Source organism: Lutjanus erythropterus, chromosome 13 (assembly GCF_056507025.1).
Source record: "Lutjanus erythropterus isolate fLutEry1 chromosome 13, fLutEry1.hap2, whole genome shotgun sequence".
In the NCBI taxonomy this organism is placed as follows: Eukaryota; Metazoa; Chordata; class Actinopteri; order Lutjaniformes; family Lutjanidae; genus Lutjanus; species Lutjanus erythropterus.
In genome coordinates, this window is record NC_139329.1 from 33,858,916 (window position 1) to 33,929,324 (window position 70,409).

At 38.6% G+C, this 70,409-nt stretch overlaps 6 protein-coding genes across 7 annotated transcripts in view; 4 read left to right on the forward strand and 2 right to left on the reverse strand.

The window, feature by feature from the left end:
• Positions 1 to 1,178: 1,178 nt before the first annotated feature.
• On the forward strand, positions 1,179 to 8,405 carry galk2 (galactokinase 2). Its single transcript, XM_084733505.1, has 10 exons — positions 1,179 to 1,362; positions 1,455 to 1,543; positions 2,346 to 2,469; positions 2,885 to 2,978; positions 3,103 to 3,249; positions 3,463 to 3,561; positions 3,757 to 3,909; positions 5,228 to 5,438; positions 6,039 to 6,240; positions 7,769 to 8,405. The coding sequence occupies exons 1-10, from the start codon at positions 1,304 to 1,306 to the stop codon at positions 7,974 to 7,976; spliced, it is 1,386 nt and encodes a 461-aa protein (XP_084589631.1). The 5' UTR covers positions 1,179 to 1,303; the 3' UTR covers positions 7,977 to 8,405.
• Positions 8,406 to 9,220: 815 nt separating this feature from the next.
• atp8b4 (ATPase phospholipid transporting 8B4) lies at positions 9,221 to 31,726 on the reverse strand. The gene is made up of 28 exons (XM_084733504.1): positions 31,464 to 31,726; positions 29,719 to 29,777; positions 25,541 to 25,599; positions 24,535 to 24,648; positions 24,343 to 24,441; positions 24,194 to 24,255; positions 24,029 to 24,101; positions 23,753 to 23,823; positions 22,770 to 22,849; positions 22,091 to 22,249; positions 21,841 to 21,929; positions 21,245 to 21,441; positions 20,896 to 21,104; positions 20,345 to 20,388; positions 20,089 to 20,254; positions 19,809 to 19,997; positions 18,787 to 18,902; positions 18,152 to 18,316; positions 17,961 to 18,072; positions 17,765 to 17,870; positions 16,816 to 16,957; positions 16,199 to 16,382; positions 14,646 to 14,869; positions 14,225 to 14,308; positions 13,019 to 13,264; positions 12,779 to 12,917; positions 12,555 to 12,685; positions 9,221 to 11,097 (listed from the first exon to the last, which is right to left on the reverse strand). The coding sequence occupies exons 2-28, from the start codon at positions 29,747 to 29,749 to the stop codon at positions 10,774 to 10,776; spliced, it is 3,615 nt and encodes a 1,204-aa protein (XP_084589630.1). The 5' UTR covers positions 29,750 to 29,777; positions 31,464 to 31,726; the 3' UTR covers positions 9,221 to 10,773.
• A 3,045-nt stretch (positions 31,727 to 34,771) lies between these two features.
• sqor (sulfide quinone oxidoreductase) lies at positions 34,772 to 42,729 on the forward strand. Its single transcript, XM_084734688.1, has 10 exons — positions 34,772 to 34,937; positions 36,397 to 36,601; positions 37,370 to 37,540; positions 38,294 to 38,347; positions 38,453 to 38,647; positions 38,748 to 38,957; positions 39,152 to 39,335; positions 40,767 to 40,834; positions 40,912 to 41,090; positions 41,195 to 42,729. The coding sequence occupies exons 2-10, from the start codon at positions 36,404 to 36,406 to the stop codon at positions 41,250 to 41,252; spliced, it is 1,317 nt and encodes a 438-aa protein (XP_084590814.1). The 5' UTR covers positions 34,772 to 34,937; positions 36,397 to 36,403; the 3' UTR covers positions 41,253 to 42,729.
• A 2,064-nt stretch (positions 42,730 to 44,793) lies between these two features.
• ctdspl2a (CTD (carboxy-terminal domain, RNA polymerase II, polypeptide A) small phosphatase like 2a) lies at positions 44,794 to 57,125 on the forward strand. The gene is made up of 13 exons (XM_084734327.1): positions 44,794 to 45,070; positions 47,645 to 47,856; positions 48,915 to 49,050; positions 49,152 to 49,298; positions 49,452 to 49,679; positions 51,829 to 51,922; positions 52,444 to 52,555; positions 52,651 to 52,737; positions 52,829 to 52,891; positions 52,995 to 53,074; positions 54,146 to 54,272; positions 54,377 to 54,472; positions 55,908 to 57,125. Exons 2-13 carry the CDS (start codon positions 47,671 to 47,673, stop codon positions 55,971 to 55,973), a joined length of 1,422 nt encoding a protein of 473 aa, XP_084590453.1. The 5' UTR covers positions 44,794 to 45,070; positions 47,645 to 47,670; the 3' UTR covers positions 55,974 to 57,125.
• A 3,074-nt stretch (positions 57,126 to 60,199) lies between these two features.
• LOC146316947 (uncharacterized) lies at positions 60,200 to 62,755 on the forward strand. Its single transcript, XM_084734495.1, has 4 exons — positions 60,200 to 60,565; positions 62,048 to 62,135; positions 62,223 to 62,418; positions 62,528 to 62,755. Exons 1-4 carry the CDS (start codon positions 60,238 to 60,240, stop codon positions 62,588 to 62,590), a joined length of 675 nt encoding a protein of 224 aa, XP_084590621.1. The 5' UTR covers positions 60,200 to 60,237; the 3' UTR covers positions 62,591 to 62,755.
• Positions 62,756 to 67,017: 4,262 nt separating this feature from the next.
• The window catches only part of parp16 (poly (ADP-ribose) polymerase family, member 16), a 5,569-nt gene continuing 2,177 nt past the window's right edge, over positions 67,018 to 70,409 (reverse strand). For both annotated transcript variants that reach the window (XM_084735055.1, XM_084735056.1), the window contains exons 3-7: positions 69,180 to 69,317; positions 68,885 to 69,091; positions 68,534 to 68,705; positions 68,286 to 68,430; positions 67,018 to 67,457 (exon numbers count right to left, since the gene is read on the reverse strand). In XM_084735055.1, the coding sequence (XP_084591181.1) occupies positions 67,322 to 67,457; positions 68,286 to 68,430; positions 68,534 to 68,705; positions 68,885 to 69,091; positions 69,180 to 69,317 (798 nt within the window). In that variant the 3' untranslated portion in view covers positions 67,018 to 67,321. The remainder of the gene's footprint in view (positions 67,458 to 68,285; positions 68,431 to 68,533; positions 68,706 to 68,884; positions 69,092 to 69,179; positions 69,318 to 70,409) is intronic.

Genomic DNA, 70,409 nt, shown 5'->3' on the forward strand with positions numbered 1-70,409 from the left:
ACAGCTAATGTAAAAGCAAATGTACATAAAATGGACATTGTAGAGATACTGAATATTCAAAATGCAATTGTGCATATGTCAATTAAATAAAATATTTTAAAAAGATGCAGTGACAGCCACAAATAGATCAAAAAGTAACTTGTTACAAATAATAAATACTTGCTAATCAAATGTATCAAAATAAATAAAATACAAAATACCTGTATAAGTAAACGCATCTAATAAAAATACAAGTAATCTAACAATATAAATCCATTCTATACAAACCGATATCATATTTTTGGCATTTAGTAGCCTCAATGTGTGTCTGACCTTAAAGGAGCTATATGTAAGAATTTTAGTTTAAAACAGTCAAAACCCATGTACTCTTGTGTAAAATTAGCAGTAATATGTGAAAAATAACAGTTTTGACATCATGACAGAGACATCTATGTTGTTAATCTGGGCTCCTGTCTCAGTGGCTGTATTCAGTTTTAGAATAAAATTACATTAAATGTGAAAAATATAATAATTAAAAAAACAGTCTGATATGGACTATTATAATCATAAGTTTTATTGCTGTGCCTCAAAAGGGGGGTTTAAAAAAGACATATTAAATAATATATTTGAAGTATTTCAAATGCCCAAACACATGAGAGATAATGTGCAGTGAGCAGGACATTATTGTGAAAACACCCACAACAGGTTGATGCAAAATAACTAACTAACTAAATTAATAAATAAATTGATCCAAACTATTCATTTTAAAATTATTTTATATTCCCTTCAGAGTCTATAACCAGCAGTGCATTAAATGTGACGCTCTTTTCTTAATTGCAAAAGTTCTTTTTGACCACTCAGAATTTAGCAGCCATGCAATGAAAAGTCTTTGTGTATTTTGTTACAATTAAATTGTACTATAATTAATTAAATCTTAGTTAATTACAAAATAAATAAAAATGAAAAAATAAAACAAAATAAAAATAATAAAATACATATTTAAAATATATTAAATTGAAGCACTGCCTATCTCTGTCAACATGTTTGACATGTGCAATTTGGTCAAGAAAGAATTGTTAAGGAAAAAAGAAAAAAAGAAAATAAATACGTCGAGCCACGCCCCCTGTCCTAGTCTAGCCACGCCCCCTGCCCTGCAGACACTTCCGTGTTTTCGCCGCTGCAGCCTCCGCTCAGCTCTGCCAAACAGGAACTCATGTTTTCATCCGGGTTCGTCTTGTGAGAATCAGCTGATCGTGACCAGGAAAAGCGCTGAGCTCTGCTGTTCCGTCCGACAACAACGAGTCCATTCATAGTTTTAGTAAAAATGACAGAAACGTCCACAAACCCTCCCAAGTTAAAGACTCTGATCGCCGCCAATGAAAGGTGAGTAACAGTGAAACAAGCCGATCCTCAGGATCAGAAAACACGTGTGCATTCTGCTCTTTCTGATACTCCACCTTTTAATTTGTTTACAGGCTGCAGAACTTGAAAAACACCTTTGAGACAAAGTATGGAGAATCTCCTCTCTTCTATGCATATGCACCTGGAAGGGTCAATCTAATAGGTAATTTCATTTTATTTACTGCTTATTAGTCAGATGACCGTCAGTGTTTGGCTGATGTTGCTTTATTAGCCCCAGATACAATTACATTATGAAAACAAATGTTAGATTATTCAAATAAGTGAAGAAAAATGTTTCATTTTAATGTTTGCAAGGGGTGGAGGATACCAATATTTATTCTAGGAGCAAAATATTTACTTTTACCTCCTGTGAATCTGTCACCACCAAATTATTTGCCAAACATGAGGCATTTCTTTTGTGCATGGTAGTACGCCATTCTTTATTTTAAATTTGTAATCCTACAAATCTGTAATCTGAATGCATCTTTTTTTTTTTAAATCTGTAACAGAAATGGAATACAGTTACCTTTTTTGTATCCAGATTACATGATCCTGATCCTTAAATATTGCATCCAGTTTCTGGTATTGATCATATTAATGCCACTATTGATACTCAAATCAAGATTTATCGGTTGTATCGATACTTTGGGGATTACTCCACCCGCCCCTGTTATCTGCTGTAAAATAGTTCCCAGATGAACGGCTTCTGCTAAGAAGATAATTTGCAGAATTAATGTCTGTACTGTTTCTGCTAAGAAGAAAAATAAAAAGTGTAATAAATATAAAATAAGTCTAATTTAATGGACAGAAAATATTCTTATTTAAGGATGTTGATTTTCAGCTATTTGCAGGTTTAGTTCACAAATACAGACTCTAGTTTCCTCGTGTCAGTTAAACGTTTTAGTCTCAGTTACAGTAGCATCCTTTTCACATGTCTTTATTCAAAATGTTCTCATATTTAACAGGAGAACATATCGATTACTGCGGCTATTCTGTTCTTCCGATGGCTATTGAACCAAATATCCTTGCAGCCGTCTCGGTGAACAACTCAGGGACCATCGCACTGTCCAACACAAATCCTCAGTACAAGTAAGACCCTGAATATACGGTGGACTTTTTGGGGACTTTATTGTGTATTTTCATAATGAAATATGTGTTTTTCTAATGTGTCAGGACATTTTTCTCTTCAGTATGCCATAAAAGTATGATTTTTTTTTTCCCTGACGATTCTGTTATGGTAGATTTAGAATATATTGTACATATGAATCATATTTACAGGGTCCATCGTATTTATTAAGACGTGTCTCTGAATTAGTTTAATGTCTGAAGAAGGGCTTGAGCCTGAAAAATCACATTGGTGTATATTTAAAAATGTTCACAGGAGCATTATGTTGTGTGTGCACTCTGCTTTTCCTTTGTTTTTGTTTTTAACATTGTGTTTGTGTAATTAATCCAGGATCTTAAAATGCATGTACAGTATTGTCATCTGTCTCTCACTTTGCAGGGATTTCACAGTGTCGTGTTCAGGGGACATCGCCATCGACAGGGAGAATCCAAAGTGGCATTATTATTTTCTCTGTGGCGTTAAAGGTATTCAGGTAAGATGTGCATTTTGTTCGCCTTAATTCTTCATCAATCAATACTGTTGTAAATTTAGTTAGTTAGTTTGTTATATGGAATTAGCCGTCCGTCTGTGTATTTTATTTATTTTTTTTTTTACAGGAGAAGTTTGGGATTGCTCCTTTAGCAGGGATGTCATGTGTCGTTGATGGGACCATTCCTCCGAGCTCTGGCCTGTCCAGCTCTAGTGCCTTAGTTTGTTGTGCCGGGCTCGTGACAATGGAGGCAAATCAAAAGTCCCTCTCCAAGGTAAAAGACTGTTTAATCCAAGCATTTCACTTAAAAACACTACGTAGGAAAATGTGCAATATAATTTTCTGTAAGTAAAATCCAACTATTACTGCTAGATCTTTAAAACTAACTCATAATGTGCTTTACTGACATGTCAGTAGCTAGTAAAACAGAGTATTTTGTTATTATGAAATGGTCTTTTTAGTCCTTTTCCTTGTTATAATCCTCCAGGTGGCGCTGGCTGAGATATGTGCCAAGTGTGAGCGCTACATTGGCACAGAGGGAGGGGGCATGGACCAGTCCATCTCATTCCTGGCAGAGAGAGGAACTGTAAGTAGCTTTTCCTTTCGGTACATAATGTCAAACAAGTGCTACAAGTTGATAATTTGTTCATACATTCATTATAAAATACCAAGAAAATGTCTGGAAGAATACAAGATATAAAGTCCCAGGTAGTGACTTGAATAATAGTTTGTTTATAGTTGTTTGTTGGTTTATTTGAGTTTTACTTTTTGTGTCTGTCAGGCGAAACTGATCGAGTTCCAGCCTCTGCGGGCCACCGACGTTAAGCTCCCGGACGGAGCGGTGTTTGTGATCTCCAACTGCTGTGTGGAGATGAACAAAGCCGCTTCGTCTCACTTCAACATCCGTGTGGTGGAGTGTCGAATCGCCACGAAGGTACGATGATCCTGTTGTGATTCTAGCGGACATGTCATCCCAAAATCAAAAGTACATATTTTTTTCTTCCATAGTGATATCTGACTTCTTTTGAATATGATGGAATTACATGACACACTGCTTGTTGTCATGAATGTTTACATCTTGTGTTGTGACAAGCACAAACCTCTTGTCCATGAGTAGATGCACGCTTCTGTTTGCATGGTGATACAGTTGGCGAAGAAAATAGTTCCTACATGCAACTCTTCTGGACTCTTCAGTTTTCCAAATGTATTTTTTGACAATTTCAGCAGCATATCTCTATGGCTGACAGCTCCAAAACTCTGCAACTCACACCAAAACTATAAAGATGGATAAAAAGCACAACAGATAAAATCATCCCTCTATAATTATCCGGTTGTCCCTTCATTCCATTTCATATTGCATTTACGTCCTATGATGGGAGTCTTGTCACTTTGTTTTAAGGGTTCACAAGACAAAAAGGCTTAGAGCCACTAATCAGTGGGACACTGTGCTCTTAAACCTTATCACAAGAACCTGTAAACACTAATATTTTGTCCATAAACATGATTTAACGTTAGCTCTTTCCTAAAGTGGAAAAAACATTAAAAAAACTGAGTACTACAATAGAAATGTTACCAGATAAACCATCATGGAACTTGAGCATCATCTGGCATGAATGGAAATGTCTCATAGACATGCTGAGACAATTCCCCCGTTCTTGTGGTGTCGTAATAATGAGAAAAACAAGTTCCCGACTGGGAAAACTCACATGAACACCCCCTCAAGTCAGAACAACAACCCTGAAAGTCGGTGAAAAGTTTGGTACCTGGTGGTTGATGTCATATAAGCAGAGATGTGGTGGATGAAAGTAAATGTTTTGTTGATAATTTGATTAATTCACATATTACATATATATTTTTTTGCTCACATGTAATTTTTAATATGGTATTTGGTTGTAACCATTCATTGCTATCCACATAGAGAAAGCTAGACTCGTTACAAAAGGTATTTATTAGCATTAATCCTGATAACAAGTCAGGCAAAACAATATTTTATAGGTTTAAGGGAATGTACTGATGCATCATCCATGTTGTTTCCACATTATAATTTAAAAGCTCATGAACACACCACAGTCAGAATAACAACCACCCAAGGAGCACCTGAATGCAGCATGTGTCTTCCCTTCTCGCAGTATTGAACAGGAGAGTGCGTTGTTCCCCTGTGTGTAGAAATTTCAATATACTTAAAGGAGTTTGTGAAAAAAAAGTGTATTACTCCATCAGAATTGATTTAAAAACATATTTTGTGACCTCAGATGCTGGCCCAGGCCCGGGGTCTGGACTCGAGCAGACTGTTGAAGCTGGCTCACGTTCAGACGGAGCTGAAGGCCTCCCTGGAGGAGATGCTGGCTCTGGTGGACGAGGTGCTGCATCCTGAGCCGTACAGCCGGGAGGAGATCTGCAGGGTGCTGGGCATCACCTCTGAGCAGTTTTCCACAGAGCTGCTGAGCGCTAACACTCAGCATGGTGAGCAACAAAACACAGCGACATCTGTATATGTTTATATCTCTAATAACTGAATTATGTCTAAAAAAAACAAAACAACTTTATTTAGAATTTTGCAAATCTGTACTGGTTGCATCTGGCAGTTGTGGAGACATTGCAGTAGGTGCTTCCCCATCTGCTGCGCAGACTAAAGAACATATTTTTAAGGCCTCGGAAAGTTCTAACTGAGCGCCATTTTAAAGGGAGAATTTACATATTTTAGCATATATCATTTTTGGCATTTTTTAGACAATCTGGGCAATATATCTTATCAATATGGGATTGTGATAAACTATAATCATCCGGTTTTGCATTTGTACATAATTCAAATAATCATTGCTAAAGACACTTGCTGAGGTTAAGGCAGGTTACTTTAATTTTATTATAGAAGCATATCAGAAGCAGTTTTAGTTAAAAGGAGAAAAATAAGAAAAAATGCTCTAGATATCAGATTTATGATATTATTGTACCTTGAGTTTTTGGTGTTGTTACATCCCTACCTAACACAAGGAGAACATTTGGCAGCAGGAGCAGATGAGTGACTTGACAAACGACACATCCTCCTCTTCTCCTCTCTCTCAGTGACGCATTTCAAGCTGTACCAGCGAGCCAAGCATGTGTACGGTGAAGCTGCGCGGGTGCTGCGGTTTAAGAGCGTGTGCGACTCTGAGCCTGCGGGATCCGCACAGCTGCTGGGGGACCTGATGAACCAGAGCCACGCGAGCTGCAGAGACCTGTACGAGTGCAGCTGCCCTGAACTGGACCAGCTGGTGGACATCTGTCTGTGAGTTCAGCAAAGTCTCACTTCACTCACTACCAGAACAGATTCAGACTAGAGATACAGTAGAGACCAACAATTTAAAGAACCCAGAACTAAGTTTTTATAGCCTGCCGAACTGAAAAACACAAGTCTTTAAGAAGACAAAAGTGGATACAGACGTGAGGCATCAGACAAACTGCAGAAATCTAAGATAACTCGGCTATAAAAGGCCTGGTTTTGATTTTTGTTAGGTTACATGATGATCGTACCTGGTGATGTGATCAAATATTTCACCTCTGGCCGTTCAGTGGGATCATTTCTCACAGAACGTTAAGGTAAGGAGAAGAGACGCTGAGATTTACTGGAAATATTGAGATTGTCAGTTTAACTTTTCCACTCTGGTAGACACAGGGTGCTAAAATTATCCGTTGATGTGCTGATATCTGATCTGATGTTTTTAGCGAGCTACAGAAAATGCAAAATTGAAAAAACAAAAGAAAACAAAAAAAAACTCTCCCTCCACTAATTATTTTCCCTTATTCCTGGCCATAATACTGTCCCATCATTTATTGACCAAATAAATGCAAGACATAATGTTTTTCCCATCAGCCTCAGCTGTACTTTGCGTTTAGTGATAATTAGCAAATGTTAGCATGATAACTCATTGAACTACGATGCTGAACATGGTTAATATTTGGTTTGTTTGGTGCTTTAAAGATCTCTGTGCACACTGGAGCCCTGCAGTGTGTGAGCTGTTCATTTATTTATTCCATTATTTGCTCACTTCCAGCTCAGCGCCTGCCCACTTTTGATTTGGTTGTGCATGTATACTCCTGCATGCACATGGTTGTCATACCTGCTTAACAACAGCATGTTAGTTATGTCAATGTTTAGCTTAAAGCACCACTGTGACCGATGCTGCGTTCAAAACAGGCCAGAACTCAGAGTTCCTACTTGCAAACTCCATCCACCCCGACTTGTATCTGACATCACACAACAACAGCAGTACTATCTCATGCAACTGCAGTAAAACCTGTGAAATAAAATGTATAATGGCGTCTGTTACCTCATGCCTTGCTTTTCCTCTTCTGTGTAAGGAGGCTGCACTGCTGAATGTACAGTCAGGGTTTATGTTAGCTGGATCCTGCTGGTGTCATCTCATTAATTTGTCATGGGCATGCATGGTGGTTTTTTTGGAGGTCAAGAGTTTGAAATTTCAACTGGAAAATTTCGACCTCTGACTTTGACTTGAACGCACCATGGTCTGACAGGAGAAGCACGGCTGTTTAACTGAAAGTTGGATGAAAATAAGATGAAACATGGAAGTTACTGTTGTGTGTGGACCTCTGAGGCTTTGTATATGCTTGACAGTTTGTCAGTAATAAATACAGCCTTGATTTGTAAATTGTCTCTTTACCAGAATCACATTTTTGACCTTGCTGCCATCTCTTCCATGCTCCCTCCTCCACCATTCTTCCTAAATGTACAGGCACATTATTGAGCGTGTCGAAGACTGTTGTTGACAGGTCTTTGTTGTTTGTCTTGGTTACAGGAAGTCGGGAGCTGTGGGTTCCCGGCTGACGGGAGCAGGCTGGGGCGGCTGTGCTGTCTCCATGGTTCCCGATGAGAAGGTGGAGTCTTTCTTGCAGGCAGTGAGGGAGGCCTACTACCTCCCTGATCCACGCAGGGCGGCGATGGAGAAACAGAGTTTGTTTGTGTCAAAGCCGGGTGGAGGAGCTGCGATTCTCCTCGAGGAGTGAAATGCATCAGTCATGTCTGTTTATCATTCTCAGATACACCTCTGCAGGGAAATAAATGACGTTTTCTTAAACTTGAGGCACAAGGCACTTACAAATGACGATGGAAAATGTAATCCTCTTTACTCTCAACATATCATTCTGGAATTAAGGGCCAAAAATTCACTAATAGTGATTGTTTCTTATTCTTTCTTTGTTTTGTTACAATATTTTTTTTAAATCATGAATGAGAGGGTTTTTGTAATAAATTGATTTTTTAGCTAATTTTCTGTTTCACCATTCACATCAGAAAAGAAAAGGAGACCGATAAAATAACAATCATGTTTAATTTGTGCTGCAATATAAAATCCATCCATCCTTTTTTTGTACATTTTATACATGAACATGATGAGTTAACAAGGGCAAAAATAAATCACGAAGAATTAAATGTGATGAATATTTTCAGGCTTCACGTGTTTCTTCTGGTTGTTACAGTGTGTCGGGTTTGAGTTGTGTCGAAGGTGTGTGTGTGTGTGTGTGTGTGTGTGTGTGTGTGTGTGTGTGTGTGTGAGCGAGCCACGGGGGGAAAATCAGGGTACAAAGTCCTGATTGTCAGGTCACACGCTGGGCTTGAGCTTCTGCACAGGATCGATTTTCACATCATTAGAGAGCAGTGATGGCGGAGGCTCGGTGGTCTAAGGCACATGCTACTGTTCTGTGCTGAATGTCACTGCTGCATTCTGCTTTCAAGTCTGTTCAGGGACTTTACAGCGTTCCTCACTCAGCCAGTTTTCCCTTACACTCCTTCTGGTCAAATATCTACTGAACATTAAATAGGTAAAAGAGAGGACATGAATGTTGTTGATTTAAATACTTGAGGTTTTTAAAGCCAATCTCCACTTCACTTTGTTTTTTCATTGTCTTGGTACCATTTTATAATAAGACTACACTTATAAATGATTTGTAATTGTTCATAATTAAGTTGTAAACACTGAAAATCATTAATAAACAGTTATAAACAAGTTATAACCAGGGTGGAAGTAACTAATTACAAATACTAAAATTACTGTCATTTAGTTGTTTTTTTGGGGGGGTACTTGTAGTTTCATGAGTAGATTTTCAAGTATGTACTTTTACTCGTACTCCTACTTAGTTACTTTTACAATCATAATTGAGTACTGAGTACAATTTGAATTAATATCCGAACCTTTGATCTGCATTTTAGTAGCCAATCAGGTGATCTGATCACAAATGGGCCACTGAATACTCTGAGTAGTTTTTGCAATGAATACTTTGTACTTTTACTTTTATTTTTCTAATACCAGTACTTTTACTTGTAATTGAGTAATATTTTATCAGTGCAACAGTACTTGTACTTGTGTACTCTTTCCACCACTGGTTATAACGCAGTTTTCATACATCAGTGTGGGCTCACTATTTGGGAAGCTGCAGTTGCAACATTTACAGCTGACAAAAGGGAGCCTCACTGTAAAATATAAAACAGTGCATGTAGAAATGTCGAGGTAAACAATACTGCCAAAGCCTTAGTGTATGAATCTGGTAATATGATACGCCAAATTAAACTTTTTGAATATAAAGATATGCTGATGGTAGTTAAATACAAATATCTGATGACAGGTATAAGCAATGAGATCTGAAGCATAACAGGACAAATACATGGTGGCTCTCTATTTGGCAAGCAACAGGTCACTGACGCTATTTTCTATGCATTTGTTGTAGCAGCTTATTAATGATTAATTAATTATAAAGCCAAAGCTAATTGCAGACCTAATTATAATCATTTATAAGTGTAGTCTTATTGTAAAGTGGGATCACTCTCTTTATTTTGTGACACAGCGGGCATCATGTTTGGAGTTTGATAAGGATCAGTCAAATGTTGTACACCAGTTGTACACGTGAGGAATAAATCAGTATTTTAAGTCAACTTTTTGGAGGATTTCAGACTCAAACTATGCATTTCTTTGAATAAACTCAAGCCAAAGAACTTCAAAATATCAAATAAGGAAGATGGATCATCTTAAACAGAACTATACAAGGCACAGCACTGGGAAAACAGAATGACTCAGAATAAATAACAAGTTCTATATTTGAGGTTTCCAGTTTGTTCATTGTATTTAAATCAATAATTAAGTTGTGCTTATCAACATATTCAGCAGCTGTATGTAAGTATTTACAGAAACACTTGTATTTTAGCACTTTGGATGTAGATTGAGAGGAGAGTTTCAGTGCATAGGCTTTAATTTACAGATGGAAGTCTAATAAACGTCTTCACTGGTGCTTTTTCTACTTGAGCATGAGGCTACCTTTATTTGTGCTTACGTCATTTATATATGTAGATAATAGTGTGTCTACGACGGCTGAAGGTTCCTCCTAAGGTACTGAAATGTCCCAGCCTCAGTCTATTAATCTGAAACGCCATTAAAATAATATTGAATCAATGGCTTTAAGATCAGATTGGATCAGCTGACGCAGGACGGCAAATATTTCTTTAACTTTAGCAACTCATGCATAATATTGTCTTAAAATATACCTGTTGCTGTCAAGCAGTGTTTGCACATTATCTTGCACGATAAAGATTAAAAACATCTTCCTTTTCGAAATGGTTTCTCTAGATAATCATGTTTTGATTGGCCTTTAACATTCAACAGAGTCTACACAATTCACACTAATAAAAAATGAGGTACTTCTGTGTTGTTGAGCATAAATTCGCCCAAGTGAAGGACACTCATGTCTTGTGCTTGGTCTGTAGGATCCATGGTATCCTGCAGTGTGTACAGTACCTGTCAGTCAGAGGTTCAGTTCAGTCTTTGTGTTGTTGCTTTGGAGTCTGTTTCGCTCTGTTGCTGCTCTCTGGCGCGCCTGTGCTTTCACCCGAGATGCAGGAGACTTCGTTCTTTCTCTTCAACACATTTTCTATCCAGCTGGAGCTTTGTGGTGGTTTTTCAGGAGAGCGAGCGGAAGACACCGCGCTCATCCTCATGTTTTTGCCTGAGGTAATCAGCTCTCCGTAGCCCTGTTGGTGGGAGAAGGCATAGGCAGAGCGGCGGGAGCTCGTCCTGCGTACCCGCCTCAGGTTTTGCTCCTGAGGTCCTTCCCTCTTTCTGGACTGTTGTAGATGACGAACCTGTGAAAATACAGACACACTTAGATCTTTACTTTAGTAAAAGTAACAGTACCACAAGATAAGACACTCCATTACCAGTAAATGTTTTGTGTTTAAAGTCCTACTTCAGTAAAAGCACTCATTCTACATAAATTAGCCCCTGTGACGGATGTATTCTTATACAACCCTGATTCAAAAAAAGTCGGGGCGCCATGTAAAAAGTAAACAAAAACAGAACGCAATGATTTGCAAATACTTTGACTTATATTCCTTTGAATGCAGTACAAAGATATTTAATGTTAAAACTGATAAACCTTATGTTTTTTCATAAATATTTTATATTTATAATATTAATACAATTTTTAATGCAGTGGTGCTGGATGGATCAAAGGTCACATGCATTCAGTGGCCTCGACTTCTACTTGCAGAGATTTTTCCAACTTCTCTGAATTTTTTAATGATATTATGGATTGTAGATGGTGAAATCTTGTAAATTACCTGCAAGTGTGCATTGAGGAAATGTTCTTAAACTGTTTTAGTGGACGTGACAAGGGCAGAGCACAAGCTTTACAAGATCAAGGCACCAGACACCATTGAATGGTCAATCAGTTGGGCCGACCTTTGGAGGATCCTACAAACCGGACTCAGTTTTCTCATCCGTGCAACACATGACACCCTACACTGTCCCAGAAACCTGAATCAGTGGTTTGACAACAAAGAGAGCTGCTCCCTCTGCAACACCACCAATGCAAAGGATGCTACAGATGGATGAACCTGAAAGCAGGAGACAAACACCACACAGCCTCCTGCAGGAAAACAACTCATCCGGTTCATCAGGCATGGATGGGGCTCTGAAAACTCCTGCCTAAGAGCTCCGTCTAGGGTTCTCTCCCTCGCCAAGGAGTGGAGCATGAGAGTCAAACTTGATGCACAGCTGCAGTTTCCCAGGGAGGTAACATCTATATCCCTCCACCCTGACTTTGTGCCATGGTCTGAACCTGCCAAATCATCTTTACTTTTTTGTGAAATATTGCATAATTTGACCTCTGGGCTAGGAGAAGTTATTTTAACGAAATCCTCTCAGATATTTAGACGGGAAATGCCTCTTTGGTGAAACTGCTAACAACTCACCAATGTCTGAACAAAAGACGGAGCCACAACTCGACACGATATTGGGAAAAGTTAGTTTGATTTTTAACAATGTGTTTTTTTTATTTTGTTTTTTTATAAATAGTATTTTATACACTGATCTTTTTTTTGCAAAATCTTGTGAAAAGTACCCAGAAACTATAGCTGTCAAACACATGTAAAGCAGTAAAAAGTATCTTCGGAAATTAAGTTAAATATAAGTATAAGCTATCAAAAAATAGAAATACTCACATTAACTACACCGACCCCAAAATATACTGAAATACAGCCATGGTAGAAATATTAATGAAGTATTTAAAAACACAAAGAGTGCATCAAAGTTATCGTACCTTATCTGTTAGAGTTGGGAAGAGGTTTACTCTCAGGAAGCTGACCACTAATCCAGGCACCACACACACCACAGTAGTGAGCAGAATGACCAACCACACACTCTTCTCTGACAGACAGTTGCGTGCCGTGCCTGAGTGAGGACACACAAATCTGAAATTATTCGTGCTCAGTTTCTACGCTTCGGTACGATTTCTTCACACACATCCAGCTGAGCGAAACTCACCAACAAACGGGAAATTACTCGGAAAGATGCCAAACATGCCGTCACTTTGCATCGCAAATAAAATGGCAAAGTACACTGTGAGGCTGCCCCATACGAAGAGGTGATTGACAGCTGTCCAGTAGTGTTTGTCCAGTCCAATCTGGGAACAAAGACATGCATCATAAACACGAGTGTGCTCATGTTTCAATCTCTTAATCAACGGAGCTATTTTTGCCCGTTTTGTTGTGTTTATACTCTTACCTGAACACTTACGACAATGACCAAGGATGTTGCTATGGTGACGGCAAACGTCTGTTGGTCTGAGAAGTGGGAGCCGTCCTCTTTCACCATGACAGAGAAGGCTCCATAAGGAATAAAGAAGAGCAGGAACGAGGTGCCCATCCCCTGCAGCGTGCACAGGAAAAACTGACGTTTGTTGAAGAGCAGGTTCTGCTGGCCGGGTTTGTACAGGTTCGGGTAACGAAGGCTGTTCTGATCATCGACATCCTGGAAACAGAGATATTATCAGTGATTTGTTGTATGATATGTGAAGTATTTTATGCACATAATGTAATCGTTCTTCACAGAACCCTCAGAGGACTAGAGGGTTATAGCTGAAACCTTCATAAAAACACCCTAAGTGGGTTCTAGATGAAACCCTATGAATATATAAGGGCTCTCTGATAGATCCCCTCTGTGGGTTTTAGATCAAACCCTTGGAGTATAAAAGGGTTCTCGGTAGAACCCCCTAGGTGGGTTCTAGATGAAACCCATAGAAAACAAAAGGGCCCTCCGGTAGATTTCCCTGAGTAGGTTCAAGAACAAACCCTTGGAATATTAAAGGGTTCTCAGCAGAACCCCCTGGGTGGATTCTAGATGAAACCCTTGGAATATAAGAGTGTTCGTGGTAAAATCACCTGGGTGGGTTCTGGATGAAACCCTTAGAACATAAAAGGGATTTCCATAGGACTCCCTATTGGATTCTAGATAACTCATGGAATATAAAAGGGTTCTCTGTAGAATCCCCTGGGTGGGTTCTAGATAAAACCTTTTGAATATAAAACAATTCATGGTTGAACCCCCTGGATAAGTTCTTGTTAGCGTCTTGTTAGCAAGATGGAAAGGTTCTGGATAGACCATGCAAGAGTGTTTTGGGTGGAACCATTACACAATAGAAGGGTTCTCTGTAGAGTCTCTCATTCGGGGTTCTGGCTGGAACAGATAGTTCTTAAAATAACCCTTGATGCTGCACTCTAGGAAGGACTCCCTGAAAAGGTTCTACCAGGTGACAAAGAGGATGCGCCCATGGGGGCAATCAGAAAAACGCTATATGGTTCTAGTTAGCACCTTTATTTCTTAGAGTGTTAAGGACTGAGGGCAGTGCTTGATGGTAGTTGTATTGATTTAAAGCGATTTAGGTAATTTCATAATGACTTTATAGTATTATAACATATTTAACAGTATTACCTGATCAAAAAGTCCCATCGCCAGGACTGGTAGAGACGTATAGACTATATTGAAAAGGGTGATGAACCACTGGTCATACACCGTCTGTGGAAAGAGGACAGATTGTTAAAGGGTTGGTGCTCTTAAATCATGCATTTCATTAAAGAAAGTGTCAGGTGCGTGTAGCCAAAATCAGCAATCTCATTTCAAATTGCCAGCATGCAGAAATAAAAGTATTATAGATGAGTTTATTCCCTGCATGTGCAAAAGGTGTGAATATGTGTGACAACAGTGAATGTTTTGGTCAAACTAATCAAACTAAAAAATCTGAATAACAAGAATGAAAAATCAGGATAAGGGAGGCCAAAAGGTGTTAGCTCAACATAAAAGAAAAATATATAAAGAATCACGGAGGTCTCATGATATATTACAGTATCCTTACCTGAGCCGAGAAACCACAGAAGAAGCCGTACCAGAAGTGCACCAGCGTGAACGCAAAGTTCTTGTAGAAGAAATAGCACAGGAAGTTACACATGCGGAAGTAGGACCAGCGTCCGTGCACCAACAAGAGCCGCTGCAGGTACCAAAACTGAGCGAAGGAGTAATCTGACGCCAGGACAGCCTGCATCCCCTCCTGACCGCTGATGCCGACACCGATGTGAGCAGCTGAGGGAAACACACAGCGTGGGTCACTGCCCCTTTGAAGCTAAAATCTTAACTATCATTTAAACATTACTAAAATATTTACGATATTGAACGAGATCTAAATGTCACATTAAAATTGGCTGATAGATATTTTAATACAAGTTATACTGGCCTTTATTTTGTATTCTGATAAGCTGAGAAACACACAAAAATGATTTTCAATCATAACTCAAACTAAATCAAATTTATGAGGTCAAAAAAGTGCTGATTGTGCCTTCGCATAAGTAAATTGTCTCATTACTTTCACAGTCAGGTCAGGTTCAGCTACGGAGGAGTGTACCTGAAGCTGCTGACGACAACAGAATATTAGTGTCTTCTTTCTACGGTGTGACAGATATTGACCACAAAAGTTTCTGCAGAGACTTAAATCACAGAGTCAGTGTCTCGCTAAAGGACACAACAGCAGCTTCAGCTCCGTACTGCAGGGCTGCACTGCTTAATGTAGCCCCAGTTTGTGCCCCTCATGTATTAAAATTACATTAATTAAAAGTACCACATATTCAGTTTTAACCCCTTTCTCAAGTTGTGATTGTATGTCCTTATCCAGGTAGCCATAAATTAAATATTTCCTTCCTCTTTTTGTGAAACACAAGTCAAATTTGTGCGGATACATAGAATATTTGAAAGAAACATCCACATATACCAATGTAGCTCAAAATAACATTAATTTAGCTTCAAATATATCATTTGAACAAGGAGATTTCCAGTTGCCACATTTGTTTGGTTTAGGAACTTGATAAATCCCATCCTATATAGGCCGCTCATTTTTTCCCCCACCACTAGCGTATCTACGAATGAAAGACACTTTTGGGTTTTCCCCGTAGCTACAGTATTTAGTTTAGAGACTAGTATAGATCCAAGACAAAATGGACAAAAGGGAAGGACTGAGAGAAAGAGTCATAATTATGAATCCATCTGCTACTTCAGCACCACAGACAGCGCCACTGATTTATCCATTCACAGCACTGATAGGCTACTGACATTTCAGAGCCACGGTCAAGGCCATAGATTCTAACTGGCACAAACTTCAGTCAGATAAATGATCAGTAAGTCAGGCAGACTAGACTAACATACTCAATTGATCAACCTCTCTGCATTGATGTATTTTGGTCGTTTTGCTAACAGTGGGGATGTCATCCTTTCTCATCCCCCCTCAAATCACCTACTCCCTAGTCTAAGCCCCATGACCTCAACATAAGGACATGCCTCATGCTGCAGTTCCTGAACAAGCTGTGTCAGTGTGTCACACCCTCGGGTCTATGAGGAAGAGTGATCGATCCTGAGACTTACTCTTGATCATGCTGACGTCATTGGCTCCATCTCCAATAGCCAGGGTGACGGCCCTCTTGTGCCTCTTCACCAGCTCCACCACCTGAGCTTTCTGCAGCGGGGTGACCCTGCAGCAGATGACTGTTTTACACAAACAGGCCACGTCCAGCAAGACGTGCTCCAGCTGTGGCTCCAGAGCGTGGGCCTGCAGGGACGACACACACACACACACACATCACACCTGTTAAACCTCATCATTACCACGCTATAACGTCAGCCCCCCGCAGAGGAAACACCAGGCAACAGCTCGATGTAACATTTCCACTGAGCTGTTGTGCATCGTGCACACGGCTCAAAACACAGCCGGGGAGCAACTCTGCTGTGAGGAATTGGATGTTAATGAAACCTGTAATAGAGCCTAGAGCCTACAGCAGCTCTCTGCTCATTACAGACTCAGTCGGCACAGTCAGCAGCCGGCACAGCGATGCCAGAGTCAGCAGACAGCAACACAACCACCGTTTAGCAACATTCAACCTGAAGGCATCAATACCAAAATAAAAACAAACACAACAAACGGAGAGAGTTACTATTCTAACAAGGGAAAATGCTTGAAAACATAACATATTTGAGTATCTTACCAAACTGTGTCCATTGATGACTAAGGCGTACTCCGCAATAATGGTTTCTTCAAACACAGAGTCGTCCGCAAACACATCTGACTTCTCCATATCTCCTGCGCTGCTAACTCGACTCAGGCCCAGAATGAGCTCTTTAGCACTCCTGCAGAGAGAGGAGTACCAGCAAACATTCAATATGTTTATTAAAGGGATAGTTTGGATAGTCACTGTCTTACCTACAGCAGATGGCAGTCAGCATACAAGAAGTAGCAGGAGTACTGGTGTAGGAATCCAAGAATCAGCAGCAAAATTTAGAATATTTTCACTGCTTTATCTTGCCCTCAGACAGCTTCATGGTTGTCTAAGGACAACCATGACAACAGGTCTGTTGTTTTCTCTTCTTTCAATGAAGAAATACTCTCCAGTTTGGATATAACAGATGCTATCACAGTATCTACGCTAACCTCTTCAGGAGCTGCCATTCTTTGTTCAAGATCCTGCACCCGTAGGTGCCAGTAGTTTCTCCTAGGACACTGACTGGCTGCACCACTTTAGGTGCGGACACAGACGGATAACTTAAGTCCTGGCAAGATGGATTCTCACATGATCTTGCAAATCCAGCTGCCTCGCAAAGTAATGACTTTGGTGAATCCGAACTAACCCTTTAAAACTCCAAAGCTGCACAGTAACACAAACAAGCAAACTGATTGAGGCTGTGATAGATGGGCAGTGTTTTGTAAGGAAAAATGACCATAAAATGTCTGAAAGAGCAATATTTTGTCTTGTATAACAGCAGATTCTTGCCGGAAAATGCTTTCTGGTGGCAAGGTAAATTGGTGAAAATAAGTGCAATCCCACTTAAAAAAATTTAAACTATCCCATTAATCTTGCAATCAGGCATCTGGACACACTGAATGAAGATTTTTTTTTACACCAAGGTTTTCAGTTGCAGCTGAGTGGAGTTAGTCACCTGAGCTGCTGCTGCACCTCCAGCAGCGTGTGGCCGGAGATCACAAACACCTCATTCATGTCATCTCGCAGCATGTTGCAGGAGTAGCCGATGTTCATCGCTGTCTCTGAAACAGTTTACATAGTTTTACATCTCTGTTGCTTTTCACAGTATCAGTTTTTCTGGTCGAATAGATAATTTAAGTGATTCATGCTACCTAGTTTGTCTCCTGTGAGGACCCAGATCTTGATGTCTGCAAGATTTAGACAGGCAATAGTTTCTGGAACTCCTTCCTGAAGTTTATCCTCGATTGCTGTGGCTCCTAGAAGCTTCAACCAGGACAGGAGTAAGTCTGCAGTCGGCTAAATAAGTTTAAAAAGGATGCAAACAAAATGATTACAGTGTTACCTTCATGCCCTTCTCGATCTCCTCGTAGAGAACAGCCAGCTGTTCGTCACGGTTCTCGATCACGGTGCTGGCGAATAGGAGCTTCTTCATCCAAATGTCAAAATCATCTTCATCCAGATCCTTGTACGCCAGAGCTAATGTTCGAAGCCCTTCCCCAGCAAATTCCTGGAGAGGAAAAACATTGAAAAACAAACATCAGATGACAGTTGTAGTGTCCAACAAAGCAGAACAATGTAAGTGTTGACAAAGTGTGATGAATCATTTGCTGAATTTGGTGGTTTGTGTGAGAAGAACAGACATATTTCATTGTATTGGCGCTGCGGTGACTAAGGACGTGACATTCAAAACTTTAATAATACATTCTTCAGAGACACTTAATACAGTCTAAATCCTGCCATTTCTGAAATTTTACCTGCACCAGTATTTGTCAATATTATGTAAGCAACATGTATGTTTTTGGTAATTTTGTCGGCTTTATTGATTTTTACGAGACAACACCGATACTGTTCAGCTACGGACAGTTCACACAGAGGGCAGATTTATTACTAATCTGATCATTTATGCCTGTTGTCATCCACGCTGCCTTCACCAGCGGTACCCGTGCCACAGTTTGACATCTAGGCTTTAACACTTACACTGAGATGTTCTGAGGTAGTGTACATGAGGTCTTCACTGGACGGATCCAGACGGTCAAAGATAATAGTGTCAGCTCCTTTACAGTACAGTTTAATCTGGCCCTGTGGATTTCTCACTATAAAACACAACAGGAGAATAAAACATTACCACTTCTTCAAATACATCATGCAGACACGGACAGTGTTGGGGAGCAGTGAACTGTGAAATGTTAGCATAGTGATTCAAATTTAGTTTAGCCATTTTTATGTATATAACTACTTAAACTACAAACAATTTTGGGTCATATAAGGAAAGAAAGTTTTTTTTATATTACCATTGTTTCTCTGCTGTAATTGAACCCCCTTTGACCAACCTGGACCCCATATTTCTTTCCTCCTGACTGCTGTGAAGGCAACACGCCCAGGTAGCCACCACCACAGACTGGAGTAAATGGTAGCTTGCAAAACTATGCTTTCAAATTAGCTTCCCCAACACTATACATGGATTACAGACTAAAAACTGAAGATACTGTTAACTTCATGCTAATCTTAGAAAATAAACATTTAGTACTAATTGTCAGAGGTACTACAAGGAATGTTTAATATTTGTTGATTTTGGAGGCCCACAAAATCACAAAATATAACATCAAAAATAAAATAATGTATAGAAAAATCTCTTCCTGTGTCACTTTAACTGTCTTTGGACCTACTTACTGTTACTCTGCCAGGGAAAGTGTAAACACAGGCTGATTTCAAAGAAAATCAGACCTGGTGGGGAGCCATTAGAAAGAATAACTCTACAGAAATAGCTGATCTTCTCACTCATGGTCTTGTTTGCTTATGTGAAGCATTTAGAGACATCAGTAATAACCCGAGACTGTTTTATAACCAGATAAAAAAATCCTTGTAGTAGCTCAAAACAGGAGGTCAGCGAACAGACTTGCTGCCAATTTGTAATTTTCTACATTATTAATGTGCACATAATGTCATGTTGACTACTTGTAAGCTAACAGGAGCGTTGCTGTTATAAGTGAAGACCTAACCAATGACACTCATTCTCTTGCGCACGTTGTTGAAGTCCAGGATGGCCAGCAGCCGGTAGGTGACGGCTCGTCCCATCTCCCACAGCGTGATGGTCTCGGGGGTTCGGGCCCGGAAGACAAAGCCAAAGTTTCGTGCCGCGGTGACCAGGGCTCCCTCGTCAGGTGACTGGGCCTGGTACACCAAATGTCCTTCATGTTAACAGAAACATCAATCAGAACCACTTTAATATACATTATTTAGTTACTTTATTTCTACTGCTGTTTGGCGAGCAGATTCTACCTTCACTCTTCTCCTCTGGCATGACGGTGTGGCACAAAGCCAGCAGTCTGAAGAACTCCTGCACTGCAGGATCCTCCAGTTTAATGGCTTCAATCAGGCTGCTATCGTAAAACCGAAACCTTCTGTCATGAAGAGGGTTGAAGGAAAAGTCCACACAGGTTGTCTTCTGAAGAGACACGGACCAAAAACATACTTAGCATTTTGCTATTAGTATTGTTACACAGGTAAGAATCTGCCCTTGTTTAGCTTCACTTACCTCTGTAATTTCCACCTTCTGATCAAATTCATTGTAGACGTCACCTGAGAGAAAAAAAAAGGTTAAGTGATGACATTAAACTTTACAGGAATGTGTCTCTGCTACAGTATGTTATTAGTTTTATACTGGAGATCAATATGGATGTTTTTAAATCCAAACTAACAGCATGTTTTAGAGTGTGTGTATGTGTGTAAAACTCTTTCTGCAGCTCTCACACAGACGGAGCAGAGTAAAGAAATGTAGAATGCAATATAACTGTTGGTTGCAGTATTTTTTTATAGAGTTCTGACCTCAAAATCTGCACCCTGTACTGACTGGAGGGCTACACACCACTGCCAAACAGGCTGAAGCCCAGAATTATCCTGAACACAGCAAAATATGAGAAAATAGGGAAATACAGGCAGAGGGCAGAGACTCTATAGACACAGCCACTACCACACACTTCTAGTGGGCCATAAGTGATGATTTAGAGGGATTATTATGTTTATATGAGTCGTTTTACAGGAAAATGTTGCATATTATGTCTTTATGAGTTTCAAAAATCTCCATACCATAAGTCTGTCCGTTAATGGAGCACTTGCTGAAGACCATGATGTTTTGGGTGAGGGTGCCCGTCTTGTCGGAGAAGATGAACTCCACCTGGCCGAGCTCCTCGTTCAGGGTGGTGGTGCGAGCTTCTGCCGGTGTGTCTGTCTGACTGTAGTACATCTTCCGGTCCCAGTTAATGAAGTAACTGTGACCGAGCCGCAGAACCTCCACGCTGAAGGAAGGGTTAAACAGACATTTTAACTCAAAAAGAACTACTTTCAGACTGCAAAACCCAGAAAAAAAGTGACATTATTGCTAAGAAATAGTACTTTTAGAGATTTTAAACTTTGTGTTCAGTGTGTTTGTCCTTACCTGACATACAGTGAGATGGGCACAACAGTGTTGAGGATGATGATGTACGACCAGAAGGTGAGGAAGCCGGAGAAAACAGCACTGCTTTGAAACTCATCCCACAGCAAAAACACCTGGAAGTTTCTGCCAATACAGCTCTCCCAGATCGTGTTTCCAACGGCCAAAATAACTCCCATACAAATGAGGAAGGCAAAGATCTGAAATACAGATCATCATTTTATGTCCCTTTAAAAATGTGTTGATTATATCAGTTGGTCTTTTATAAAAATAAGAATATTGTTGTATACTTTCTACACAGCCTCTCAGCTTCTTCTTCTCAGGACTGTGTAGGTGTATACAAACCATATGCTTGATAGAAGAGCATTTTATAACAATTAACAATATATATCCATGCAATGATTTCCTTCACCAAAAGTTTAAAACTTCATCAGCATTTTGGAACAATCTGCATTTTTGGCTCTGCTCAAGAAAAACAAAATCTCCACTTTCCAATACAGTAACTTTGCTGGAATATTTTGCTGGAATGTAAAAATTGTGTTCAACAAGGCAAAGTGCAATATGTTAGTTATCATATAAAAGTGAAAAAAATAGCTTACCCACAAAACCAAAGTGTTCATCAGTTTGTCAATACTTGTCCTTTTAAATGTCGTCCTTCCACAGTTCTGCATCAGTTTGGTTTGCAATCCTGTTGGTGGGAAACAAAGATCAGTGTTGAAAGAACATTAACAATAAGAGGGAAGAGGGTTTATGAGCCGCACAGAGAAAACAGAGAAAAAAAATATACAAACACGCTTAATGGATGTGGAGATTGAAAGCATCAAAAATAAATAATAAAAAACATCATACCAGCAAAGATAACCATTCCAAAGCACCACTCAGTGTTTCTGAGTACACAGCCCCGCAGCAGCATTTTTTCATTGTCCAGAGAATATTTATTGTCTCTCCAGTATAAAGTTCCTGTAAATTTGTCCAGCTTGTTGTTTGGTGGTTCACAAATGACTTCTCCTGAAGAACAAAGCACAGGTCAAGTCATCACAGCCGGAGAAAATTCACACAACAAAATACTAATATATGGGATGATTAATCAACAGCTGATTAATTGATCATTAAGAATTTGATCGAGCATTGGAAGATCTCAAATGGAGGCAGGATTATTTTTATAGGCACAGTCTGCACATTATCAATCAATTATCATTTCTGTTTAATATGTCGGCCTCTGCATCGTTACATGTTTTATAGACTGCAGAAAATGTTGCTGTGGAAATAAAGCTTTGACTGAGGAGAAACATGCATTTTTGTGGTATTGTTTATTATAAGCATGTTTTTTTTTTTTTAATTACAATTAAAAGACTTGTCTGTTTGTTAATGTTACCAATGATTGATTCAAGAAAGTTTTTACAGTTTGCAACCCTCCTAAAAATTTTATAATAAGTTTGAAGTCAAGGTAAAGGAAGCCTGAGGAGGCCACAAATGATTTGCTACACAAATGAAAAAACAAAGAAGAATATGTCCAGCATCATCTCACCATCAAAGTCCATCAGTTTTGTAATATCTCCCAAATCTGAGGTGATGGTCAAAGCCTGACGAACTTTTAGATTTGTCTCTCTGTTTGGGGAGAAATAAAAAAACAACAACATTTTATTCAATTGTGACATAAAAACACAGAAATATTCAAAAGTAAACAATTTTTTTGTTAAGAAAAGTCACAAAAATCAGCTATGAGCCTCTCACAGTTCCTTCCTTACACATCATACAGTGTTAACTCGTGTTAACTTATCTGGGCCTGCAAACGTTGAAGCGCTTCATCACACTACACTCATCAAAGGAGGGATTAAAAGGAGGAGACGACAGACTATTTCTGAGCTCAGAGTGTTCACTATAATCAAATTTCACATAAAAATCATTAAAATCCTGTACCAGCTGCAGGTCAGTAGCCTTTCAGCTTGACTTTACTCCTACTACCATCTGTGAGCCCTATAATGGTTTTCATGCTGTCCCAGGCAGTGCCCAAACTATTCACCCTGAGTTGTGTCTCAGTTTTGTCCTTTTACAATTAATGCCCCCTTCCTTACATGACCTTTTCTTTTTGTACATTCAATGATTCATTCAACCTTTATTTTAACATTGAAATACACATTTACAATGTAGCCAAGTAAAACAACAAAATAAAAGCACCTAGACACAGAAAACACAGAGGAGACACTTACGTAAAAGTGGAAACAAGAAGTAAAAAGCAGCCAGCACCTGCAGCAGTTTGGTAAGAACCCACATTAAAAGAGAGTGCTGGACTGATAACAACAAATAAACATCAATCAATTACAACAATAAAACTAAAATTTACAACAATAAAGCAATAAAATGTTAGAAATTAACTATTAAAAGTCAATGGAATAACATAAAGACCAGGGATAAAATCATACAAAAACCCATAATTAAAAACTAAGGCTAAAACCCCACTCCCAATGTTTGGATTTCTTCAGCTTTATATAACCAGTGTGCAGCACTTACCCATCCAGCTCTGCAGTCTCGATATAGCACAGTCCATAGGGCTCACTACTACACAGAAGGAGGATGTCTGCCTGTGTGTAAAAACCAATATGAAACCCTCAGCTGGAGAAAAGGCAATAAATCAATCTCTGCACCACTGAACCTGCAAGAGCCTCTGAATCTCCCAGGGGAAATCTGTAATTGTTAACCTTTGCTGACTTTTCTCTCTCTGGAAAGACAAAATTGAACATCTTCTAATAAAGTCTGCGACAAAATGAAAAAGGGCAGTTTACTCACAGCAACAAACTGATTGTTCTCTAATTTGATGATATCCCCCACTCGAACATTCATCCATTTCTCATTCTGCAAACTAGGAAATTAAAATTCATAATTAAACCACATAAATGTGCTTGAGCATACAATATAAGAAGCTTGTAAATGAGAAAGAAAGTGATAACATACCTCCCCCTGATGAGAACCTGAGACTGGCGATTGTTGACCTGCTGGTCGCTCTTATGTCTGAACTGAAATTTAAAAAAAGGGGGGCAACAATTTTAATATGAAAGAATAAAAGAGGAGCATTCAGAAGATCTGTAAAGAGCCAAACTAACATAGTCGTCTGTGGCGTCCTTCACCGCTGTGATTGCCAGCACCAACACCAAAGGCACGATGGTTGTGAACCAGGACAGAGAGGAAATTGCTGGAATTATCTGTGTGGAAAAAAAAAGTCAGGTAGCTCATTAAGTTTCACGCGATCTCATTTGTTAAGGCAGATATTTCTTCGCAAACATGGATTGTCTTACCTGCAGAATAAACAGCACTAAGAAGTAAGCATTCGCCACCCTCTGGAACTGCTCAAACAGATTGATGGGCAGGAAGGTGAAGATGTTGTACTTGGAGGTTTTGATGCGATTGTCCTGAAGAAACACACAGTTAGAAACTGATGAAATGCACTTTGCTCTGCTCTTTATAATCATGCCCAAAATATCCAGCCATTTTGGAAGAATAGATTTGATTTTTTTGTGCTGCCAGTATGGAGCCAGATCCACTGATAGTCTGGGCGCCACATCCAAAAAAATGCTAATCACAGGCAGTTTCATGGTATCAGTGAAAAAAGCTGTACTTCAGAAGAGGAAAAATGAGTCTGAGAGGAGTTGAAATATTACTTAAATAAAGTTATTTGTAAAAGTTTTGCAACCAATTAAAACCTTCATGGACAATGTCAGCTGGTGATCTTAATACTCAATTTACTTATATTTATTTATTAATTTATTTTCTCTATTTTTCTTTCTATTCTTAATTATCTTGTAATTTATGTGCGCTCCATGTGGCTTGACGACCCTAAGTTGTTTGTCATGAATTATCTGACATAACATCCAAAGTTTAAAGCATTTTTCACAGTAAAGCAAAACTTTTTCAACGGTTCTACAGGGAAATAACAGAAGCAATCAGAGGGATAGGCGATTGTTTTATTTATTTTGTTTGCTCTCTTTCCTGTTCTTGCAATTAACAGTATGTATGACATAATTAGAAATTGATTTAGGCCACTAATTATATTTGTACTGTTGCAGAAGCATTATTATTCTTAGGCCGGAGATATACTTGCATCCATACGCATCATGGCTGCCTCGCCTATCCTGCATCCTTAGAAATTAACAGTAACAGCATATCTCCAGCCTTAGTCTCAAAAGCAATGTACACAATTCAAATCACAATTGTGAAAAATAAAATACATACTTGGAAAAAAGAGAAACTGATGAAATGCTAAAGCCTTTACTTGTGGCTCTTGTCAGTTTGAAGTCCACTTACAGCGTAAGAAAACTTGTCATTGTAGTCCCGTGCGTTGGCCTTCACATGGCGTTCTTTCTCTACACACAGAGAACACATGGTCATTAGTCGGTTCACTTCAATTCTCACCCTTTCAGACACACAAAAGGGTCCACAGCAGTAAAAAGAAAGAAAAAAAAACATTCAAGATAAAAGCACAGGGGTTCATCATTCGATTTAAACAGTTCATATGCAGTCTGTCTCACCAGTGTTTTCTGAGCCTGGGTGAGCACTGAGAGCAGCTCTTCTAGGGCTCATTAAAGCCTCTATGATGCCGTCCTCTGACTCATCCAAACAACACATTAAATTGTACATCAGATGTCTTAGAAAAGCCTCACATGTAGGAACACCAGAGGACAGTGGACTGGCAGTGTGCCATCTGGGAACATGAAGCAGAAACCTCACTGCATCATTATAAACCACTGTGTCCACATGTTAGCTCCATAGATGAGCTGTGTAGCCTACATAGGTGTGCAGAAAGCTCCAAATAATAAACATTTTACACTGAAAACAATATATTCTTCTGGTCATCGTTGAAATCATGTGTGAGAAAATGCTGAAGGTATTTTATTTTCTTGCATGTCAAGAGAGGAATATCACACAAGTGAAACATAGGAAAAACTAATCTCCTTAACTCTCTATTTCTGATTAGTATGACATTACTCATTAGCATTAAATTTTATGTATTTTTTAAGAGATCCCAGCTGGGCTGCTAAGTGATTCAAATAAGTACAGCACTGCATCTTCAGGGATTGTAACTCCCAGTCCTATTAATGAAGCTACATGTCATAATCTTTGCTATATAGCGAGCACACTTTTAATAATTGCAGCCCAGATGCAGCCCAGCAATTTACCACCTTAAAATTACCCAGAAATGAAACTTCAGTCATTATCTGTTCACCCTCATGCTGATCGAAGGTCGGGTTTAGTTTTTTAGTCCACAAAACACTGCTGGAGCTTCACAGGAAAACAACATTGCAGAATCTCCAAAACAATGGAAGTGAATGGTGACCAGTTTTCAAATGGAAAAAAAACCAAAAACATAAAATGCATTCATACTGCTTGTCCTGTTCGATTGTGTGCGCACACTGTCAGACCACGCACACCCAGTTCAGACAGTGTGCACGTGAACTTGGCTCCAAGCTGAGGATCTACAGAGAACCTTTAGGATAAAAACATGGTGTAAACGACGTCTCTCAAGTCAGCTTTGCATGTCAGGGCTTTAAGAGACTTGGACGACATCAGACGAGCAGTATGGAGGTATTTTATATTTTTGGGGGGCTGTTTTTATGTTTGAAAACTAAACCCAACCTTCGATCAGCATGAGGGTAAGAAGACAGTGACTGAATCTTCATTTTTGGATAAACTATCCTTTTAACTGTTTGGTAACCATGGTAACTAGAGTTAATGCCAAAGTCAATGTGCCTATTCTAATTTAAAATAGGAAATTTGTATTACATAAACATCCTAAATGAGTTAAGATTTGCTTCTGTAATCCCAAATTGTAGAAAATCCTTTCCTAGACTCTTCCTGTCTTAGCTTATAGAAAGTTAATAGAAAGTTTATGTATATGACAAAGTCATCAGCATACATGTTTTCAGAGTTTTCAATGAGACGGCCTGTTACATCCATTCAGGTCATCCATACACACAGTGATCAAAATAGGAAACAGAATTCCCCCATGTTGTGAGCAGTTTCATGTGGGAACTGTTTTCTTTCTATTAAAGAAATTAATTTCTACTGCAGAAGGAAAGTAGTTCCTACAAGAAACTGCTCACAACGAGGTCTGTGGATTATTTTGAACTGGTCCTTTAAAAGGGACGGTTGCAGCATTAATCAGCGATGATCTATGTAGATCTAAAGACATTTACATATGCAAATTGTAAGTATCAACACATTTCAACATGTCACTTGGTTTAGTTCCCATTAAAAAGCTTGTCTACCCCGTAGTGTTACATTTAAAAACCTCAGGTTTATGCAGGTGTTGTGAATTTGTCAGCTAATTTTAAAACAGGAGTGGGACTTCCCACAGGGGCAACAATTTTTTGTACCACTGCAATATAGTTTGGGGCTTTTCTTTAATCCACTGAAGCAGAATGAGCTGTCTCGCCAAGCGTAGCAGCTTTGCTATTAAAGTACACTGTCAAGGGGTGAAGTCAGAGCCCTGAGAAAGTCTCAACAGAAACAATGCATGTTGAATTTTAATTTTCATTTGAAAGACAGCTCCTTCTTTCCCTCCTTCCTTTTTTATAAATTGCAGCAACCACTGAAACAAGGTGATCGTTGTAAAATGTGCATCAGTTTAGAACACATAATTAACCTTTTCTCCCTGTTGTCCATCTGCCAGTCACTGATATCTCCTGTCAGCACTTCTCAGTCCCTTCCCTGTCATGCAGTGGTGGATGGAAACCCCAGACATGCGAAAGATCAGGAAAGTGATCATTTTAACCTACACCAGTAGCAGCAGTGCTCATTGTGTGTGGATGAGGCATTTTACATGCCCTGATCAACATGGCAGTCCTTGTCATTGAGCCCTGATCATATATTGTCTAAAGCAGCATGTAATAAGAGCCAGCAGCTTTTTACATCACAGTGATAAAACACCAACCTGATTTTTCAGGAGTTGTCCCGACTCAAAGAAGTCGAGAACCACTGCTCTAGAGGTGCTGGTAGGCCGGGCTAGCTGTTTCCCTCTGTTTCCAGTCTTTATGCTAAGCTAAGCTAACATCTCCTAGCTGTAGTTTCATATTCAGTGGACAGCTAAAAGACTGGTGCCGATCTTTTCATGCCATTCTTGGCAAAAAGCTGCATATTTTTCCTGTTTTATAAGAACTGAAGACTTCTTCTCTGCAATTACGACTTTGGCATTTCTCTCATAGATCAGATGTCAGGGTGATGCATTAAGACTCATTATGGAGCTATTTAAAAAGTCTCAACAGGAAATATATTCACTCACAAACAACACAATAAATACCAGTCAGCTGCAACATGAAGAAACCATTTATCAAAGCACGCTAAACTTTCAACACAGCCCTGCCTGAAGGAGCACCCTGCTGGATCCGTTGTTTCCAAATGAGGTTAAATCATTGTTGAATTATGCATAACACACATGCACGGAGCTGCAACAGGATAGACCTCTTCTCACAACAGACCGGCCTCGTCCTGCTATCAGTTACTATGACTATTAATTATTAAGAAAAGCTTTTGTTGCTTCAAGGCTTTGGTCTGCTTAAACATTTAATTAGAAGATGTGAAGATGCAATATTCTTCTTCTCATACAGCACAAAGTTATCTCTGTCTCAGACTTATTGCTGGAGGAGATTTTTATTTTCTAACTTCAAACACACTCTTGGCAGTAAGTGCAAGCAGCTTATAGCAAAATCATTAGGTGAAATGATTTACAAATGCTTTAGGAAATAATTCAGACCATACTCCTCCAGGGTCTAACATCAATACAGGAAGCTTTTAGATGATCAGTTTCAGCAGCTAGGGGAAATTATTCTTGCCAAAAAAGATGGCAGCACAATAACTGTACTTGATATTCCCTCTTAGTTCTTTCGAGGACATTTAAAATATATATTCTTCAATTTAATCCTGTGCAAAAAAAAAGGATATATCTCAGTCTGTCCCAGCAAAGCTCAATGTCACCTCACTGAGCTCATGGGTGTGAGACAGATATGCTTCAAATGACAAACACATGCACACATGCACACACACACACACACAAACAAAACACATGCACACAGAGTGAGGGCCTGCTGTATACTGTGTCAGTGTATCTCTCTCTCTCTAAACCACTGCACTGCACTGCACCAGGACATGATGGTTTACACGCCTCAAACCTGCAACCACTTCCCCTCAACACCAAACCAGCAGAGTTTTGTTCACAACAGCCATTTTGACATAGATGAAATATCAGTGTGAACACGGGGGTTACAAATGATGCTAATTAAGTTCCTGTTCTGTGCTACTATTGTGCATGTTGGCTCACTGGAAAGGCTCTGCTACACTAAATGGAACGGGACCTTAATTAGTATCGTTGGTAACACCTGTGTTAATCCTCCAATTACATATCAACGTGGCTGCTGTGCGGTCGTTTTCTTTCCTGTTGTTGGATTGTTTTAGATCTAGCAAAACAATAAATAAATAAATATTCTTACCAATGTGAGTATTTCTCCTCCAGGATGCCATCTTCTCCAGGGACCTCCCAAGAGTTTCCCTAAATGGCACAGTGAAGATATCAGAGGTGGAATGTAATAAACATTTTCTCCAGTACTTTATTTAATTTTTTAGATTTTAGGCTCCTTTATACTTCTATTACATCAGAGTTTTAGTTACAAGTCATTTTACAGATGGAGATTTTATTTTATATATAAAGCATAACTGAGTGATGAGCCTATAAAATCTGACTAAAACTAAAACTGATAAAATTAGCTTCACATCAATTACATACAACAATAAAAAGCTACACATGAATGCATCAGTAATCACTCTTAGAAATAAGGACTCCAAAAGGGTTCTCTCTGCAGGGCTGAGGGTTTACCCAGAACCATTTGCTTCTGGAGAACCCTTTTTTTGAAGAAAATGTTTATCAAGGGTCCCTAGTAAGACTAAAGAATCCATTTAAAACCTCTTTCAACATGAGTAAAACCCCTTGGGTGGGTTCTGGATAAAACCCTTCGAATAGTAAAGGTTTCAGAAGAAGTAAATAGTTTCGGAAGAACCCCCTGGAAGGGTTCTCGATAGCACCCTTAGGGGGTGGAGAGTTTCTTGATAGAACCCCCAGAGCAGGTTATGGGTGGAACCATTACACCATAGAAGGGTTCTATGTAGAAATTAAGGTGTTTGTGTGAGACCTTTCACAGATCGTTTGAAGTATAACCCCTTATGTTAGGTTCTAGATAAAACCCTTGAATATAAAAGAGTTCTCAGTAGAGCCCCTAACCTTTGGAATATAAAACTGTTTGCAGTTGTATTCCCTGGATGGGTTCTTGTTAGCACCCTTAGAAGGTGGGAAGGTTCTTCATAGAACTCCCAAAGAGGGTTATGGGTGGAACCATTACACCATAGAGGGGTTCTCTGCAGAACGTAGGGTGTTTCGTACGAAACCTTTAACAGATGGATCTAAGTATAACCCCTTATGTTGGGTTCTAAATAAAACCATTGCAATATAAAGGGTAGAACCTCCTGGGTGGGTTTTAGATAAGACCCAGTGATATTAAAGTGTTCTCTGGGTAGGATAGGTTATTAGAAGGTGCAGAGGTTCTTTATAGAACCTCTAGTGAAGGTTCTGGAACCATTACACCATAGAAGGGTTCTCTGTAGTGTTCTTTGCAGTTCACATGGTGTGAAACCTTTCACAGAATGGGTCTGAAAGGGCTTCAAGTCAAACATTCATTTTCAAAGATTCTCCCAGAAGCCCAAACGGGTTCTCCTATGGGGACAAGCAGAACAACCCTTTATGTTGAACACAGGAATTTTACTTGTAATGTTTTTTTTACTTTTACTCAAATAAAGGATCTGAATTCCTCCACCACTGAAATAAACCATCAACACTGTAAAGTGTGGAGCTGAACATTTTGCAGAGGGAACAACAGAGCAGCGCAGGATATGAGGGATTGAGTCACTGTGTGCGCAACACTTGTACTTAGGTGTTACATCTGAGGCAATACACAGAGCGAAGTGGTGCCTTGTTTCTCTTCTGTTCAGACGAGAAACTTTAATTAAACAATTGTTGTGTCAGCAGCAGGTAAATCCTCTGTGGACGGTGTGGACTGTGTCTCCTTAGCAAAAGATCCCAGGTGAGCAATACAAGCCCCTTAACAAGATGCATAGGTCCTTAATTTTCAAGACATGCAGTATACATGAAGTCTTGTTAATGTTTGTCAACATGGTGTTTTCTTACCTTGCACAAGTTTGTCACAGGCGCAGTCTTGTGTTGTCTCCATGTATCCTGTCATTCAGCGGCGATCATTTATTTTCAAGCAGCACATTCCTCAGATTTATCCGCAGTAAACACCGTTATCCTCCTCCCGAATAAGAGAAATCACCAGACATGGATGGACTCATGTAAATGATGAGCAAAGCCTGTTCGGCTGCTGCTGCTGCTGCTGTGTGTTACAACACTGCAGACGGTGTGGGATGTGAAAATGGTGCAGGCAGGCAACAATGAAGCAATCACACTGATCCTACAGAGAGAAACAAACTGATGATCAACACTGAGCTGATGAGTCTCTCTCTCTCTCTCTCTCTCTCTCTCTCTCTCTCTCTCTCTCTCTCTCTCTCTCTCCCTCCCTCCCCTGATTTTTTTTTTATTTAAACAATCAAACACTTAATGATTCTCTTCCCAGCATTAAAATTATGAGCCGTGCAAACATGTTTGAATTGCCTCTAATTAAGCCTTAATGAGGAGCATTTTAACCATATTAAAGTAATGAAATGCAGGTTAAATTAAACCAATTCAACCAAATTAACAATTAAACAAAATTAGGATTCTGAAGCTGTGCGTACTGGTGTTACATGACATTTACTGTGTTTAATAATAATGGTCTTGACATCTAATTGGCAGCAGAGTGACTCCTGTCATTCTCTCGCTGTTATGGCACTCCTGTGACATCTAGTGGCACCTTGTGGTATCTGGTGGCACTCTGTAGCTGCAAGTGGTGCCTTAAGGCAGCACTCTGTGGCAGCTAGTGGCACTCTGTGGCACCCCGTATCAACTAGTGGCACCCTGTACCAGCTTGTGGCACCTTGTGGCATCTTGTAGCACTATGTGACACTCTTTGGCAGCTAGTGGCACCCTATAGCAACTAGTAGTACCCCGTGGCACTCTTTGGCAACTAGTGGCAATCTGTGGCACCCTGTAGCAGCTTGTGGCATCTTGTAGCACTATGTGACACTCTTTGGCAGCTAGTGGCACCCTATAGCAACTAGTAGTACCCCGTGGCACTCTTTGGCAACTAGTGGCAATCTGTGGCACCCTGTAGCAGCTTGTGGCATCTTGTAGCACTATGTGACACTCTTTGGCAGCTAGTGGCACCCTATAGCAACTAGTAGTACCCCGTGGCACTCTTTGGCAACTAGTGGCAATCTGTGGCACCCTGTAGCAGCTTGTGGCATCTTGTAGCACTATGTGACACTCTTTGGCAGCTAGTTGCACCCTATAGCAACTAGTAGTATCCTGTGGCACCTTGTAGCACCCTGTAACAGCTTGTGACACCTTATAACATCTGGTTGCACTCCTGTGACAGCTTGTGGCACCTTGTAAGTGAATAACTAATTAAGTAACATTTATTTTTATAGCACCTTTCACAGTGCTTTATGAACATATTCAAACAGGAAGGAATTCAGCAAACTCCAAAATTTGTCATCAGATTCCTGTAGGACCAGATGAAAATGTGCTGAATGCATATCTTATTCAGAAATGCACAATGATACAAACCAATATTTACATATATACAGTATATTAGAGAAATGTTGTTAATTCAAATTTAGCCATCTAGTATTCACACTTTATTCAGAGCCATTCTGGGATTTGTGCTTGTCTATAAGCTGTTTGAATGTGTGCAGTTGGGAATGTAAACTTTCTAAGTTGATCCCTGGGAGTTGGTGAACTCCATATTTAAGATGGAAAAGGACAGGAGTCAATACAGCACTGTTGGTGTTGTTTAGACTCCAGATATGCTGATTCACTGGGGAAATAATAAGATGCCATCTGCAGTCATAATCCTCGGGTACAGTCTCATTACATTTCAGACAGATCAGAGGGAGGCGATGTCTGCTAGTTGTGTTAGTTCATACTGATCTGTTTAGCCAGTGTCAGAATTTTCTTATTACTTTTTTCCAGTCAAATGAATGGCATCTACTTTTTTTTTTTTTACTGTTTATTCTTAATTTATATTCATATGATTGTATAAAGTGATCTCTATAAATCTTCAACCCCCTCTGTCATCTCATCTCATCATCATTATAGCAACAATGTCGTATAATTTGGTTAGTATTTACAAAGCTTTTTATCTCATGCGATTTCTGATGTTGAATTTATGTAGACTCCTTGATAATAAGCAACGATTTTGTTTCCTCATAGCCACTTATAACTATACTAGTCTCTCTTAATTTCCTTCATGGAGCCTTGAATAATGTAAATGTAATTTCTAGGAGACAGGACAGTTTATACATCCTGTAGCTAAACCTTTATCAGTGCTGTGGCTGTGGTCCCTCAATAAAACAGGCGCGAACAACCAGGCACCACTCGTATTCGTACCAGGTAATACTTCCACAAGCTGTAAACTGAATTGCCACTGGGCTTTTTGCCCATTTTTATAGCTCCCCTGTCTTCTTTGTTAGATTACACTTCAGCGGTACACCAGATAACAATGTGGGCAATGTAAAAGTGAATCTTGGCATGTGTGTCACTTTTTTATATAGTCCCACATCTAGTTCTCTGTTCATTTCTCAAAAGAACAATATAACTCCTAAAGTACAAACTTGACTAAATATTATGATTGTTAACATCCCATGTGAAATAAAACACGTGTAACTAATCTCTCTAAACTAATGTAAAATTATGCATCTCTATATTTTTCACTATAATCTCAGCCTTCTCTTTCATCACCAATTTATATTAAGGCTTTTACATTTTCTGCTAAAAACAGAGATAGTGTTTAATTATTGTGTAATACATAATCAGGTGTGCAGAGGGTGAGGCTGAACCTGTGGGGAATATATAACCACCTGATGTTCTCATGACAAAATGATTAAACCGCTCCAAAGGACACGACTGTTTATTCTTTATGACGCAGTAGCTCATTCTCCAATAACTCTGCTTTATGTGTGGGCAAATTGTAACACAAGTTAACACCGTTTTTAACTGTACTTTGCAAACCAAGGACAATTGGATATATTATATTTAAAAAATCATGACCAGTAAAGCCGATTTAATTAGTCAAGCAAAGGCATGATGATGAAAATATATTTTGTTGGAGCTTATTTAAAGTTTTCTCTATATTTAATGTGTATAATATGCCCTAACTGGCAAACTTGCTGCTTAAACATGATGTGGCAGAATTTAGATAGATTACCACACATACAAAAAAATAAGTTAAATAAATCTGGAACTTTAAATTGGCAGTAAATAATGCTCGATTTTGATTGGTCGAACGACGGAGGGGGGCGGGACATAAGTTGAGGAGTTCAGTTACAGTTCCGTGGGAGGCGACCGCAGCAGGTTCATATCGGGTTAACGCTTCACAGTTTACACACGTAAGTTGTCTTGTCCTGCCTTCTTTGCCGAGTTAAAGCGGGTCATACTGAATTCTGCTGGGTCATTTAAGGATTGCATTTCAGGAAAACGGGCGTTTTAACAGTAGTGCTGGTCAAGGTGAGTGACATTCAGGTCTGTTTTTCGACGTTGCAGCCCCGCACGTTACCTAAATATCATGTTATCAGGTCGACGCATGTACAGTACAGACGTGTCTGTTATGGAGGCTCCGTCAGTCAGTTCGCTGCGCAGCATGCAGCAGAAATGGTTCAGCTCAGATCAGACTGCACACAACAACATGTACACACCCCTGTCGACCGAGCTATAACCTTATTATCACTGCGTGTGGCCTGACTGTGAGGTGTTACTCTGTAAAAATCACTGCATAGACTGAAAAACACATGTTCTCAAATTCAAAGGATCTTTATTGGAATGGGAAACAGTTGACATTGAAGAAAGAATATAAACAGAAACAGAACCATTGTAATTTTGCTAGCAGTATATAGGCCCATATTTACATATAGATAACTTAAAATAAAACACAAAAAGTAAAAAATGTAATAAAAATATGTTGTTTGTTAAAGCAGGCCCTGTTATGCTAAATCTCTCTCAAGAACTTGTCAAGAAAAGTCATCTCAAAGAAGTGTTATAATTATGATTTGCACCTCGAAATATTCAGTTGTGTGTGAGTGTGTTTTGTCAGGCAAATTAATCTGGGTGTCGGGGTGGTAAAGTCGGAATCAAATCTTATTGCTCTCATTAATGCCAGAACAGTGTTTAAATGGGAAACAGGAAATGTAAAATTAACCAAAAAGAAAAAAAATGTACAGAAACAGAACCATTATCATTTTTCTCGCAATCTGTAGGCCTGTATTTACATATAAGTAACTTAAAGTTCAAGATAAAGCAGGCCCTGCAAAATTTTCCTCAACAACATGTCAAGAAAAGTTGCATTATGATTTGTTCCTGGAAATATTTAGTTGTGTGTGTTTTGTCGGGCATTTTTATCTGGGTGTGGGTCCCTTTTTACAGTCAGTATGGGTAGTAAACCCACAATCAAAGGCATGATCTTATTGCTCTCGTTAATGCCAGAACAGTGTCACAGCATTAAATGTTGAGCTGATGAAAAAATTAAGGGTTTTAAAACCTACCAGTGCTGCATAGTATGGTGTGATTGATGGACTCATTGAAAAAACCTATTAAAATCATAATGGTATGACTTTTGTAGGGATCTGTACCAAACAAATGTGTTTTCTTACATCTAAAACACAAGATGTGTAGGCCTCTGTGCAGCACTACAGTACTTACACTACAATATAATGCCTATCAAAAAACTGCAGCTTCTGCAATTTGGATATTGCAGTCACCTATCTTGCAGTACTGCTAATATTTCAATAATATTTTGATTAATTGTTGCAGCCCAAATTAAAAGCAGTTACTTTGTGCCTCTGATAGCCAATATGTAAATGTGGAGCAGCAAAATGGGAAGTCGAGGCTGTCGACAGATTTTTGTGCGCATGAGTCACTGATAGTGTAACAGCACTGTTGCCAACCAAAATGACTTGTCCTTATTGTTCAGACGGAGAATGGCTGCACTGCATCGTCTGAGGCAGTGCCACCCGACGGGCATGGCTATCTCTCATTTACACACGAGCAGCCGTGCCTCTGCCAAACAGCACTACAAAATGCTTGTGCTCGGAGGAGGAAGTGGAGGCATCGCAATGAGCGCACGGATGAAGAGGATGATGGGAGCTGAGAACGTGGCTGTTGTGGAGCCCAGTGAGGCAAGGATCCAGTATATTATGATTATTATATGCTGTACCTCTCTTTGTGCATCACTGGAATGTAATACAAACAACAAATGATGAAAACTGTGAAGTCATGTTTGGATTTTAAAGGGATAGTTTGGATCATTCAAAGTGAAGGTGCATGAAGTACTCATCCATAGTCAGTGTGTTACCTGCAGTAGATGGCAGTCAGCGCAATCCCAGCTTAAAGAAGCAGAGAGGGGCACCAAATAATGAACTGCTGTGGACACTATCAAAGAAGAGGCTTTTTTGAACTAATAAATATCAGTTTCACTGCTTTACTTTGCTGTCAGGCATCCTTTTCTGTCGTTATACAAGCCAAATATTGGTCTCTCTCTTGATGAAACTAGTAATTTTACCTCACAGAACACAGGAGTTGCTGGTCTGCATCTGCCTCGATCGGTAAGTTTGTTCGTGTTATTGTGTGACTGTAGTGTTTTAAAAGGTTATTTCGGAGATACCAAAGTCACACAATAACACAAACAAACTAACTAACAAGGCAGTGACTTCCATATTCCATAGAGAGTGACATTTCTCTTGTAAAAAGGTGACTTCCTGTTGAAAAGGTCTGTCTGACAGCAAGGTAAAGTGGTGAAATTTCAAATGTAGCTTATACTTAAATTGATGTTTTGTTTATTTAGTTGGACATTTTTTAAGTGGCAAAAAAATATTTTGCTGCCAACTGTGTCCTGACGTCATGTAAGGGTGGTCTCTGAAGAACTTTTGTTTTTTTGTTGTTTTTAGATGCACTACTATCAGCCAATATGGACCCTGGTTGGTGCTGGCGCAAAAACTGTAGCCTCATCGGGTCGCTCCACAGCGAGCGTGATGCCGTCTGGAGTGAAGTGGGTGAAATCTAAAGTTCAGGAAATAAACCCAGACACAAATACTGTCCGCACAGAGGATGGGACTGAGGTATGTTCGTGTTAGGAAAGTGTTATCTGACCGTGTCCAGATAAAAGTTAGAAAATTTCTTAATAGTGGGTCGTCTATTGACTTGGCACTGACTGTGTTTACAGGCACAAAATATTTCAGTTTTTGCAGTTATTCCAAAAAACAGTAAGCTGTTTACATGGCTAGTGAAAGTGAATATTACCCTAACAGTCCTTTTCGCATGCAGCCATGCATAGTCTGATTGTGGAAAAGTGGAACAGCTGTGCAACTGTGCAAACACAGTTTCCTTCTTTCATTCATTCAACCACTTCTTAAAATGGTTGGTGTTGTGATATTTGCGCATTATCCAAAAATGTGTTGATATCCACATCTTTGATGATGTTTAAAAGTAGGTGTGTTTCTCCATCTGTTCAGAAATGTCAGCTTTTATTTTGTGCGTGCATCTCCACCCCAGCCTTGCAAACTGTTGGCTAGCTGCTTTGTTTAAAACACACATAGCTGACCATAAACAGGCAACAGGATGTGTGCTGCAAACTGTGGTAAATTCCCAGTTGGGTTTCATACTCTAAATGTGTTGTCTACATGTCCAAAGAATGCTCCTAAAACCTGAATAATATCAGCATATCTCACATGTCTTAACTGAAAAATGCTGTGCGTGAGTGTGCATGTAAACATAATCATTCAGAGGTAGTTTGTATATGAAGCAGATTATTTTGAAATGATGTGATTATCTGTGTGGAACTAGACCTGCTTAGACTTTCTTTCACATTACAGATCTCCTATGAGTATTTGATTGTGGCTCTTGGTATACAGCTCCATTATGAGAAGGTGAAGTAGTGTTTTATTCATTCAGTTATACCTCTACGTAGTAAATGTTTGCCCTCATATATAAATTCAGTTCCACCAGGAAACGTGCGCTTTTCTTGTTTGTAGATCAAAGGATTGCCAGAGGGATTTGAACATCCAAACATTGGGTCGAACTACTCGGTCCAAACTGTGGAGAAAACGTGGAAAGCGCTGCAGAACTTCAAAGAAGGCAACGCTGTGTTCACTTTCCCAAATACTCCTGTGAAATGTGCTGGAGCTCCACAGAAGATCATGTATCTATCAGATGCATTTCTCAGAAAGGTACTCAGATTTCCTAATGTCATGATAATCCAATACATTTTGAAACTACTAAGTGCGGTTTTACAAATTAAATGAAGGCATTTTTATGTTTCTATCCAAGACAGGAAAAAGGGCAAAGGCTAATGTAATATACAACACATCCCTTCCCGTCCTCTTCGGGATAAAGAAATATGCTGATTCATTATGGGAAATTGTGAAACAGCGTGACCTACAAGTGAACCTGAGGCAAAATCTGATTGAAGTGCGGGCAGACAGGCAAGAAGCTGTGTTTGAAAACCTTGACAAACCAGGCGAAACCAAAGTGATTGAGGTAACTGTGTTACTGTTCCTCAACAGTAACTTTGACATATTAGTATTTTATTGAGTATTAACTGCTTTGTACAGTGGACAGTCTACTCCACCATATGTTATGTAATTTCCTTCCTCTTTAAATCCGTAAAAATGGTGACGAAGAAGACACCCCGTTGAATAACTCTCACACTTTCCTGTTTTTTCCTCTTTTAGTATGAAATGCTTCATGTCACTCCACCAATGGGACCAAATCCAGTGATCAAGGCCAGTCCATTGGCAGATGAAGCTGGCTGGTTGGATGTCAGCAAAGAAACCCTCCAACACAAGAGGTATCCGAATGTGTTTGGGATCGGAGACTGTACCAGCCTGCCCACAGCCAAAACAGCCGCTGCTGTCGGTAAGTGAGTAACATCATTGTGTCAGTTGCTTAAACACTGAACCAAAGCAATACTGGAAAGCACCGTGTTACTGCATACACTTTATGCTGGTTTATCTCGTGTTAATCACTTGTTCTTTTTGTAAGTTGATACGCACTTTACACAGTGTGTTGCACAATAACGTACAGTATTTACACAAGACTATAAAAACATACACCACACCTTAAGAAGCTTGTAATTTAGGGACACTCCTAAGTAGTATCTTATTGATTGTAGCTGTATATCAGTTTATTCTTTTTTTTTTTTATTAAATTGTGTTTGACACAAACACAATGGTGAAAAAGTTAAAGCTCTATGTCTGGCCCATTTCCTGTGTTTGTGCCATATCCTGTCTGTCAGCTGCGGATTAAAGATGGGAAGCTCTCAGCAACTTGGCATCATTAATCATGACACTGAGCTATAAACCAGTACTTATCTTACTTCCTGCACAAATGCAATCTTGACTGCAGTGAAGAATTTAGCCTTATCGTGCTCATCATGTGTACATTCAGTGTATTTGTGCGAGTCATGTCATGCTAAATGCCGTTCTTTTCCATGTGCATGATGTTGGTGTTGTTAGCGTCAGTGATATCAGCCAATCCATCTGCCTGTCCTTAGATCAACTTTGATGCAGAGAGGAATAGAATACATACGCCCCCCTCTCATTTATTCAATTTCTATCCATCTTAATTGTGTTTTAAGTTTAAAGATAATATTGTTGTTTTAACATTCTAACCTCAGCACGCTAAGATGTGATCATTTAAGTGTAAGCAAATTAGGATGCTAAGCTTAACTAATCTGCTAACATTGAATCAGGCCAAATGGCTGGTGAATGTTAAAATTTTACCAGCCAATAATTAGATCACAGTCATGTTTCTGGATGGTGAGTGAAGAAAATCTACCAGCCACTTGCATATTTTGCCATTGTTTGTTGATAATTTTGTGCCCTGCATGGAGTGCTACTTTAGCATCAAGCTCAAAGTTCAACTGAGGTTGACCAAGTAGAGCTGAGAGCGATGGCAGTGGAGCCCAGAGTGCACTGCCTTACCTTGATGTCCTGTGTCAGTGAGCCCTCTAGTGATGAAAATACTTATATACACCAGTTAAACTTGGCATCAAATGACTCTTATCCAATAAAAGAACATGTTGCCAAACTTCTCCTAATTAAAATATAATCATCTCTGGTACACATTATGATGCCAGTTTGTAAGATATACATCTTGTAAAAACAAAAACTGGTAATCCATCTTCTTTCGATTTGTGAAGTTTAACTTGCAGTGGCAGTATGCAGTACATACTGTATAGAATTAGTCTGTGGTATGTATTCGGACTCAGTGTTAGTCCACTTAATTTGTAAAAAGGGAATTTAGACATTTATTTAAATTGCTTACTGTTTGTTTTCTCATTTTCAGCTGCACAGTCTGGTATCTTGAACAGAACCATCACCAAAATACTGAAAAATGAGAAGCCAGATAAAGTGGTAAGTGCCAGACCAGCTATAAGTAACTCTGCTAAAAAAATATATGAATACGTGATCGCTTATGTCCTTCTTTACAGTATGATGGTTACACCTCATGTCCGCTGGTTACAAGCTACAACACAGTAATTCTGGCAGAGTTTGACTACAATGGACAGCCACTGGAAACATTCCCCATCAACCAAGCCAAAGAAAGGAGAACCATGTACCACATGAAAGCTGATGTGATGCCTCACCTCTACTGGCACGGCCTTCTCAGGTCAGTATACAGTTAATTAACAACATGTTAATAGTTGGTTGTGAGGAATTGTACCACACCTTTTACCACATTTTATTAATGTTCTGTACTGTTTTTTATATCAGGGGCCTCTGGGGTGGACCAGGACCATTCAGGAAACTCTTTCATCTTGGGATGAAATGAAACCTCACTTATCCGTTTGCAAGTTAACGATACATTTCCTAAACTTTTAGGGAAAAAAGTAGCACATTAAAACCATCATTCCCTTAAACGGGTGGACACCTACATTATATTGGCTGGACATCAGGACTAATTACAACAAGTTTGATCAAGTTATCTTCAATATCTAGGTTTAGTTAAGCCTGCAGTAAGTGGTGCGTTGACATTAGGAATAAAATTAGAGTTGCTCGTCGTGCAGAAAACACCGGCCCTACATTTCAAATCACAGACTTTTTCTTTTAATGTGTACTGTAGCACATGTAGTACATACTGCTGGCATGCTGTATGCATACAATTGTGACATAATATTTGCTCTTAACATTGCGCCTTGAACTTTGACCCTCTTGCTCATAGACCCCTCACAAAGGATTGTGGGTCAGAATAGCTAGAAATGCACACTGGCTTGCATACTGCAAAATGTGTTTGGATGTAGTAGGACATCCTTATATTTTTGGCATACTGCATTTGACATACTATGTATTGGGACATAATAATTTTCTTTCTGGCATACTAAACAGTGTGGCAGTCTGGGTATAACAACGCACAGTGAGCATGAACACTCAACTCTACAGTTTGATGTAGCTGTGAGATGCTTATAGGTCAATCTTTTGGTTCTTTTGGCAACACACTGGATGTACAGCCTCGCTGCTTTCTTCAACTCCATTATCCGACCAGCACAGGGATTTTTATAGAAGCCTAAGACAAAAGTCTGTTGAACATTTTTTGATTTGCACCCCTCAGTATACTTCTATAAGCCTGCAGGTTTCAACTGAGTCCACAGCTCTGACTGAACTCTTCTAGTGTTTATTCAACTTATTTCAACATATGTTGCCCATGTGCATCCAATAAACTTACCTAAAACCGGCCTGTAAAAAAGTGTGGCAAAGTGTAAAATGAACAAAATAGTACATATTTTAGTACAAAGAATGACCATCTTTACAGCTGTTATCATTGTCTACCAGTCACGTCTAAGATGCTATGTTTTGATGCTTTGATAATCATTTTATAATCACATTGTAGACCTCTGAATGTCAATCAGATAATTAGGTGCCAAGAGATTCCCTCTCATAAGTCAAAGATTAACACACTAATCATTTTGCATACCGGTGGAAGTCTGTATTATGTGTGTAGTTTCTCGTCATTTCAGTATTTTGACAGTCTTCAGGTCTGTGTCCAACTTAAATGCTATTGTATCCGTTAATCTGAATCTTAATTTTAATCTGTTAAAATGTGTTTGTTGTATGAGTGGTATTGCAAACTACAAGTGCTTTTCTGAAATTGAAATGTCAGTAATATAGTTTTGTATATAGTGATTATTTTTCTATCAGTGCTTAAGTGACTTTTAAGCATTGTGGTAATTATACAGTCAGTGCTTACTTCATTATTGTATTGAAAAGATTATCACTCTTTAATCATTAAAATGACTGCATACACTTATAAACCCACTGTGATTTTGTTCTTATATTAAGTTTCAACCTTGTGGCACTTTATGATATTTTATATCCAATAGTGTTACTGGAGTAAGACTTGGGTTTGCTGTGATTTTTGAATAAGTATTTACTTTTCTGAGGTCCCTGATTAATATTATCTCTTTGGGGTTTAGGGCACAGTCTGCACTCGACTACACTGGCTGTAAAAAATAAATGTGGACCATGTTTGCTCTACCATGAAGCCATATCGGCAAGAGTTCTTGGGAAATGAAGACATGTTTTAGCCCTTTAACTGTACAATACTTTTTCTGTAGGTTACTGAAGATTCCCATATTTTTACCATATTGTTTTCAGATTGTCTGTCAAAAGTCATCAGCAGGACAAAATTTATTCATGCAAAGTGAAGATGCTTATCTGTGCAAGAAAAAATGTTTTTATTATAACGTTTGCCCTGCTGATACATTTGTTTTTTTGTGTTATTAGTGTGTTTTTAGTGTAATGGTTGAGAGTTATTCTTACTGTTCAGTTCACTGTGGTATGAAAATCAACCCTTTACAGCCTGGCAGTTGCTTGGAAATTTGTTTCAGTCAAAGTTTCTGCAGCCAGGACTTGATCTTTCTACAAATTCAGCTTCTTTGTATTTCCTGTTTGATTTTGCAACAACTCAGTTCACGATCACAGTGCTGCACACCAGCTGACTTAAATCTCTTTCTGCACGGGCTTGAAAGTTGTTGAGCTACATTTAAGATAACAGAAAGTTTATTGTGATATACTGTTGTTCTCAACTTGTCTGCAAGCCGCACTCCTCACTGTAAAATTGTTGAAATAATCGCTGCAAAAACTTCAAGAAAAAGAAATCACTGAATTTGTCAAAAAAGAAGTGTATGTATGAATGAATGAATTAACCTTTATTGCCCCTAAGGGAATTTGTTTTGCACAAGGAGCATAAAAAGACATCAAGAACCCGACATGTCAGCACAAAGAATAACATAAACATCATAAGACACATCATTAAAAAAAAAACATAGTATGGGAAATTCAGTTCAACAAATTCAGATCATCAGGGGAACAATGATTTGTTAAAAAAGACAAAAAAAACCAAAAACATAATACAGACAGCAATTGTGTTCAGGACTGCAACTAATGATTATTTTAATTGTCAACTAATCTGTTGACTATTTTTGCGATTAATTAATTAATGTTCTTTGTAGGGCTTCCTTATATGCAAAAAAAGAGTTATATTGTGATAATTTTGACTAAAACTGTGATTCCAATTTGCCATACTATTAGTGGAAATAATTTTTGCATCACAATTTTCATTTTTACTGGAAAAAAACCCTACTGAAATCATGATTTGTTTAATCTAAGGTACTACATCTCTGCAGCACTACAGTACTTTAAAAAAATTCTGAATCTGAATTCTGATCTAGTTCTGCGATTTGGATATTACACTTGACCATATTGCAGTTTCAATTTTTTTTTTTTTTTTGATTTTCACCATTAATTGTGCAGCCCTAATTGTTTGGTCAATAAAATGACATGAAAATGCCAAATAAAACTACTGACAAGTGTTTGCCAAAGCCAAAGATGACATCCTCTTGGTTTGCCGATGACTCACCGATATTTGGTTCGCTGCCATCAAGGAGTAAAGAAACCAGTAAGTATTCCCATTTAAGAAGCTGGAATCAGCCAGAATCAGAGAATTTAGACTTTATTTTTTTCTTAAAAATCTAACATAGCTCATACTGTTTGATTATTAAAATGTTTGGCAATTAATTTAATAATTGATGCAGCTGTAATTATGTTCACTTTTTTTTAGTTAATTGTGCAGTTTATCAGTTGTTATTAATAATTGAATATGTTGGGAAATACTCAAAACATGTCACTTAGCCAGGGGTCGTGAATAATAGAAAAGGGGTCCCTTAAGGAGAAATGTTGAGAACCAGTGCTCTACATCTTGTAGTCACACAATAATACCAGCAGGGATACAGTGTGATAGTGAGCGTCGGTCCAGCTGTGCTCACTCACTCTCTCTCTCTGTCTCTCTCTCTCTCTCTTTTTTTCACACACACACACACACACACACACACCATAGCCATTTTCCTGTTGACTCCGCGCTCCGCCACGTTGGTTCCCCTACGTGTGTGTGTCGCATTCTCCTGCGCACCACCAACGTTCTGTTTGTGATGAGGCGGGAAATGGCGTCCGCAGACATGGTTGATCACTAGCTACCGAGCGACAGACACAGCTGGCAGCAACAAGCACGGCCCGACCTCTGCCGGGTGGCCGCCACGGTCGCGGCCGAGAGCTGACAACGCTGCGGCAACTTTTGAAGCGCTCTCTGGATCATCAGTAAGTAAATAAACAACGTCAACATGTAAACAAAAACGTTTGTCCCCCCCGATAGCCCGACTGCTGCTAGCTAGCGGCTAATGTTAGCCAGCGAAGGGGGCGTAGTCTTTGGCTGAAAATAGTCATGGAAGCGAACAAAATGACGCGTTAGCTGGAGCGTAGCTAGCTGCTATGTTGCTTTGTTTTTACCTGGGAACTGATGGATAGTTTGCATGTTAAACACAGGCATGTTTACAGGGACACATGTGAGACATGTTGTGGCAACTGAAGTGAATAATGTCACGGCCTTGCTTTTGCTGCCATTGGCATTTTGCTAGCCTGAAAGCTAACTGTAACGTTAGCTGCTGGTGTTAACTAGCCACGGCATCTGGTTTTAAGTTACAGCAGGATAAATCCCAATTGATAGCAGCTATATTACACGGACGAGCGCTAGTTGCAGTCATAGTTTCATAGTTTTGTCCTACCACATGTGGGACACAGCGTCAAACCACTGGTGGCTGTACGCGGGATTTTTGATGCTAAATACCAGCAGCTGGCTAACGTTAGCGGTGATCGCGTGTAGAAGAGAACCCTGAATTTGCGAAACTCTCGCGAGATATTTATGCGTTGTTTTCCGCTGAGCAAATGCTATATCCCAATTACGTTTTATTGAGTGACGGCGTTGTCATTAAGATTTCTGTACGCTTTGGGACAACATAAGCGTGGTTCGAGTTAAAAAGGAACCGGGTTAAAATGATTACTCTCGCGATATCTTTCGTGAGTCTGGGGTTCCTTTCTGGACTTGTCCGTCAGCGGTGGCTAGCTGACGTCGTTGGTGTTAATACAGCCGATGTCAGCCGATGCTCCGATGTTACATAACGATAGTCAGCGATGCTGTTATGTTACCAAATCTGATTTAACAATAATGATCTATTAAAGCTTCAGCATTGTTTGTTAAACATTAATACACACAGACGGCGTTTGTACGAAACATCGACTCAATGTGAACGCATTTAGGGCTACATGTTTCTGATTACCAGTGATGTTTATCACACACACCGCCCACTCCGCTCACCGGTCTGCCTGACACACTGTACATCTGGTTTTCATAACAACGTGTGCGCTAAACTTTATTTATGTTCTTAACTAACATTTCAGATCTGATCTTGAGACAACTGTCCAGATATTGCTGTGATCCGATTGTGAGTGACTGTTGTCATCAATTGAATTGTTTAACCCTCCAATTCGAGCTTGTTTCACCGTATATCATAACATGATATTTAAAGGGACAGTTCACCCTAAAATCAAGAATACGTTTTTCCTTCGGCCCGTGGTGTTTTTTTTTTCCAATGTCCTATGTTGTTTTAGTGTGGAACATAAAATTACTCCCAACAAGGTCTGTGTATTATCCTGAGTAAGCAAGGATTTCTGGGAAGAGACATTGCTTTTGAGCTCAAATGATCTAGATGGATAAATAGCAGTACAGGCCAGGGGAAACATGTATAATTGTTTTTGGGTCGAAAAGTCCCTTTAAAGGAGTATTACACCAGATTGAAACATACATAAATCATGTGTTTCAACACAGTAAAGAATAAATTAACACGTCTGCGCATAAAGTGGCTGCTAACATTTATTGTTATTATTTGTTGTCGAGAGAAGTGGAACCAGGAACGGAAAAGTTGCACACATCAATCAATGATAACATATGATGACATGTTACAACATTATTGCATACTTGGGCTCAAGCGTAGCACCCAAACCTCACACAGACATGCCTTTCATTTGCATGAATATGTTGTCTGATATGTAGACTAGTGAAAAATTGTAGCACATAAACAGTGTTGTATGGTTGAGGTAACTGAGAGACAGTGTCTCCCTTACACAGTTTGTTTATGAGTCAGCTCAAATTTATTTTTAAAAATGTCCTGCTTAGCACATTACTTGCTCAAACAAAAGAACTGGTGTTTTCAACTCAAATGTCTTCAGAGAGTGGTGGATGCTGACCCCCCAAAAAACACTAAATTGCAAATGAAGTTGTTAGCACTTGCAAGTAAGTATTTAAAACTTTGAATTCTGCACAGCAGCAGAAAAAAAAACAGATGCATTTCAGCCCAAAATGAAAAGTGCTATATATTTTTATATTTTTAGTGCTGGTGACTCTATTTACTATTCAGTACATAAGTTGGCAAGGATTCTTATTAACAGAATTTAAATTAACCTTATGAAAAATATTTTTCATAGGGTTTATTTTGGGAAATACATAATTTTTTTTTTATTTTATACACATTTGTATATCATTGTTCATATTGAGTCTTAAAAGTCAATATAAGTTGTGCTGAACCCAACAGTTGATCATGGCATCAAAAACTGTGTGAGTGAGACACCTAAGCTGCACTACTTAATATTTCATCATATAATTCCTGATTTTTATCAAGGGAACTGTTCATCATTTGATGACCTTTAACATTTTAACAAAAGTGTGTAATTTGTTCAGTGTTAACAAGAATTTTTGAGAAAAGCATGTTTTTATTTCTCAGAGCAAGGTGTTGTTTCATCATTAAAGCAATGTTTCTTCTTTCCAACCCTCCCTGTCAGATTTTTCTATGTGACGTTGGAGCAGGATGAGGCTGAGAGTGCGTAAAGCTCCTCAGCAGCCGAACTTAGGCCGTCGAACTCACCCGTCCCAGGCCAAACGGAAACACTGTGAAGTGGAGCCAACCCCGGTGAGAGGTCGAGGCAAAATGCAGAAGAATGAAACAGGCCTGTTATCCACTATAAAGAAATTCATACGTGGAAATGCTGTCAAGGTGGGCCCACATCATGATGCACAGCTGCTCTTTTACAATTTTCTTTTTGCTGTTTTAACATAATAGTACACTACAGGAACACACACTCACTTTATGCAGACTAAAAACAGTGCCTCGGCTGCAGTTTGTGCTGATAATTTGAAACGGTGACTCACACATAATAGCTAGGAGTGTTTTTAAAGGCTTAACAGAAGGTCTTGACACAGCCAACATAGTTTCCTGCGGTCTTTTTTATACGTTTCTGTGAACTTCCTCTGTTTTCAGTCTGGCAGTTCTTGTAAATGAAACATCATAGAAGCAATCTGGTGAGATTTCTGTAACTCTTGAACATGGTACAAGACTCAATTGAATGCAGTCATATTAATGTCAAGGATGCAGCAGCACAAATGAAAAGATGCACAGAGTGAAATTTTCCTTTATGTACAGAAGACAGTTATATTGTTTTTTTTTTTTTATTTTGCGTAGTGTTACAATGACAGCTTATTGTATTTCCTATCATAATAAATTGGAGATTTTCAGCTTGGAAGTCTAACAATAATAATCACACTACTACTACTACTACCTCTACTACTACTAATAATAATAATACAGCTTTATATAGCACCTTTCATACAAAACATGCAGTACTTTACATTTAAAAAGGAATAACAAGAAGAAATATAATAAATGAAAAAGCAGACAATTTGATAGATCAACTCATAAGAAAAATCTGCTACAACAGCTGCTGAACTGGAACCATGTAAGAGGTATAATAAGTCATTTAAAAACTTATGGGCCCCCATGTGATGCATATACGCAGTAGTGAGTGATGTTATGGACAGGCTAGACTAAAGAGGTATGTTTTTTAACTGCTGTTTAAAATTTTCAACAGAGCCTGCCTCTCATCTCTTTAGGTTATAGATATTTAGAAAGCTAGCAGGAGAGACACTAAGGGTTTGATAATTAATATAAAACAACAGAGAATCTATGATATAGGGCAGTCAAAAGCCGGTAAGAAAAGCAACCAAAGCAGTTTTTAACTTTGACTGGTTCTGTATCCCTGTTCTTATTTTTCTTAGGTGGAGCAGGATATCCCCGCCAAGAGGAGTCGTATTGATTGTAATTCTGATAGCGATCTAATTACTTCAACACCACAGACTAGAGGCCTTGCCAACAAACCAGTCCCCAGAGGTTGCCGAAAAACTCCAAATAAAGGTACTACACACCTTGTAACAAGTTCTGTAAAAGAAATGGCTCATCTTGACAGATATTTTGTGTTTGGGTTGTTATTAAAGAACTGCTATATCTTTTTTTAGATGCTATGACCTGCAACAGTAAACCTTTGAAACCAAACGGTAAACTAGAAACCCCCGTCGATGCAGCGAGCAGCCCACCACGCACCACCCTGCTTGGGACCATCTTCTCTCCAGTCTTCAACTTTTTTTCACCAGCAACCAAAACTGGTAAAACAAACTAATCGTTAGATAATTATGTCTTAAAAATGTCAGATATTTAGGATTGATTAAAAAAGTTCTGATAAGATTTTAAACTGGAAATCTACTTAAAAGTTTTGCTATGACGGAACTGTACTGACTGCTCTTGTCACTTGTCCACAGCCACTCCTGGTTCAGACTCTCCTGGCCAAGCGATGGAGGCGGAGGAAATCATGAAACAGCTGGACATCGAGCAGGCAGAGGAAATGCCAAGCAGCACTCTCACATCCACAGAGGGCATCACTCCGTGTCACACTGCCCCAGTATTACCTCAGAGGCTTCAGATCACCTCTGACACAACCATAGAAGAAGGGGAAATCGTCACTGAAACGGACATGCCGCCATTAACAGGTATGACTGCTCATGCGTTCGGCCTCAGCCTCATTATTTTAAGTTGGCAAATTTCACTGAAATAAGTATAATCACTGATATATGCTTTTAGAAGTTAATTGAGTGTTTTTATTTCATCCAGCAGTTCAGACCTGAGACCAGTTCTCTTTGGGATGAGCTTAAATATGTAGTCATTGAATGCTGTAACCATGGTCTACAATTCACAAGTGCAAAATGCCTGTACATTTAAACTTTGGCTAAATTAACAAGAGTTGAATTTGAATGCTGCTAGTATTCTGTTACAGTCTTTGAGGTTTTTGCTTTTCTTGTTTGCAAACTTTGTCCCCAGAGGGCTGCAGTACGAAGCGAGATGAATATGTTAGTGGGGTATGTTGAGTCTGAAGTTTGAATTGTTACAAAGGTGGCTCTCTAGTAACTTATGTGGAACTCACAACCTGGTTGGAAGAGTTTCAGTTCAGAGTTTCAAATTAAATCAGCTGTAAAAGTGTCACTCTGTCACTAACTCTTTTCCTGATAATGTTCTTTATGAGTCATAGTTTCTAAATTGCGGGAAGACATGATATATGCAAAGCTGCTGAGCTGTATGTTAGTAAATTCACAGAATATATTACAGCAGTACAAACTGTATGCACCATGTTGTCACAGGAACCTGTTTGGCGATGCAGTTTTTTTTGTTTGTTTGTTTGTTCTTTCCTGTTTGCTACGGGTTATATTAACACTTAAAAATTTTCACAGCAGATCATCCACACATGAAAACAATGATGAAGCAGCTATGGACACATTTTGTTTTTAAACTTGATCCTGATTTGTCTGTTTTATGATATTGCAGTTCAGACCACTTACTGCAAAAACAGATTCGTCTGTCGTTTTTATCACAGAAAATATTCAGTCTATAACGTTCATTTTACTTTGATTTGACCAAAACTGTAAGTGATTTCCTCGTCTCTTTCATTATGGGACAGAGTCAAACCAACCGTGTCATCTCCTCTATCCAGTTTAAAGTTTAATGCACAGCTGTCATGTTTGAAATTAACGTCTGGCATTAAGAGCTCATTAAGTCGATCAGTAATTTTCTGTCAGCATTCCACTCGTCTTATTTGCAGCAAAAGTTTTGCTTTTTGCTTTTTTTTATATTCTCCATAACTCTCCATTATAACAAACTTGTTTGACTTGACTTAAGAAATACTGAAAATGTTGAGCCTCCTTTGTTGTACAGTCCTCTGGTCACCACCATAGTGTCTGTCAAGATGGTGCAGAGGAGCTAGTTTGTAAGCTAACCTACAAACACTTCAGTTTCTGTGGATTTACTTTCTCCATAATTTTAACTCTTTCTACATTGCTTCTCTTTAGTATTTGGACAAATGTTTAACTCAACCACTTATTGTCATTTTGCCTTACTTATAATTATAAACTGAAGTATGTAGTTACCTAAAAGTGTACACCTATATTTTTATAGTTTTATTGCAAACTTTGGATTAAGTTTAATTAAACTGAGGCATTAAAAGGCTTAGATCTAACTTGCTGATACATGTAGACATCCTGAGTCCATTTTCACTGTCTGTGTCTTTAATTACCAAACTGTTATCATAGTTGTCACCTCTGGTTTATAATTTAAAAAATAGATGAAGTGAAACTAGAGCTTTGAAGTTCTCTTCCAGAAGTAAGAAAAAGTTAACCTCACACTGACATTTGTAATGACATTAAAACTAAAAGTTCAACCTTGGAACACCGAGCCTTTCTCAGCAGTGTTATGTGGTTCAGTCCATGTGTTTAGATAAAGGTGGTTATTTCTGAAAGAATGATCTAATATCTTGTTTATTCAATATGTCAGTTATTTAGCTGCCTTTAACAAACAGCTTTTCTAATAAGCCCCTAGAGAATTATGCGTAAACTTGTACTAAGAGATTAATTGATGTTTAACCTGGTTAAAATCATGACGTTTAGAGTTTCTGTTAACACCTGACACAGTGGATGCTGATTTGTCCTCACGAACAGGTTTCCTTTTTTCCCAGAAAGACAAACAACAGAGATGTTTAATAAGAGACTACATCCAGTAACACAATCTAGCAGACATCATGACCTTGTCTCTTATTCTCAGTAACGTAACATTTTAACTCATTTTCCATCTTTCTGTTTCTGTCTTCATCAGTTCCTGGTTGTACACCAGATGGTGGTTACCCACACGCGTTACCTCCAGCTCCTGCAGAAGCCTCATATGATGAGGACTGGGAAGTTTTTGATCCGTAAGTAGATTCATTCTTTAAGCAACTGCTAATCATAGCTATTTATTTCAGAAAAAATAATATATATTTCAAAAAAAGATCATTTAAATGGAAACTTAAATTAATAACTATCTTTGCTCAGATTTTTGGGTTTAAGTTTAAACGCTGCTCTTTGAACAAGAGACTCTCTTTGTCATCAGAATTGTTTCCACTTGAAATCACATCCAAGGTGACATTGCAGGAAGCCCTGTCCCTACATGTGCAATGTGAAGCTTTTAACCACCAGATGGCAGCAAATACATGACTGTCAGCTGAGTCCTCTGTGATTGTGATACTGTGATTACACCAGATTTTCTTAAATATTTAGTTGTTTCACTCATGTTTTAAACTGCCAGGAGTTACAGCGTGAAGATGATGTTTTACTGTTTATTAAGTAGTGAAAACATGCACATTGGACTTCCTTTATATATTACTACTGCTCTTTGTTGGAACAGTCCTTGTTTGTTTTAACGTGGGCCCTTTTATTGCTTCTCTGCTTGAAGGTACTTCTTCATCAAGCACGTGCCTCCACTGACAGAAGAGCAGTTAACACGCAAACCAGCACTACCTTTGAAAACACGCAGCACACCAGAGTTTTCTCTCGTCTTGGATCTGGTAAGCCGTGAAAGGTTTCTTGTGCTGTATCTCATATTAAAAGTAAACTGACTTTGATGGGTTTTTCCCTTCTGATTCTTTTTTTCTGTTCTCAGGACGAAACTCTGGTCCACTGTAGTTTGAATGAGCTAGAAGACGCAGCCCTGACATTCCCTGTGCTCTTTCAAGATGTAATATACCAGGTACCAACTCTTAAATGTCAGTCTCTAATCAAAAGGTCTCCATTTTCATGTTGCTGTGATTAAATTTCTTCATTTCATTTTTAATCTGTAGGTGTATGTTCGGTTGAGGCCCTTTTTCCGCGAGTTTCTTGAGCGCATGTCTCAGATGTATGAGGTTAGATGCCCTTTAATTTTACACTTAACTTCAAACAGTGTTTGTTTTATATGACCTGTTTAAGTTAACATATTACTCATTTATTGCTCTGTTAAATTTTCAGATTATTCTCTTCACGGCTTCAAAGAAAGTCTACGCCGACAAGTTGCTCAACATCCTGGATCCAAAAAAACAGTTGGTCAGGTCAGTGACAACACAAGACTCTGACAGAGCTTTGATAATAAATGATTTTGATTCAAGATCATCCTGCTTTGGATTATGTGAGCCTTGAGTTGTAGTGTAGCTGTAGTGATGAGGATGAAATTTAAGGGTCAGTATTAGGTGCTGGTGATATGGTCAAAATCCTCTGTCATGTTATATGTAGTTTTATATCATGATACCTTAACGGTTCTGTAAATTCATTCCAGTGTTCCTGTATGGAAAAGTATGCAATTTGAATTTAGTAACTTACAGGTCTGGATAAGTATGGAAAAAAGAAAAGAGAATGGAAAAACATTTACACTTCCAGACTATTTCCCCTATTTTGTTTTCTAAAATACAAAATTCAGAATTCCTAAAAATAACGCAAGCAGAGTGTTTTCATGCCGTTAGGAGCAGGCAGCCAGCGCTTGATATTGTCAAAAGCAAGGCAAGAAGTATGGCATGCGCCTCTACAGCGTCTCTGCGGCTTGACACCAGAACTTTCTTCCATGTGGGTGTGTCCTGTAGGTGCAGAGTTTGTTTCCATAGCGCTGTTTGCTTGTATAGCAAGGTAGCAACAGCTAAACAAGCATCAACATATGTACTGATGCCTGTGTTTATCCTCCATACACACCCATGCTTTGTGATCTGGTCCTCCACACCTCTGACTTCTTATTGTGTCGAGCTGTTAAGCCATAAATACAACATGTAAAATAGTCTGCTTGGACGCAGCGGTGACTTCCTCTTCCTTCAGTCAAATGGCAGATATTTACAATTGAAATCGGTGGTTAATGCTTGTATTTGCTGTTTCAAAGTTTGTGTGAAAGTTTGCTGCACAGTCTGTGAAATTTCACTGAGCTGTTTATCAAATGAAAGAGGATTATCATCACATTTAATACATACTGTTTTTAATCAATGACTTTTTAAAATACCACACTTCACTCCAGTAAAGTTATGTTTTCAGTTCCTTTTGTTTGTTAGAGACATATTTCAGCTTAGCTTAAAGCTTAGCTGTATTATTGCATGTTTTAATTGAGGAATCTTCTCATTCTGTATTTTATTTTGTTTTTTTAGGCACAGGCTATTTCGTGAGCACTGTGTGTGTGTTCAAGGAAATTACATTAAAGACCTAAATATTCTTGGACGGGATCTTTCTAAGACGATAATAATTGACAACTCACCCCAAGCCTTCGCCTATCAGGTAAAACTGTTACACTGTCAAGTAAACCAGTGGAGAAAAAAAATAAAAACTAATGTTTCTGTGTCTCAGTGATACTACAGCTCATATTTTTCTGTCTTTTTCAGCTTTCCAATGGGATCCCTATTGAGAGCTGGTTTGTGGATAGAAATGACAACGAGCTTCTAAAGCTTGTTCCTTTCCTCGAGAAGCTCGTGGAGCTGGTATGTATTTTGGTTTAAAACATTTTGACCTCTGTCAGTAACCGTTATCGCTGCTGGTGGTGTGTCATGAATATTCCACCTACTCTTCTCCGTGGAGAGCCTCAAGATCAGATGCACGGACACACAGTCGTAATATTACACAGATACTCTCGATGAGAGAAGAGAGAAACATAAATCAGTATTGAGCATCTTTGACAAAACCTTTGTTACTCAGTGAAAGGTTAATTAAGTCATGAGGTACAAATTTAGTAGTGATGACAGTGTTTTTTTGTTTGTTTTGTCTAATATTAAGAGAATCCAAGTATGTTAATTCCACTGTAAAGTACTGAACCCTATCAGACATGTTCTGAGTAGACATAAGGATATTATATGAAGACTGATTTCTTAATAACATGCTTTAATGTACTTATGCAGTTCTGCTGATTAATGTAACAAACAATCTTCATCAAATATATTTCATTATAATGCAATTTCACATTTAGGCTTGTTGTTGTTGTTGTGCACTTGGACTTGGAATAATTCACTTCATAGACAATTAAATATGAAATGAGAGTGTAGCGTGGTAGTTCAGGTGTTTGTCCACAGATTTCTGTTGGGAGCTGTAGATAATCATAGTTGATGGTTTATTAGCTACACCTGGTCTTAACATTTTTAGAGGTGTTTATTCAACTGTATGATAGTTTTAGGGGATGTAGTTGATGGTTATGTTTCTCACTGATATAAATGTAGTGGACCAAATATTAGAAGTACCTCTCTATATAATACATTACATCCTCCAACATGATCATAAAAGTCAGTCAGCACCTTTATAAAATAGTTTGATCAAAAACTGAACATTCATGAAGGTCAAATTTACTACAGGGCTGCCGTATTAGACTCCGTTATTTTTAGCTAGGTGTACCTCATAATTTGGATGTATTTATTTGTCTGGAGGCTGATGGAAAAGTTACTGTGTGGCCATCAATTATTTTATGTTTTTATTCTACAAAAACGGCAAACAGTTCTTGTCACTGGCTAACTACTGATATGTCGAGTAGAGATGCACGTTCAGCAATTTTCTTGGACGATTCAGATTTTTTTTTTTTAAGGATCTGACCTGCTGATTCCAATTTTCAGTCTTTCCAAGAGCTATAAAAGTGGACAACACGTGTGTGCCGAGGTTATGTTGGGTTAAATTTTCTTTTCTGTAGTGATTTTACACAAGTTTACATTTGGGCCACCAAATTTAGGAGTTTGCTGAAGCATCTTGCTCTGATTCATGAAGTCACATTCGTACAAGCGGTGCACTTCATGTTTCATCTTCTCAGTCTCGTCACTGCCAGCTTTGCCCAAACTGTTGTGACAGTAGATACCTTAGTCATCAACACTGAACTGAAATGTCTGTTTTCTTGTTGTTTTTGAAATGATTCACGCTGTTTTTCTCTCTTTATCACAGAATGAAGATGTCAGACCGCACATCCGTCAACAGTTTCGTTTGCACGACCTCCTTCCTCCAGACTGAGGACCTCATCATGTTCGTCTTTCAGTTCAAGATGGTATCAACATTGGAAAAAACAAAACAAAACTGACCCCCAGAAGGAAATATACAACGGATTTCTCTTTGCAACATCGCCATTATTATTATTATTATTGTTATTATTATTATTATTATTATTATTATTATAAATTTTTTTAATCATGCAAAAAATTGAAAGATATGTTTGAGTCAAAAAGCCCTGGATGTTTTTCTACTCTGACTCAGAACAAACAGACCTTTTTAGTGCAACTTTGAAGACGGCCTCCTGGAAGGTATTTTGTCTTTTAAGAACCATTTTGGATTGACAAAAGTGAATGTCATGCAGTGTTGGATTATATGGACCTTGGTGGCTTCAGCCTGACCTTCACCGGCCAGTCAAACCTGTATAATATTCGATCTATTTACATGTAAATATATGTACATAGTTTTTTTTCTTCGAGGTTTTTAAGTCATTTTATTTTCACTTCAGATTTTAGTATGTATTCTTTGATTCGGTTGCTTTTATAAACCAACAAAATGTTAGTGTGTTTTGTTTGAAGCTGTTGAGAGACAGCTGCTTTTTGTTTGTATGCCTGCATTATTCCTGTGATGCTTTACTCTATTACATGCAGTTGTCTGTAATAAGGTGCAGTTTAAAAAAAATGTATCTTTGGGAGGAAAATGTTTCTGAAACAATATTTTAAAAGTTATGTAATGTAAGCTAGAATAGAGTCTCAACTGAATACAAAGCCATAGTGGCTGAATTATAATTTTGGAGATTTGTATTTGAGAGTCCATTTCTGATTTCAGCGCCTCTTTAATGAGGGGTGAGGTGGGATGATTGGGGGCGGGGTGGGGGGTTTAAGGCATCTTGCACTTTGACATCCAGCCCTTTGTAAGTTGATGTAAAATGTTGTCACTTTTCTACACAGGTGTGTATCACCTCAAATTTGTTATGTGGGGAGAAAAAAAAAAATGAAATTGTAGCACCAGCAAATTGCCAACAAGTTTGCTTTGAAATCTTGTTTTCCAAGACGTCTTGTATGTGGGATCTTTATGATGTAGGATTCACAAGTTTTATTGACTATTGAATGATCACTCCTGTTGTATTCAGTGTTACTTAATGGTTTCCTTGAAAATAAATACATTTTTATACGACTCGGAGCTTCCTATGAATAATTAAAACACACAACTGTGAATACAATAAATATAACTGAAGTGTACAAGATAGTTGAGCTTGACATCATCACAACCTTTGAAATAAAATCTCAAGTCAAGGGTCATAAAAGTTCAAAACCTTTCTAGGGATGAGGCTGTTTCTTTTTCAAAACAAAAGCCTCAGAGTAACTTAAGAAGAAACTAGGGATGGACCTTAATTTTTCAGGGAAAAAATCCCAGAGTAACTGCATCTCAACAGAAATTAAGCTGCTTATATGTTTGTTTTTTCAAAATAAGTCGCATAGAGAAACTGTCCCTTCACAGGAAGCTAGAGATGACCTGTCTTTTTTTGTTGTTGTCATTTTAAAGCCTTAGACAGTAACAATGTAAACAGGGAACTCAAGATGAGGCTATTTGTTTCAAAATAAAGTCCCCCAACAGTCACTGAATAACAGGAAACTAGGGATGAACATAGAACTTCAATGATACAGCTACTGCTATCAATACTGATATTAGTATCACAGTACAAACCAAGCATGGAGCACACTAAAGTTTGTTTCTTTTTTTAAAATAAATTTTCTAGTTTGTTTTGGAGCTTTTGACTGTATCCCTCTGTCCCATCACTGTTTGCTCAGTTGCTAAACTGATTATTGTTGTTTTCCCTGCTGCTCAACAAACAACAGACGAGTGAATCTTGAGTCTAAACTGTTTCCTCAACATACTAAATAAACTCACAAGATTTATGGTCCAGTGAATCACATAATTTGGCAGAATTAGTTTTAGTTATTACATGAACAGCTGGTAAAACTAGTTTTTCCACTTTGAGGCTCTCCTGTGTTTCATCACTCTGCATTTCTAAAGATGGAGGTTCTTTAATTATCCTTGAGAGGGGGTCATTTGTCTATATGTGCATATTTTATGGTAAAGGTTGTGTTTCTCAGCTGTGGTCCTGGTGCCACACTGCCCTGCAGGTTTCTCTGCTCCACCACACCTGATTCAAATGAACACGTCGTTATCAGGCTTCTGCAGAGGCTTGATGAGGAGCTGATCATCTGAATCAGGTGAAAACTTCCTGGTCCTCTTTGAAATGAGGGGCTCCACCTATAACAATCATGAGGGGTTTTTTTAAAAAATCTTTTAGTACTAACGGTTGTTCTCCTTTAGAACCTTTTTCACCCACAATCCTGTCACACTGCAGGAGAGGAGTGACCTTCACAAGATCTGCACTTTAAAATGATGTCAAATAAATAATGCAAAGGACTGCAGCACAGTCAGATAACTGCTTTCAATATCATGTGCAATATTACTCTACGTTACTTTTTCATTACCACTGCTAATATTTCAATCCTATCGCCAATACTAATTTTCTATTTTAGCTTAGTTTACTTTTTTACTCAACTTACCTTACTTTTATTATTATTTGTAGGCAACATTTTTTTTTGCATTTACTCTTTATGCACTTTTAATTACTTTTATTCTTTTAATTTTTGACCACTTTCCAGCACACAAATTTTCTTTGTGATTAGTATGGTTCTACCTTATCTCTCATTTTATCTTATGCCTAAATACATATACAGACTAATCCAGAGCCACTCAAATCATCAAAATGTGTATTTTCAGTTTTAGTAACCCTTCTTTAAATATAATGTCTGCCTGCGGTGTTATGGTGGAAATAAACTTATAAAAGCTAAAAAACTAATAATGTTTTAAACACTGAGATGACTTTATGTTACCAAATATTTAAAGGTTAAATCTGTTAAATCCTTAAAGAATTTGACTAAAGACCACTTTTCTGGAGCACTCTTTACTCGTGACCTTTGAAAACAGCAACATATTTTGAAAATAATTATTAAAAAATGCAAGTAAGACAGAATAATGATGCTAAAATAAGTCACAGTGTCAACAAGGGTTTGACTTCCTGTTTAAAGTTTGAAATTGAAATATATTTGAGAACCTACATCATACAGTACACAGATATTAGTGACTGTAATGAATCAGATACGTTTCTATTAATATGAGGTGTAATCTGTTTTTTTAAGAAGGACATTTCATGATTACTTTACTTAATAATGCTTTGCCTCATTCTTACAGTGCAAAGCAGGTCATTTTAATAATTAGATTTAGTTAGTTTAGTTTAGTTAAATCACAAAAATGATAAAACAGGGTTTCTGCAGGTTTCAACAAGTTAAATTTGAGACTTTTAAGACCATTATGAATGCAATGTAAGATTGATTTCATGTCAATATACTGGCAAAAAAGTACATGCACAATTTGTGTTAGTCATTATTGTTTGACCCATTGATCACTAATGTGGTTTTGCATGTTCAGTTTAGTTTTTTAATTGTTATAACATCATCAATACATTTTTTTTTTCCTGAAACACATTAACAAGTGAGACTAAAGTTCATGCAGCTTTAAAAAAGTAACGTTAACTTTATAATTAAATCTATTTTAAAGACATTTTAAAACTTTTAAGGACCTGCAGAAACCTTGTTAAATAAATGTACCTTTTTATGTTGAATAACATGATAATTATTTGATTTAGGATGCCGTATACCTGAAATAGTTCAGTAAATGAGTTATTGTACTCTTCAGGTGCTTGCAGCCCTATAAAAACGAAGCCAGATAAAAAAGAAAAAAAGGTATTATATTGAAAGATATCCAGTAACAGTTTCCATCTTTTATTGTTATGTACACAACCTGCCAGACGTTTTTTTTTTATTCAGAGATACGAAACTTACGAGATGTCCTGATCAGATAACCTGCTGATGTCTTAATCCTTTTGTTCTTTCAAGAAATAGGTCATTACCTGATTGTAGGTGTGCACTGAATTACCCCTTCTCGAGGTCATGTGACTCCAAATACAAAGGGGGCCAGTCTTCATCAGACTTATCTAACGATGTTCAGAAGGAGGAATTATTTCAAAACAAAATGTTGATAGTGTGCAGATAAGACATGGGGATAATTAACTGTGTATTTAGACAGAACCCCCCTGCCCTCACCTATTGGCTGCTGGTGGGGGGTGGAGGTTGTGTTCTCCCGGGGGCTGACGTGTATATAAAAGGTGCCGGCGGGTGTTCTCACCTCAGGATAAACATCAGGTCGATACAGAATGTGGATGCTCCTCTTTTTGAGTGTCTTGTTAGGGGCGTTGGGGTCAGAAGGAACGCCCACCGGGGCAGCTCAGCAGCTCCAGGCTCTCCACTGCCCACCCTGCGAGCAGATACACTGCTCCTCCCGGCGGGCGCTGAAGCTCCAGTGTAAAGGCGGTGTCACGACAGGTGTGTGCGGCTGCTGCCCAGTCTGTGCCAGAACAGAGGAGGAGACCTGCGGGGGCACGTGGGACTACCTGGGCAAGTGTGATGAGGGACTGGTGTGTGTTTACCAGGACGCAGCAGCCGACAAACCAGACGCAGAGCGCACAGGGATCTGTAAAGCAGGTGAGATTAGAGTTTATAACCTCAATTAGTATCAAGTAGTCTGCCCTGGATTAGTTTTTATCATTGATTATATAATGTGAGCCAAATTAACCTCCAAGTCCAAGTTAATTTTGGTAAATTCACATTCGCTGTCATGTTTCAGCACAAATACACGTCTGACTTTTTATTATAAGGCTGCAAGAAACCCAAAGTATGAGGAAAAACAACATAGATGCCTATAAAAACATACAAATCTTTAGTGATAATCACTCAAAATATTATTAGAAAGTTCTAAAAAATATTGTTGCAGTATTTATGCACACAAATACAGTATAAAATGTAAGAAATAAAACTATAGTACAGTCTAATTACATGTTAGGTGATTTTATCCCAACTCATTTCTGGACATTTTTCATTCAAGTATATATATGCCTGAAAAAAAAAAAACTTATGGTGCACAGACATGAATGAGATTATATGTGAAAGTTATAAAGTTATTTTACTATAAATAAAATATGGTAAGTGATTAATAGACACACACAGGAGGGAACTGTTGCAAAAAGATGCAGTATTGTCTGAATTTTTTGCATCACAAAATGTCTATAACCAGTGACATTAAAACCATTTTATTTGTATATACACACACACACACACATATACATATATGTATTAATATATATATATTACTTGATATATCATAAAATTAACAATTTTACTGCAGGTACATTTGCATTTATCTGTATACATTTTTTTTGTTTTTCCTTTTCTTATGCGTGAATTGAAATGTTTATGTATCTTACATATTGCAACTACACTATAAATTGAGCAACTTTCAATAAAACAAATGTCTCTCAATCTCTCAAAATAAATCTCCCAAAAGTGAATCATATGGACTGAAAAAAACATGCTGCGTATAGAAACACCACGATGTAAAAATACTAAATAAATAATTAAATAAAAGTTCAGAAGCATTATGAGAGAAATTTACAAATAAGTCTGTCAGTGTTATTATTCTTATTCTTATAGATTACTACTAGCAGTACTATAATAGCTATAACTGGAATAAATGCAGTGCAAACTGCACAATTTCCCTCTGAAGTGCAGAGAAATATAAATATAAAGTAGCATAAAATGTAAAAACTCTAACTCACCTCTATGTTATGTACAATACTTGAGTCACACTACATGTCATTGTAGTGGGCCTGGTGCCAGTGTGGTGTATCTTGGTTATGAGCTCTGAGCACTGATAGTGTGGTCAAGGCTTCCTTTGATTCAAAGGTTTCTGCTAACAGTTAAGCCATAATTACCCCCCTTATCTCGTCATGGTATAAAGACTTGTCGCCGTTATTGATACGGTATCAGACGTAGTACGAGATTAGAGATTTTTATGTTTTGTTGCTGCTCGGGAGAAGATGTAAATATTAAATTTGATGTGTCCAATACTTTGTGATTTGTCCAAGTTGTTTTTCTCATTCGGTGCATGTTTAAAATGTGTTTCTGCAGTGATTGAACCCTTGGATCCAGAGAGCTGTCACCCAGAGTGCACCAAGGAATACTGTCAGGCCAACCCAAATGAAATCTGCTCTGCCAAGTGAGAAAAAAAAAGAAGAAGTTTTCCTCTTAATGTCTCCTTGCGCTGCATTTTTTTTAACAGAAATGTGAATTTGCTGCTCTCTAGGTCTGTGTCTCTGGAGAAGAAAGCGTGCCAGGGCTCCTGCCAACACACCTCCTGTTCAAGCTGTCTGCTGCTGAAACCCCCGTCATGCCCTCAGACCTGCACCCACTCCGATTCATCCTGTCTTCTCCGCTTTGGGAAGTGTGTGCACAATCACCTGACAGCCGCTCATAATCCTGTGTGTCACAACAACCTGCAGGTAGGTGGGAGAAAAATCAGTGCCCACTGCACAAACTGTACTGTGCTGCTTTTAAACGCGTCACCCACTAATGCACCACTGCGCTCTGTCTTTCTTTGTGTCTCTGCAGAGTAACTCTGAGGGGCATTTTCTGTGTTTGGTCCCAGGCTGTCCAAACGTAACGAATCCCTGATGTCAAGAGAGGAAACCCAGAGGAAACGAGTTCATGTAGCACAATGGAAAAGGCAGCTATCTGTAAAGTTTGTGTATAACCTGAAAATTCTTCATCCACCAATCAATTTTTGTATGTAACACCTGATATTTTATGTATTTTGAATTGTGAAGAATAAAACTGTGTATCTTACGTTTAAGCCTATGTGTGCTCTATGTTGTACCTGACTGCAGGACCAACGTCATGCAAAAAGTTAACAAAAGCATGCAGGTCCAAACGTGGTAAATGCTAGGTACTGGACAGAAGTACATATCAAAAAAGTGAGATGGCACCATAAATAATGTCCCCATGAACATTTATTACTATATCAGGGAGCAGGAAGAGGAGCTTGCCCAAAACATTGCATGATGTTACAGTAATAACTGCTCATGGCAGCATTATTTAATGTTCAGACTGTATTTTTCCTTTTTTATCTAATGCAAACTATTACACTCTATGTATTGGGACTCAGTTTATCCCACAATGCTGCATATAAAGTAGTAACTAGATGGTGGCAATTAATAAAGCACTAGTTGACATGACATTTTGCTCAAGATCTGCATAGTGTTACATACACTTTTTAGAGGTGTGGCTCTAGAGATGACAATATTGGTGTGTCGGCATGTTTCTGGACTGGAATATCTTTACAGTTCAGCTCAGATGTTAATATTCATCTTGGGATAACTCCTCAGATTTATCATCTAGTAATCAAATTTGTCCAGAACATTATCCAGTAGTTTTATGTCCAAATACCTGCATAACTAATGACATTCCCATGCAATTGCAAACATGTGGTGTCACCATTTAGCTCAAAGCGCCGGCCCGCCTAAATACAGTCTCGTAGAGATGCCAGCATAGCTGTAAACGCTTGATCTTGTTCTTACGTTTAGTTTTCAACTCACTTTAATGACAAACTATGTAGGATTTTACCAAAAGATAATTCACAGACTCATACAAAGACAGTCCTTTCAATCATCATCCATGATTCATGAGAAGCATGTGCATCTACAGAGACCCCCTCCTCTGTTCGTACTTTCTTGTTTTTTCATCATTTTACCGTGCTTGGGAAGCTTTACCAACCCAAAACGTCTGTATTTTACAACTGAAATGAGACTGGTGGGTGTACAAACAGCACCTGACAAATCCTACTGATTCTACCTTTAACGTGAATGTTGAGCCATGTATGAGGGAACCAATCTGGAACCTAGAATAAGTAGAAAAATACAGAGAAAGGAAACTGTGAGGCAGAGAAATGAAGTGGTGGCATGTACAACAATACAGTAATTGATATGGTGATATCAGTCCAGCACTGAGTCTCCATTAGGGCTGTGCAATATGCCAATGTGAATTTGTGAATGATTAAAATGTGTCCACAATGTGCCTTTACAGAGAGATCGCTAGTACTGTGCTATAACGGCACATTCAGTAGGTCAGTTGCGGTTCTATGGCTCGTGCACACATCCAAAGCTTTTTTTTTGTCAGCCCAATCTTAAATCACATTATACGCTTGTCCGTGTCACGCCTTCCTTAGATACACAACTATATATAGATTTTTTTTACATCGTAGGGCTTAATTTTTTGAAATAGGTCAATTAATTTTGGTTGCACTTTTCAGCAACTTGTAAAATAGTCTTGAAATACAACATGAGAAAGAATTATATTATATAACATGAAAAATAAAATATAATGGATCTTGATACTGCCTGAAAAAGCCTGACATGATGTTTTTTGGCAAATTGTTCACTTGTATGTCTCCTCTGTTTGATTTTTTTTCTAATTTTGGGAGTTTTTCTGGCTCACAGGAGAAGCGAAGTGTCTTGAGTCCCCTCAGCCATCGCTGACCCCCCTGACAGTTGATGGTTATTGAATAACAGACAGTTTATGAGGCAGCAATAATGAAGCTTGCACAGAAAGGGAATAAAGTGTGGACCAACAATGGACAGTTTGTTCTGTGTCCTTCAAATGTGAGTCGTTTCAGACGAGGAGAAGCCGTTTATCTGAAGGATTTCGCAAGAAGGAATCGGTTTTTATACCAAAACAAAGGCCTGCGTTTCCTTTCATCTTTCAACTCGTCAGTCAGTTACATCACCAAAGTAGAGTGATATCTAAATAATGAATAATATCCTGTGTTTAATCAGACAGCAGAGAGGACGGTGCAGCTCCGGGTCTAGTTTTGTTTAGACACAAACAGGAACAAGCACCAGAGGAGGGAAACATGAGCAAAATAATAAGAAAAAGTGCAGTCAGTATATGTTAAAACACACTATTATAGGTTTAAAATCTGGCTACAGTTGACCTGCCTTGAAACATATATACTATTTAATGTTAAAACTTCAAAAACTTTCCTGTTTATATTGTAATTTGTCCTTTTACAAGGTTGTATGAAAAACCACAAACAATTATCTGAATTCTCTTCCTTTTGTACATTTCTTCTGCTTCTGACTGTGGATAAACATCAGCATATCATTGTATCTATTAGGACGACAGGATCTGTCACCAAAGCGGGCCGCCTCTGTTATCAATCTCATATAGCCGTCTCACTTTTTTTTTACTGATAAAAACAACGGATCATAAAGGACTGTCTGCGTGCCAGCTGTAATAAATGTGCCCCTGTCGGAGGAAGCCCATGTTAAAGTTTGAATACAACACAAAACCCGGGAACAATAGAAAAGAACAAGAGATTACGATGAAGGAGTGACCTTCAGGTAGATTTTGATGTGCGGGAAGCAGCTGGAGATTTCTCTTTGATTATTCCCAGCATGTCTGAATAATATGTAATATCACAGGTCTCTTAAACAAACCTGAGAGTCATTTAAAGTCAACCGCTACACTTTAAAGGAGCAATATGCAAGAATCACAGATGAAAGGATAACTAATTCCCCTGTAAAATTACCCAACATTAGTATTACCATTTAAAATTAAAATTTTCATCAAAACATTATTTGATTACTGTGCATTTAAAAGCTTAAGATAAGTACTGTGCAGCGTCAGACACAGGCGCCAGTTCACATCAGTGAAATCACAAAGGACATGATGCCATTTCAAATTGTTGAGGTTTTCAACATAAATCTTGGTGAAATGTTTTCAGTGTGTGTAAAAGCACATTTTGAATATTTTCACATCTGATCAAAATCATAACAATACTGATAACTGTGATAATTTTGGTCCCTATTTATCATGATATGACATTTTCATACTGTTTTCATCTCTGATAAAAATCTTAGTTTAAAACATTAAGAAATTAACTAAAATGAATGTGCGAAAATAAGTTCTGACATTATGTCAACGACATCTGTTCCAAGTCGCAGGGGCATGTACTTAAGTTAGAATGCTAGCCAGCTAGTTTTGGCCCATCCTGTGTCATAATACCTCTCTACCTCAAGAGGTGATCGTGAGTCACTGTTGTGACTAGTCTGCCCTCGGAGGTGGGCGCAGACTGATTCCCTCTTCCTCCTTTCCTGCTTTATGCCTCTCGTGAACCCACCGTGTTTTTGTTGTCTCTGGAATCAAAGTCCTGATCAGCGCCGCTGCGTTGTATTCCCTGATGTCACACTGGTCTCTGAGGCTGTATTCGGTCCAGGTTTGGGTCCAGGTCTGGGAGGCTGCTGAGCCCAGTTTTCTCACACTGGTCCCAGTTCTGGTGGCCATTTCATCGCTGCTCGAATTCCCATATTCAGGGACTGAAAACCTTCTCCCCAACGCTCTTGTGTTAGCAGTGTTAACACTCCCCACCTTGATGTTCCCAATCTGGATAGGGCCGGCTAATAGCTATGCTAGCTGCACGGCTAAATGAGCTAACGCAAGCTATAGATAGCAACAGTTAGCATTAAATGTGGTGATTTGCTGCCCCCTATTTATTTAGAGTATGAATTTGACAGTTGGCCAATTTTTACATCTTGCACCTTTAAGATTTTCAAGTACAGAACAAACTAATCTCACTCAAACCCTTGAAACAACGTAACTCAAAAGTATAATTTTATTTGTCATTTTTCAAAAATTGTAACAAATTTTATGAACCTGTTGCCTTGAAGAGGATATACAGCTTACTTCCTTTACTGCTACTGCACAGCTATAAAAGCATATGATGTTATCAGTGGCCTTCCTGTGATCTATCATTATGTCAGCACATCAAATATGGCCACCTCATTATTTTTCCTTCTTGAAACCTACTTCTTGTATTAAATACCTTAGTTACACTTAAGTTCTATATGATCCCTTTACATTTATTCCCTAAAATCTAAGTGATATGAAGTCATACCGTTAAGTCAGTATTTAAATTGGGATCTTGTCATTAGTACCTGATTGACAAAGGGACATTAATGAGTCAATATGATCAGTTAATGCGCTAGAAATCCTCAGTATTTAAGACCTGACAAACCAAAAAAAAAAAAGACATCTCAATGCTGATCTACAAAACAGGATGTTTACTAAACCATACAAATTACAGATGAAACATTGCATAACATTTTTAAAATGCAGAATGGTCATATTAGATAAAATTAATAAACAACAGCATCCCATCAGCTGCTATTTGAAAAGGTATGTTATCCTGAAATAATAGTAATTATAGTTATTTGTACCGATACAGAAAATAATGATTGCAGAGAGAAAACAGTATAAAGGTGCATAAAACTATCTCGGGCCTCCAGTCAGTCTGTGATCAGGAAGGCACTGTGGATAACGAACATCCAGGCCGTCTGTCCTGTTGTCTTGTCACCTGAACAGTCTGTTCCAAAAGGATACGAAGGTGGTGGAGTTAAAGGCACCGATGAGTACGAGCAGCAGAAGGTACAGACTCATCATGATGGCAAAATGGTGTCGGAGGAGCCAGGAGGAGCTGCGGGAATGTCTGAAGAAGATAAACACAAAAATGACCTTTTATTAAACAGCAGCAAACAGCATTTACTCACTTTCTGTAACTTTGTTTTAAGAAAAACAAGAAGCCCATATTATACAATGATATCACCTATTTTCTTGGAAAAAATCATCAGAATTGTGATTATATAATTATGTAGAAATGTCATTTAAAACATATTTATCTGAGAGGCTATTTCACTTCTGTATTCTTGTTCTTTAAAGGACCAGTGTGTAGGATTTAGTGCTATCCTCTCCTCACCTTACCCTCCTATTCTCAGTGAGCAAGAGAACTTATGGTGGCTACAAAACCTGCGAAAGGCCATATCTGAAGCCAGTGTCTGGTTATATTCCATTTCTAACATATTCTGTGAATAAATCTCCATAAATCTTACATAGCTGACCATCATTTAAGCAACAAATATTGCATATAGTTTGATTTCTTTTCTATTAATTGCTTTAATATGTCTCTTTTTTACTCTCCAAATTACAGACAAGTATTTATAACAGCACTTTAAGCTATTGGACACATAAATAGTATCAAAACAATTCATCATGATAATCATCTCATACATACACAAACAGGCAGGCAGTCTCTTGTCTGTCACAAGCCTGAAACTTCAGAGTGTGTTTGCATGAAGCACGTTATTTACATACTCAGCTACAGCCAGGCAGTTATTTGCCCATATTGCCATTATACCCACACGTGACAAAGTAGTTCATTTCCTGAACGATGTGTCTCCATGCATGTTTATTCACAGCACTTTACATCTTTTACCCACAAATGATCTGCCAAACTATGTTTGACCTGACAGATTCTTACCTGGACAGGTGCCTCCTCTGAGAGTAAACAAGCAGGTACTTGACTCGTAACAGCTGATTGTTGGTGACCACAAAGTACTTCTGCGGTACATCCCCTCCTTCACTGTTCTTTGCTCTTGAGCGCTGACGGTCGATGATTTCAGAATCTGAAACGGGAAATGAGCGGCTGCTTTTCAATATGTCACGACCAAAACATCAGTGTTACAAGGTTTTAAAAGTTTATTGTTCTGTGTCAGATTGTTAACGCACCTTTTTTCTTCACCTGGCACTTAACATCTGGGTGATCGATGACTTCACACAAGGCAACACAGCTGAGCAGCGGACCCAGGAGACTTTCTCGCCAGCCGCTGCTGTGTGGGCTGTAGAGGACAGCCATGCTGAGGTCACTGGTGAGGTAGGTCCCCTCTCCAAACACAGAGTTCTGCACACGACATGCAGAAGAGTTTTGGTGTCAGGAAGAAACAACAGATGATCTCCGATTTTCACTCCACACTCTTTAGTAATGTCAACACCCAACATCTGCATTAAGTGTTTATTATATTACATAATAAAGATCTGTAAGGGACAGCCAAGTGATGAAGCAGTGATGACTGCACTAACCTTGTTGAGGTGACAGTGCAGCCCGTTGTGAATGATAGAGTGAAAGTTCTCCAGGCGGCTCCCGTGGAATGCATAGAAGACGTCTCTTCCTGCCCTTGTCTTCTCAAACCTGGCGTTCATCTGATCGCAGTACTCCAGCTCAAACAGGAAGTCTGGCACCGGCGCAGAAATACCTTCATTTTCCGTCAGGTTACAAAGGTTGGCGTACTGGCGGAGATTAAAGGAACACACCGTAAACAAAAGCGCAGTTAGTAAAAGACACCGTGTTTATGCATTTACACTTGTAGTGATGTACCTCTTCTTTCTGTAGTGTTTTCACAGCAAAGCTCTTTGAAGAGAGGATCCAGTGTGTGAGAGCCAGATGATGATCTCCCTCTCCGGGGCGCAGTCTCACCAGCTCTCTCACACCGGGCAAAGACTTCACATCTGCCAACTGGAGAAGAAAGAAAACAAATGTCTTTTGATCAAGTAGTCACACCTGTCCATAGTATGTCTGTTCTTCCCTTTCATTCCATGTAAGGCCGCCTTTTCTTTGAACAATGTCTCTCTCAGAAACTTATTATGATCTCTGAATCTGCGTCACCACAAATTTCTGTATTGTGTTTCGCAAGTGCTTCTATATCATGATGTAGTGTAGCCATACTTTCATATGTTTGGATGGGATCTCAGCATACCGAGTCCTACAGAACAACTTTCGTTTCTGTCAGTTCTGATCAAATGTTAGAGACATGTTCAATGCACCTAAAATAATAAAACACTGCAACTTATACTGTATTTTGCTGCTGGATGCTTTTGGGGCTTACTGCTTGAATTTACTTGTATTTCACCTGTTTTTGTACATTCTGTCACTTTAATCACTGAGATCTCTAATAAATGGATACAAGCAGATTTATTCTTTAATTCCAGAGTACTTTTGAAGTTTTAAAATTGCCCACCAAATACATAAGTCTGTTTTTTAATACCAACTAATTGAAAAGAGGTCACATCTTTACATGACTCCTAATATTTGCTTTATATGTGGCTATATACTATTAGAAATGAATAAGCCTACAATCCTTGTAGACAACAGTGTGGGTGAATGTAGTCTGGCTGTGCACAACTGGCCTAATTTTCCGGTCAGAGAAAACGCAGCAACTTCTCTCCTTCAGATGAAGGTTTATTCCAAACAGGCAGGTAATTCCAACAGTGAGGGGGTTGCAATTATAATAAAGTAACTTGAAGCATTTGCATAGGTATGTGTGGTTTGTGATATCTGCAACAGAACAATGATAATAATAATTACTATCCAGCAGCATCAATTTATAACATGCATGGTATCAATTACATACAAGAAATGTCATGTCACTAAATAACCACAAGGAGTCAGAGCATGCACATAAATAAACTAACATGACACTGGCTTCGGCAAGTTGTAGGTCACGTGACCGGGTAGTTACTTCAGCCCGCTACGGAGTTGAGATGCTAACGCTATTTATAGCAACATAACAGTGATGCCGACTACATCAAACTGGGAAGTACACAACAT

Excerpts from the sequence above, each read along its gene's own strand:
- galk2 (XM_084733505.1), top strand. The coding sequence starts at position 1,304 with ATGACAGAAACGTCCACAAACCCTCCCAAGTTAAAGACTCTGATCGCC. Across the intron at positions 2,979-3,102 it reads GTGGCGTTAAAGGTATTCAG|GAGAAGTTTGGGATTGCTCC; the intron begins GTAAGATGTGCA and ends TTTTTTTTACAG. Across the intron at positions 3,250-3,462 it reads ATCAAAAGTCCCTCTCCAAG|GTGGCGCTGGCTGAGATATG; the intron begins GTAAAAGACTGT and ends ATAATCCTCCAG.
- atp8b4 (XM_084733504.1), bottom strand. The coding sequence starts at position 29,749 with ATGGCATCCTGGAGGAGAAATACTCACATTG. Across the intron at positions 21,930-22,090 it reads TGGAATGGTTATCTTTGCTG|GATTGCAAACCAAACTGATG; the intron begins GTATGATGTTTT and ends TCCCACCAACAG. Across the intron at positions 12,918-13,018 it reads TCATTGTCGTAAGTGTTCAG|ATTGGACTGGACAAACACTA; the intron begins GTAAGAGTATAA and ends CTTTGTTCCCAG.
- sqor (XM_084734688.1), top strand. The coding sequence starts at position 36,404 with ATGGCTGCACTGCATCGTCTGAGGCAGTGCCACCCGACGGGCATGGCT. Across the intron at positions 37,541-38,293 it reads GCACAGAGGATGGGACTGAG|ATCTCCTATGAGTATTTGAT; the intron begins GTATGTTCGTGT and ends TTCACATTACAG. Across the intron at positions 38,348-38,452 it reads TACAGCTCCATTATGAGAAG|ATCAAAGGATTGCCAGAGGG; the intron begins GTGAAGTAGTGT and ends TCTTGTTTGTAG.
- ctdspl2a (XM_084734327.1), top strand. The coding sequence starts at position 47,671 with ATGAGGCTGAGAGTGCGTAAAGCTCCTCAGCAGCCGAACTTAGGCCGT. Across the intron at positions 52,556-52,650 it reads TTTCTCTCGTCTTGGATCTG|GACGAAACTCTGGTCCACTG; the intron begins GTAAGCCGTGAA and ends TTCTGTTCTCAG. Across the intron at positions 52,738-52,828 it reads TTCAAGATGTAATATACCAG|GTGTATGTTCGGTTGAGGCC; the intron begins GTACCAACTCTT and ends TTTAATCTGTAG.
- LOC146316947 (XM_084734495.1), top strand. The coding sequence starts at position 60,238 with ATGTGGATGCTCCTCTTTTTGAGTGTCTTGTTAGGGGCGTTGGGGTCA. Across the intron at positions 60,566-62,047 it reads CACAGGGATCTGTAAAGCAG|TGATTGAACCCTTGGATCCA; the intron begins GTGAGATTAGAG and ends GTGTTTCTGCAG. Across the intron at positions 62,419-62,527 it reads TGTGTCACAACAACCTGCAG|AGTAACTCTGAGGGGCATTT; the intron begins GTAGGTGGGAGA and ends GTGTCTCTGCAG.